Source organism: Euprymna scolopes, chromosome 37 (genome assembly GCF_053919585.1).
Source record: "Euprymna scolopes isolate OS-2025 chromosome 37, ASM5391958v1, whole genome shotgun sequence".
NCBI classification, from domain to species: Eukaryota; Metazoa; Mollusca; class Cephalopoda; order Sepiida; family Sepiolidae; genus Euprymna; species Euprymna scolopes.
The window spans coordinates 87,536,488-87,608,576 of NC_136518.1; the positions used below are offsets into that span (position 1 = coordinate 87,536,488).

At 33.0% G+C, this 72,089-nt stretch overlaps 2 protein-coding genes across 5 annotated transcripts in view; one reads left to right on the forward strand and one right to left on the reverse strand.

Moving 5' to 3' along the window:
- Positions 1-15,914: 15,914 nt before the first annotated feature.
- LOC145261280 (uncharacterized) lies at positions 15,915-50,696 on the reverse strand. The gene is made up of 10 exons (XM_080119760.1): positions 50,535-50,696; positions 44,447-44,541; positions 40,307-41,837; positions 35,056-35,091; positions 31,363-31,475; positions 28,394-28,481; positions 24,599-24,663; positions 22,631-22,834; positions 19,483-19,575; positions 15,915-16,805 (listed from the first exon to the last, which is right to left on the reverse strand). Exons 1-10 carry the CDS (start codon positions 50,623-50,625, stop codon positions 16,638-16,640), a joined length of 2,484 nt encoding a protein of 827 aa, XP_079975886.1. The 5' UTR covers positions 50,626-50,696; the 3' UTR covers positions 15,915-16,637.
- Positions 50,697-68,107: 17,411 nt separating this feature from the next.
- LOC145261281 (rapamycin-insensitive companion of mTOR-like) overlaps positions 68,108-72,089 on the forward strand; it is a 435,824-nt gene continuing 431,842 nt past the window's right edge. For 2 of the 4 annotated variants that reach the window (XM_080119761.1, XM_080119765.1), the window contains exon 1: positions 68,322-68,615. In XM_080119761.1, the coding sequence (XP_079975887.1) occupies positions 68,471-68,615 (145 nt within the window). In that variant the 5' untranslated portion in view covers positions 68,322-68,470. Of the gene's footprint in view, positions 68,616-72,089 lie in introns of all 4 variants that reach the window. The other 2 variants (XM_080119764.1, XM_080119763.1) reach the window with 2 other exon arrangements.

A 72,089-nucleotide genomic window follows, 5' to 3' on the forward strand; every position in this document is an offset into this window, starting at 1 on the left:
CGAGCAGAGTTATTGCCCTTGCATTCAGAAAGCTGCATTGAGAGAATAATTTGACGGATATTTTCTATTTTCTTAAGCTACTTTTTTTTTCTTTTTTTACATAGGCATCACCACTTATCAAGGCCAAGAGGTCACTCGAGAATAAGGGTTAAAGAGTGTACAGTAGAAATTGGACAATAAATATAGTAATCGTTAGTAATTTTTTTTTATTATTGCATTTTCACTCCAAATAAGGCACAGTGCCACTTTGATGTAGGGAGCTACTATCTTAGACGTAATTTGCAGGGGTACTATCTAGAGAGTTGAACAGCAAGATGTTTGTTTACATTACACTTGAACTTCTGCAAGTAAGCACAATCAATTCTCATTCTCAGCCCCCATGTTTTAGAATTCGTCCCTTTTAACATTTACCAATTTTTTTTTTTATTACATTTTCACCCCAAACAAGGCACATTGCCACTGTGGTGTAGGGGATACTATCAGAGGCAGCAACTACTGGGGCACTATGTTTGGATTTGGGCAGCAAGATGTCGGTTCAAGTTACACTTGAACTTCTGCATGTCAGTACAGTTAGGGAAGCAGGGACCTGGAATGGAATTCCAGAGTCTAGCGGTTCTGGGGAAGAAACTACTGGAGTAGAAAGATCTTTTACATCTACGGATCTTTACTGTGTCGGGGTGGGATTTAGCTGCCTGTCGAGGGTGTCTACGTCGTGGGGGCACAAGTGCCTGCAGTTCGTCAGAGCATTCACCATTAAAATACTTGTAGAACAGGCAGAGGGATACAACATTTCGTCGATGGGACAGAGGCTGAAGCTTAGATGCCAGTTCAGGGCCTATCAGATTGACGACTCTTTTGAGCCTTGTCAAGGAGCGAGAGACTAGTAGCAGATGCACCAGCCCAAATATGACAACAATACTCCATACATGGGCGAATGGTGGCCTTATAGAGGTACAGGATACTTTTAGGTATCAGTAGTTTTCTAGCACGGTAGAAAGAGCCTACCCTTTTCGCAGCGGCCCTGGCAACGTTTTCAATATAATTGTTCCAACTCCTGTTTCCTGTGAACGTTAGGCCAAGCAGTTTGAAAGATGTAATCTCATACAGGGAGTCACTGACCATTGCAAATTAATGGCATACGTCGTTCACTGATGAGCAAAGTACAAAATTACATTTGTTTCTTCTTTCCTAATTTTCTGCCGTCATTTTGCAAACGAAACAAACACGAGGTTATTTGCAAGAGTAATAGTTTCTAGTCGATTTTTTACATCTACTGTGTAGGGGTGGGATTTTGCTGCTTGTCTTAATGCACTTTTGCCAACATGTGTGGATGGTAGCTTTGTAGTAATATTTTTTTTTACGAAGGGGTGACCACTTACCAAGACCCAGAGGCGACTCGAGGATAAGACTTAATGATTATCCGATAGTCAATGGAACAATATTAGAGTAATTGTTAGTAGTGGAAATTTGGTAAATTGGATTACTTAAGGGGACGATTCATCAAGAACTTGTTCGCATTGGACTTGAAGACGGCCATATTGTAGTCAGTTGGAAAGCAGGAAAACAGAGTTCCACAGGCATGCAGTTCTAAAAAAGAAGCTTTATTTATGGAATCTACGTTTAGGTTTATGCACAGATAAAGAGTGGAGGAAATTATTGATAGTGGTTTCAGGTAGACGAGTGCTTTTCGTGAAAGTTTGATGAGGAGGAACCATAGATTGGAGCTCAGACAAGCACTTTCCATGAAAATAATGATAAAGCAAAAACAGGCTCGCAACATCTCTCCTACGTGAAAGAGGTTGCAGGGAAGAGAAAAGGGCATCCCCCACTAGACTACGAAGTCTATTTTGAACTCTGTCAAGGCAGGAATAAGGTGCTTCTAGCAGCTCCTGCCCAGATGTGACAATAGTACTCCATCCTTGGATGTACTTGGCTCTTATACAGGTAAAGAATTGCATCGGCAATGAGATATCTACTGGGGTGGTAGAATGATCCCATCATTTTTCCAACGACCTTGGCTACGAATTTGATGTACGTGTTCCATTTTAGATCAGGAGTAAAGGTCAGACCTAGAAGATTGTCAAAACATGGAAATTCCCAAGACGAGAGCCGTTCATTTCAGTTGATGCAGGATATTGGCAGGTGAGAGTAATTTTTTAGCACGGTAGAGGGAGCCCACCTTCTTTGCAGAAAACTTGGCAATGTCTATGTAGTTGTTCCAATTTATGTCATCTGTGAATGTTACACCAATAAGTATTCATTGATGATCTCTCAGGTAAAATGTTATTAAACATGGTAATCGGTGATTGAAAAGGTTTTTTATGGTTGTTGAAGGCAAGTAGCTTAATCTTAGTAGCATTCAATGTTACAATCCATTTATATTCCCATTCCACTATAGAGTTGGGATTCAATGATTACTTGGGATATGTGTGCATTCGTTTTTCTCATCAGTTGAGAATAGATTTTCCTGGTCATCTCTGCACCTTTTTCACTCTTGCCATGATTTCTTCATGCTATAAAATTTTGTCTATTTACGTCAGACTTATAGCAGCAAGATGTTTTCCGACTGTGTGTAATAGCAGTTGCATGGATCAAGGGTGAACCATTGTGGAGAGTGCGGCTTTCTATAGAATTCAATTATCTCAATTATGCACTGTCCCACCGACGAAATGTTGCATCCGTCTGCCTGTTTTACAAATATTTTAATAGTGGATGCTCCAACGAACTACAAGCCCTTGTACCCCCTCGATATAAATACCCGTGACAAACCCGACAACTAGCAAAATCCCACCCCTACACAGTAGAGATCCCTAGATGTAAGAAAGCCTTCGACGCTAATAGTTTCTTCCCTAGAACTACTAGACTTTTGACTTCCCTTCCAGGCTCCTGCTTTCCAACTGTACTGACATGCAGAAGTTTGAGTGTAATGTTAACAGACATCTTGCTGTTCAACTCCCTACATAGCATACCTGCAAATTGTCCCTGATAGTAGCCCCCTACATCAAAGTGGGGCTGTGCCTTGTTTGGAGTGAAAATGTAAAAACATAAAAAAAATAAAATTCAGCAAGAAAAGAAAAGGTTTTACCTCATGGGATATTTCTGATGGATTCCCAGTCTTTTTTATTTTTTTTTTACACAGGCATCACCACATTATCAAGGCCAATAGGCCACTCGAGGATAAGAGTGTACAGTAGACTTGGACAATATAGTAATCATTAGTAATGGAAATTCGGTAAATTTGTTAACTTATATGGAACGGCTCATCAAGAACTTGTTTACGTTAGACTTGAAGACAACTATATTGTAGTCAGCCGGAAAGCAGGAAAACAGAAGACAATTCCACAGGCGTACAGTTCTAAGAAAGAAACTTTGTTCATGGAATCTACGTTTAGGTTTAGGCACAGATAAAGAGTGGAGGGAATTATTGATAGCATTTTCAGCTAGACGAGTGTTTCTTGTGAAAGTTTGACAAGGGGGGACGATAGACTGAAGTTCAGTCGAACACTTTCCATCCATGAAAATAACGATACATCAGAGACAAACTCGCAACATCTCTTCTGTGAGATAGAGGTTGCAGAGAAGAGAAAAGGACATCTCCTACGAGGCTACAAAGTCTATCTTGAACTCTATCAAGGCAGGGCAAGTCCTTTCTAGCTGCTCCTGCCCAGATGTGGCAACAGTATTCCATTCTTGGACGTACCTGGCTCTTATATAGATAGAGAATTGCATCAGCAGTGAGATATATCCTGGATTGATAGAAAGATCCCACCATTTTCCAGCGGCCTTGGCAACAGGTTTGATGTACATGTTCCATTTAAGATCAGGAGTAACGGTCAAGCCCAGAAGCTTGTCAAAACTTGAGGCCTCCTGAAGACGAGAGCCATTCATTTCAATTGATGCCAGATGTGGATCAGAATGTTGATGCAAAGAGAGAAGCTTGGTTTTAGATGCATTAAAAGTAACCAGCCACTCCTTTCCCCACTGTACCACATGTCTTAGATGTGCTACCATAAATGGTAGTGTCATCAGCATAAATGTCTACAAATGATGTAAGGATGTGATTTGGAAGATCATTAATGTAAATCAGGAAAAGAGTTGGGCCCAGGATGGACCCCTAAGGGACTCCAGCATTAATACTGTGAGCTTCTGATTTTTGCCCCTTAACTACTACACTTATGAACCAGTCTGTTTCTAGTATTTAATTATCATAAAACAATGGCTCTTAACTTTCAAGTTGAAAGTTTAGGGTGATCAGCATTTGTCACACAAGCATCATACAGTGGGGGAGGGGGAGAAGGGATAAAAAAAAATATATAAATTAATGCAGCTTTCATTCCGAAACTCCATCAGTGCTCAGCGTTGTCCAGTCTTAAAATGTGCTTAAATATGATATTTTCATTGATCGAGATTTCACATATATTATTGTCATTATTATTGACTTGGGTGCTATCAGCTAGAATCGAAACCGAAACCAACAGCAAAACTAAGATAAAAAAAACTTCTGATGTTTCGACCGGACCATCATCGATCGAATACAAAATCAATAAAAATAAACAGAAAAATGTACAAAATGTCTACTGATTTGCGCATAAAAATAGTTTTAGTTGCAAGTCATGATTTCTTGCAATTTTGACCTCTTTCATGACCCCCCCTTAAAAACTCTTTCACGACCCCCTTAAAAACTCTTTCAACTGGCTAAAAACCCATAAGAGAATGGTTGATAAAAAATGCTATCTGGCATCGTTTTTGGACCCAACTTTTCAGAAGAGATATAATTTGAAAAAAAAATGGAGACAAACAGACAGACTAACATAGTGGATTATATAAATGAGATTATATTTTTTGTATGCCTCACTAAAAATTTTGATACACGCAACCAACACTGACAAAATTGGTATCGTTTGAAAGCTCAGTCTCTCGGCCGACAAACATCCAAAAATTGGCCCAAAACATTAATTCTTTCACTGTCAACTAGGCCGTTTTCTACAAGGAGGGGTCAGATGTTTTTGTCAACATTTTTGCAAAGTCATTGCAATGCAATGACTAGCCTTATTTCGAAACCCATCGACATTGTTTGTCACCGTGGACGTGGGGGGATAAACGGTTGGCTTTTTTTCACCTTCTTTTCCTCCTTCATGTTTCAGGTTCGAGCCTGACTACTGCAGCTTTTTTTTTTTTTGCACTCGCAGCCATTTACATTTTTTTAGGAGGGGTAATTTTTTTCTTTTTTAAATTTTTTTCAGGGTTCTGTTGCTCAATACCTTTACCATAACACCTCTCCACACCCGGGCAATGCCGGGTACCCCCGCTCATCTATTATATAAAGGAGAGATGTGTGTTTGCATGTCTGCTAAAAACTTTTGTCATCTGCACGAAACTGGAACCATCTTAAAGGATAATGCCTCGGATGCATAATATGTGAAAATTAGAAAAAAAACTATTCTGTGGAGATCAGCTGATCCACTTTTTGGAAGTGGGGTCGGTTTTTTACATCTCTTTTTTTTGCAAGTCACGCACACATATTAAACTAAAATGCATATTTTGCAACATTATGATGTCATACGCACTCATGACTGTGTCAATAAAAGTGTTTGCCTGTAAGACCTTGCCTTCTTCCCCTTTTTTGCATTTCACGTTTGAGCCTGGCTACTGCGGCTCATTTTTTTTTCTTTCCGGTCACACGAGCACTACCTGCTATTTTGATTGAAAGAAAAGTTGTTTGGATTTATTAGAGGGAGTTTTTTTCCAGCGCACGGGCACCCAACCACTAATTGATAATATGAGAGGATTGGAAACGTTGTATGGTTCTTATTCGGAATTCCCTCCATATTAAAAAACAAAAATTTAGAAAAATCTCTGATGTATAAACCTGTTATGAAACGAAAATATTATATTCCAAAAATCACATAAATTGATCAAGTAGTTATATTTGTAAATAAGAAAATAATTAAATTTTATGAGCATTGAAGGAGTTACTGTATCACATGCCATTTGGAAAAAAAAAACAAAAAAAACGTGGGAGATAACTCAACAATAGTTTATACTAAATTTTTGTTGTAATGCCTATGAATTCCAATTAATTACTTATAATGTTCTTTATAAAAATATAAGTACTTGATAAATTTACATAATTTTTGGAATATGATATTTTCATTTCGTCATGGGTTCATAAATCATACAGAATTTTCTTAATTTTTGTTTTTTGTTATAGGAAGAATTCTGGACAAGAATCATATGGCTTCACAAATACTGGGACTTGAAGACGACCATGTTGTAGCAGCCCCATACGATATTCTAGGAAAGAAACTTTGTTCATGGAAGTTCGGTTTGATTTTTTAGGTAAAGGGAGGGAGAAAGTGAAGTTTTTTTTACAATGGTTTTCGTTAGACAAGTTCTTAGTGTGAATGTTTTATGGGGGAACTAGAAATTTGATCTTAATTGAGCGCCTACCATAAAAAACAAACAAAAAATGATTCAGAAGAGAAAGATTAAGAACATCTTTTCTGTGCAAATGAGCTTTTTTTCTTTTTTTTTTTTTTACATAGGCACCATCAGCTGTAAAACAAGTGAAGAAATCACACACACACACACATGCATACACCCATATACGCACATGCATACACACACACACACATGCATACACGCACGCACAAACACACACACATGCATACACGCACGCACGCACAAACACACACACATGCATACACGCACGCACACCAGATTGAATGCATCATTACACGACTTATTATCGAAACACTAAAAACATCAAAGAAAAAATATTTTATTTATTTGCGGACTGTTATCCTCATCTCCATAGTTGTTGTTTCATGACGTTTCGGTCAATTATTCCTCTGGCCTTCGTCAGGTCGTGCAGTGGCTAGAAACGTTGAATCCCTACAGTTCCAGGTGAACATTGCTTGAAGATAACGGTTTCAATCCTACTCAAATCCAGCCAGAGGATTAATTGGCCAAAACGTGATGAGAGAACACTAACTATGGAAGGCAGTAATTACTGAGGATGCAGTTAAGAGACTCAGCATCCCTATCCTGTTGCGGTTGACGAAGGCCAGAGGAATAGTTGGTCAGAAATGTGGTGAAACAACAACTATAAAGATGAGGATAATAGTCTATAAATAAATAAATAAATAAATATACAAATTATTCATCTCAAAGAATTCCAATAATAAAAATATTTCACTCATATGAAAAAACAAAATAACAAAACAATAAATATGAATATTGTTTTTATTGGAATCCTTTGTAGTTTTTTTAGTTTTTTTTTTTTTGCGAACTGTTATCCTCCTTTTCATAGTTATTGTTGCTTCACCACGATTTTCGGCCAAGTCATCCTGAGGCCTTCTTCAAGTCATTAACCTTGACAGGACAGGAATGCTGAGTCTTGTAACGGTATCTCCAGTAACTACTGCCTTCCATAGTTGTTGTTGTTTCACCACGTTTTTTTTTTTTTTTGCCAATTCATCTGAAGAAGGCCAGATGATGCATTGGCCGAAATGTGGTGAAGATGAAAATAACAGTCCGTAAATAAATAAATATACAAATTACTCATCTCAAAGGATTCCAATAAAAAAAATAATAAAAATATTTAACGCATATTATTTGGACGTTTTAAAATTATTCTTATCGTGAGTGTTATTTGCACAATGTTGCAACTGATGTAACTCCGACCTTCTTTAGGTGTATCTTGTCAAACTCAAGAATCTGCATGGAATTTCAAATGGAATTCTCATTTAACCAATTCACAGGAGGAGCATGCTCTCGTTTCGTCAGTCATGACTGGGTAGAAATAATACAAACTAGCAAGACCTGTGGAAATTATACGGCGGACTCTTTCATATATAATATATTGATGTTGGCATCTGTAGATGTTCAGCATAAATGGAGACGCCCTGATATTATTGTAGCTCTTTTGTTAAAACTGCAAAAGTATTTATCTAAGCTAGCACGAACGCCTGGCATAGTCTGGTCATAAAATACGCTTTAATATGATATTTTGATTTATGCAGATTTTGTATAAAGTTGTGATTTTAATAATAAAAAAATACCCATATGACACTTGGGTGCATCAGTTTGCATCAACACCGAAACCAACACTTACAAAGAATTCTTGGTAAAATTATTTATAAAAAAGATCTTGAGTCCCATCAACTATAATCGAAACCGAAACGAAAACTTATGAGGAATTCTTGATACAAGAAATGGAAAGTCATAACAATTAAGTGACACCCAGAAGAAAAAAAGATATGTGATATACAAAATACCACACATGCTATCGTATTAATATATAAAGTATCCTTATTTACCTCCATCTTGTCTAATTTCTGTTGTTAAACATTGAATTAAAGAGGAAAAAAAAGAGAAAAAAAAATATTTTAGAAGTGTATTTTGATTTCTATTTGTTGCATTGTTTTCTCTGGGTTTATTCCTAATCATATCGAAAGGAAACAGAATGTATGTCTACAGCTAAACCACAGTTTAAACAAAACATGATTATTCACAGTAAACACATCAAACAGGTCATTCCATTTATTTAGAGCATAAACTGACTTTCTCCAGTGATCACGAGATGACATTGAAACACAGAATCGGGCTGGGTTGAGCGACTTTCCAAAAACATAGCACCATTCTAAAATCAAAAAAGTTGCCAATGACTATTGAAGTAGAAGTTTATTTAATTTATATCTTCCCAATAGTTTTATATGGCCTTGATTGTATCACATGGATTAAACAACTAACCAATCGTATGAGGTGTTTCAAAATCACGTAATGCACTTCATTACAGGACATCGCTTGATCGAAAAAAAAAAAAAAATATCTACCCTCTGTTAAACTACTTAACTACTCCTCTATTTCATAAAATCAAAAGTAAAACCCTTAAACTTTTGACCATGTCAAACGATCAACCACTGGCCTGTCAAAGTTATGCTTTGAGGGTATGTTAGAAGGCAAAAGAGGCGGAGGAAAGCAAAGGAGAAGGTGGAGAGAAAAAGTTTTTGATTGGACATTTCTCAACAGTTGGGCGTCCATCAACCAACTTGCCCTGGATCGGAAGGAATGACGAAAAAGAAGTCGCGTTGGTTTGCAATCTGCACAAAGTGGAAGATGTGGCTTCTGATGATTGTTGTCACACTTTTTCTTCGTAAATAATAAATGTTGAAACTAAAAAAAAATACCTCAAGAATTAAGAATAATGGCACTGCGTACAGTATTATTCAAATGTTTTAGAAAATTATCAATTCTCATCTCAAAATTTCAGAAAGAAAATATTTCAAATTTTTACAAAATATACGATGAAAAGAACAAAAAAAAAACAAACAAAAAAAAACAAAAAAAGGAACTTTTATTTTAAATGAAATAAGAAAAAAGGCATGAATCAAGTTAAAATGAAGTTCTTTTTTATTGCAAAGGACACAAAAAATGTTTTCTTTTTTTTTAAATAAAGATTAAGAAATATCAATGTTTTCCTTTATTGAATATTTCAATTTTTGAAATATTTATTTTTATAAAAGGTAAGCGTTATAGATTGTAGCCAGGGCAAAATGCAACAAAAAATTCTGTAGAAATGTTAAAAACAGTTTTATGTTGTTTATGTTAAATATTAATGAAAGAGGAATCATTTTGGATTAAAATCAATTTAATATTACGCATGTAAGTTGAAAAAAAAAGCATGCTTGGAATTATGAATAAACAAAACCACATGACATCAGATCAAATTCGGTTGCCATAGGTTTTGATTTTGTTTATTCACATAATTTTGCTATGCTTTTCTCAAGTTTACGTGCATAATACTAACTTGATTTTAACTCAAAATGATTCTTCATTTAAGAATATTTAACAAAAACAACATAAAATCATTTTTAATGTCTATATGAAATTCTGGACACAATCGTTAAGTCTTACCCAATGTAGTTAGGGGTCAACTTGTATGTCTCAACTCCCTTCTCACATGCTGCAGAGGAAGTTCTCAGGTAATAGTTAGAGTCAATTGCATATTTCACCTGTATGTCGTAGATTGTTAGAGAGAGGCGAGAGTATAATATTCCTAGAGGTACACCTTACATCACTCCAATATGTGGGAGGCGTAGTGCTCAAAGTGTTAAGATGTTCAGAGATAGGAGGGTTAAGAAAGTTTGGATCAACGACTGTCACCCCGACACGTGGTGAAGAGAGTGTTCAGGGAGATAAAATAGTCAGGATCAACCCATCTGTGTCACCTCCGCATCCTGAAAAAATTTTAAAGCTACAGTTAGCAGGAGTGTTAAGACAACCAGGATCAACCCTAACCCTAAGTCACGGAGGCAGTGATCATGGAACTAAGATGGTAAGATTCAACCTCGATGTAAACTACCGCATGGAGGGAGTACTCAGGACCAAGTTGTGTTTATACAGAGCACTCATTTTAAAGTGACCTCGTAAGATGACGAATGGATATCTTTTTTTTCTTATTCAACGACAAACTCCATTTAAAAACAAAAATGCAGTGAAAGTTTTGTGAATTTTCACTGATGTTGCTGCTGAAATGATGATGCAAGTGATGATAATCTCAGTTTAAATAAAGTTGGGTTCTTTTAGGATCATGTTTCCATTAGATACTCCTCCAAATGAGCAGAGACTTGAAAAAGGAGTAATTACCAACTATTTAACGTAAACATTTGAAAATGAAAATCAAATTCGGACTACTATTTTTGTCTTGGATGTTATTCTACCAACACGGACGATATAATCTCCGACCTTTTTCAGGTAGGTCTTGTCGAACATAGAAGGATTCCTGGCACAAACAAATAAAATGGCTAAGTAATTATTAATTCTAAGAGGATGACAATGGCAAAATGGTTAACGATACAGACTGAAACCTGATTGTGTCTAGTTCGAAGCCACATTTGATTTTTATCTTAACAACAACAGGGAGGTGATGGTGGCTAAGTGGCTAGCAACATAGAGTGACAACGTAGGTGTGCCAAGTTCGATTCTAATTTGTTCCACAAAAGCACTTTCATCAAACTCAGACCTGACTTTGTTTCTAACCTCCTCGAGGTAATTAAAATAATCAATTCTAAGTGACAGTCTTCTGGAGGTTGAAGGTCCAATCCTCAGTATGGGTGATACTAAAAATACAATTACACATAACTTACAACTTTTTTGCGGTCATGGCTGACAGAACAAGAACAAACTACCCTCAGTGAATTGAATAAAACGGTTCTGTTTGGAATTCCGTACAGATTTCCTAGCTCAACAAGACGTACTTTAAGAAGGTTGAAGTTTATATCGGCAAAAATGTAAGAATAACATCCAAGATTAGAACACGGTTGGATTGGCTTGTTTCCTTTCTTTTCCACAAAGGTAAAGTTAGGCACAAGGTCGGTTTTTAATATGGGGAAACCTTAACTTTCCAAAAAGGGTCACTTCGGATTGAAACAAAAATATTTATTACCTCAATCTAGAAGGATTTCATAGAACAATGACAAAAAAGATGAAATGTATCAGAAAATGGCCGTAAAATGTATAAAAGAATTGACAAAAGTTTCAGAACAGATACTACACTTTCATTTTAGACTAGTCCCTATTTATTTACCGTCCCGCAAGACAGAGTAAGACACAAAGTTGGTTTTAGAACTTTACAATAAATGAAGGAGTGTGATTTTGCTGTTTGTCAGGTTGTAGCTTGGTTGACAATAAGGGACTTGTTAGATTGGAGACTCGGACAAAGTATGACTTCACAATGAAGAAGGAAAGAAAAGGACAGATTTTAATCAACCCCGTTTGACCTTCACCTTTGCATGTTGTTATTTTGTTTTGTTTTTTTTAATTAAAAATATCAATCCAATTTAAATTATGTAAATATATAAAAAACACAATCTTGGTCGCGAAAATCTGCTTAAACTCCATCCGAGTCTCTAATCTAATAGGTGCCTCGCACACACCCTACGTAAACTCTTTATCAAACCCTAAGAGGGAGAGACTAGCGGTAGATGCAAGGATTTCACTGAACAATGACAAAAAAGATGAAGCATTGTATTAGAAAATGGCTGTAATATGTATAAAACAATTGAAAAAAAAAGTTTCAGAACAGATACTACACTTTCATTTTAGACTAGTCCCTATTTATTTACCTCCCCTACAAGGCAGAGTAAGACACAAAGTTGATTTTAGGGAACTCTACAATGAAGGGGCGTGATTTTGCTGTTTGTCGGGTAGTAGCTTAATTGATGGTCAGGGACCCATTAGATTGGAGATTTTTTTGAACTCTAAGAGGGAGAGACTAGTGGTAGATGCAACAGCCCAGATGAGGCAACAAATACTCTATGCATAGATGGAATCGTATTCCTGATTTAAAGGGTGGACAACAAAATAGTTAGAAGGTCAATTGCAATAATAATAAAATGTTTTAGAATGTGACTGGATTCAAATCTGATTCAGTAAAGACGTTTTATAGAATGGAATTACCTTTCACAGGAGGAATGTGGAGCATCTGTCCTATCACCGAAATGTTGTGTCTCTGCGCCTGTTTAACCCAACAAGCAGCAAAATCCCACCCCTACACTGTAGAGATCTCTAGATGGTGGAAAGCCTTCTAATCTAATAGTTTCTTCCCTCAAACAGCTATACTTTGGAATTTCATCACGGGTTCCTGCTCACCTGATTGTACTGACATGCAGAAGTTCAAGTATAATGTAAACAAACATCTTGCTGCTCAACTCCCTACATAGTATCCCTGTTGTTTTTGTCCAAATAGTAGCCCCTTACTTACAAGTGACACTATGCATGGTTTGGGATGAATTAACAGTTTAAAAAAAAACAAAAAAAAACAATGAGGTTGAAATATAATTGTTACAAAATATTTTTTTTTTACTGAGCCACGATTAATCAAAGCCGAAAGGCCATTCGAGGACAAAGGCTAATCATAATTAAGTGGATAGCGAGACAAACAGCTTAAGGATTGCAGATAATAGCTGGATGGAGGCAATCCGATTATTTAAGATGGCGGCTCAGTAGGAATTTGTTAATAGTTCATGCAAAAATTAAACTGACCGAGCCGAGACCATTTTTGAAGGTGGCGTGTTCTCTGTTGGTCTCAGATTATGTGCAGTTCTAAGAAGTCCAACTTCCCAGGCTAACCCTTCTCATCCTTGGAGAATGGATTTGTTTATTGCTAATTGCCTAAGGTGCCCCTACCAAAGAATGCTAATAGGACTACTCAAGCAAATTTTGGTTTAAGATTCCACTTTCTAACCTTGTGTCACATCTTCCTGCTGTGGGAGAGCGATAGACAGAGTTGCAGGTTAGAAAGGTGGGTGGGGGGGTGAAGACAAAGAGTCAGATTACTATCTTTATTATTTGTCGTTTTTCTCCTATCCGACACATGTCGGGTATGATGCTATTTCTGTTCAACAGAATTCGTACATTTTTATGCCAGCATTTTCACGTTCGCGTAATCGTCGACGATAACAGATCAGGTTATGAACTCGAGCATAGGGTGGTGCAGGTGCTATTGTCATTGAAAGATTTAGATGGAGCAAGTTCAAGGAATTTCTGACATTACGAAGCTGCAAAATGTTACCAAGGGAAGATTTTATCTGACACGTGTACGCTGTGATATGTGAAATTGAAATCTGGCAACATATATGTGCGTTGCATGGCGAGAAATGTTATAAAAATGATACGATGAATGTGTAAGTTTTAAAGACAGGTTTAGTTCTAATGACTCCAGATGAAGATTGAATCAGTATAGTATTGTGAAATGTGTGAAGAACAAGAGATTTTGATGGCATAACACGTTGAAAAAAATAGAGGAGAGTTCTTGGATAGATGTCGAAAAAGAGGGAAATAAATGCCTAGCCAAAGATAGGTTAGTTTGGAAATCGATTTCTTAAAGCCGTGCAACACATGCCAGCATGTAAAATAGATGTTAAGCCGAATATGATCACGATCATAAAAAATGAGTCGTTACCTGTAACTAAAATGATCGGCAGAAGTTACTAACAATCAAAAACAAAACAGAAATATATTTTATTTTAATTGGAACTCATTATTGTGATGAGTATTATTTATTAATTTATTTATTGCGGACTATTATCCTCATCTTTTCTTAGTTGTTTCACGGCGTTTCGGCCAACAATTCCTCTAGCCTTCATCAGGTGGTAACCGCAACGAATAGGAACTCTGAATCTCCTAACTGCATCCACTGCAATTACTGCCTTCCATAGTTGTTGTCGTCTCACTGCGTTTTGGCTAAGTAAGCCTCTGGCCGGCTTTGGGTAGGATTGAAACCGCTATCTACAGACAATTCTCACCTCGAACCATAGAGAGTCAACGTCTTTATCAACTGCGCCATCAAAAGAAGATACAGTGTGTTTTGACATGATTAAAATTTTCGGATTTTTAACTATGTCAAAACACACTTTATCTCCTTTTGATGTATTGATTGTTGCTATTTCTTCTGATGAGTTAAGGGCAAAATAGATTAACTGATTGATATAATAATTAATTGATTGATTTTGTGCTACGAAACAGATACTGTCAAGAATTGTAAATGTCAACTCAGTTAAAGGAATAAAGTGTAAGATGGTCAACATCATGAACTTTGGAATATAGACTTTTGTCACTTATTCATTATATATATATGACAACAAGTCTATATTCCAAATTTCAAAATGTTGTCCATCTTACCGTTTATTTCTTTAAGTATGTTAAAATGTTCAATTCTTGCCAGCACCTGTTTCATAGCACAGGATCATTCATGTAATTATTACGTCAATTTTGGAATTTATTCCGCCCTTACTCATCAGAAGAATAGAAAGAAGAATTTATTAAAAAAAAAAAAAAATCAGTTTACAGATATATTATTTATTATAGTTAAAAAAAAATTTTTTTACAAGGGAGTCACCACTCGTGGATATGGTTATTTTGCATATTTATCAATCCAAACAATTTCCGGTTTTGAAACTCCTTGAAAATAAATGGTGTTACTTAATTTGAAAACTCATCTATATTCCTTTTTATTTAAACATACATTCAATTTCTTTTCCATTTAAAATTAGTTTATGGATATCATTGTTTATTGTATCTAAAAATATTTTACTTTCAATATTATTTCAAAACATGTAAATAAAAATGTATTTAAGAAAAAAATCAGTTTATGAATATTATTATTTATTATAGCTAAGAAAAATTTTTTTTACAAGGGAGTCACCACTTATCAAGGCCCAAAGGCCATTCGAGGATAAGGGTCAATGAGTGTACAGTTGTATCCTCGATAAAAGTGTAGTAATCGGTAGTGGTGAAAAATTGGAAATAATTTATTTATTTAAGGGGACAGCTTACCAAGAATTTGTTTACATTAGACTTGAAGACAACCATAATGTACTCAAAAGGGAAGCAGGACGCAGTTCTAGGAAAGAAACTTTGTTTATAGAATTTACATTTAGATTTAAGCGTGGATAGGAAGTGAGGGAAATTGTTGATAGTTGTTGTAGTTAGATAAGTGTTTACTTTTTTGTGAAAGTTTGGCAAGGGAGGGGATCATAGATGGAAGCTCAGACGAGCACTTACCATGAAAATAATGTATTAATTATTTGGTACTAGTGCACTTACTGATCTGCGCTATTTTTTACATCATATTTCCAAGTTTAATTAAAGTTTTATGATATGTTTTTTTATTTAATTGTAAGTTTAAAGTATAGAATAGGTACAAAACACCCTCCCCTCCCCATGTTAAGAATGGCTTGTTAAATAATAATGTTATGATTTCAGCATGGATCAATAAGTGCACTAGTACCAATTATTTAAAAAAAATGTAAACAAACACATTTATTTAAAAAAGAAAAAGATATCAATTTATGGGTATTCTTATTTATTATATTTAAGCCAGACTTTCGGTGGAGTTTAGAAATTAAATAACACTGTTTACTTCCGAAGAATTTAAAAACCAAAAAATCTATGGATTGGTAAATCGCTATTGATAATTCAGCTACGTTTTAGCTAATGTGCCCTCTGGCCGTATTCAGATGTATGATTCATGTTCAGCAATGATTTCATTTATAGTGAAATACAAATCATGTTGCTTATTTTTGCACATTTGCAGTTTTTTTTAATCATCATCATGTTCATATTTTTAATCATCATCATCATATTCGGTTTAACACCTGTTTTATATGTCCGCATGTGTTGAAAAAACAAAGTTTAAAATAAGATCTGTTTTAATATTCATTTTTAATTTTAGATTTCTTTTTAAAATTTTAATACAAATGTTTACTTCAATAGCAGCATATATATAAAACAATATATTACAAAGCTCAACAAAATTTTATTGGAGCTATATATATTAATATATAGTTTTTATACCTTCATTTTCCTTTCTTGTTTACTTATATATATATATATATATATATATATATATATATAAAAAAAATGTTGACACTTTTCATTTCTCTTCTAGTCTTGGGAAATAGAAACTTGATCACTTTTTCTTCACAATCATAATGAAATAGATATGAGATAAATTGGCAACGAGGGATGAGATGAGGAAGGGTTAGGGTTGAAAGTTGAATATGTTTGAGATGCTTAGAATGAAGATAACCATTTAGAATGATGGATCGATAATGAAGAGTTTTACGTATAATTTATAAACCCGGCATAATATACGCGATGTTGTCCAAGGTCTTGGCGAGCGTGGCACGCGGGCAACCATTGATCTCGGGAAGTGCAGCGGTCAGACATATCAGAGGGCTAAAAGCACAGAGCATGGAGTCCAAAAGCACAGACAAGCTACCCTGAACAGCTATCATACCCTGAAAAGAAAAAAGTTACGCGTTATGTTTTTTTTTTGCTTTTTATTGTTCCGAGAAAATAAAAGAAAATGGAAAGAGAAAAGAAAGAAAAAGGAAAAGTAGGGGAAAAAAAATTGGGGAGAGGGAGTTGGGCAAAAGAGTACTTCGAGCTTGGATTAGGCTATTTGAAGCAGGAAAAATTGAGTTTGCAGTACCAAAATTAGTCTTTTTCTGCTCGCAATATATCTCACTCTCCAGCTTAAACTACATGCAGTAATATATTTTTTCAAAATGGATTCTTTCAATCTTGGGTTATATAGCAAGTAGTATTGGGACAATTAATCGGAATTAAAAATCAGAAAAATTGGAACTTTTTAGGGTATCGGAATCAGTAGAATTTGTGCCTATTTTCCAATGCCAAAAACGATTCCTTTAATTGTGCTTTTTTTTTGATCTTGTTTAAAACAAAATCTTCCACTGCTAGTATTAATAAAATAAATATTTATTGATTTTAAACTAAAAGTAAAATTAAAATCTATAGACCATCTCCCACAAGTGTGTTTTTACGTTTGAAAAAAATATATGCACATTTTATGTGTTTTTATGGTAATTGGGAAAAAATTACACCTCCATAGTTAAATATTTAGAGATTTATGAAGTATTGGAATCGGTAATTGTATTGGAATCGGGAATTTAGTACGGCATCAGTAACTGTATCATAATCAAGAAAAATATTGGAATCGTCCCATCAGTAATAGTTAGTTTTATTATTTTTGACTGTTGATAGACAAAGAAAGAGTTACAGAAGCAAGAGTAATAGGCAGTATATAAAACGAGAAAATGACGGCAAACAACCCAACACTTAGAAAAAAAGTGGATTGATCAACAGAAACTTAAGAGATATGTTACTTTTTGAGTTAATTGCAAATTATGGTTAATTAAAACAATTTCTATCTATATAACGCTAGGTATGCATGTTTATATACTTCTATGCATAAGATTCACTCCTAAAACTAATTAACTGATCATTATGAATTTTGGAACACGATGATAGGTGTCACGGTAGGTAACGTTGTCTGTACAAGGTGGAACGATAAAATTGCCGTCCTAAGGAAAACAACACAGATTTATTTAAAAAGTTTTATTGAAAAAAATCAATTCAAGTAACTTAATTATGTAGTTGAGCTGACATCTATTCAATGTAGCCGCCTTCATCCTCAATCACCACCTCAATATGGGTCTGGAACAGGGAGCATGCCTTTTCAAAAAGCACCGGTAGTAGCTTGGTGAATACTCGATCAGGCTAGCTTTGGTGTTGTGGGAGGTCATGTTGGTGATGTTCTCGACATATAACGAAACGGGTTCATGTCGGAGAAGGCGGGGAACCAGTGAGAGAAGAGTACAAAATTGTAACACTCCTTCTGAAGCCAAGTCTGGGTCTCTTTAGACTTGTGGTCCGACGCTGAATCCTGCTGCCACACCCAGGATCTGCCAGCGGATTGCACCAGGGGATCACCACACTCTTCAGCACATCCAGGTACACTTTGGTGTTGACTTTCAAGCCACTTCAAAGATGTGAGGTGGCATGATGTGGCCTTCCCTTGGAATCACACCAAACACCATAAATGTTGGTCATCTGATGCGTTAGGCTGTGTCCTCAATCATTGAACTGTCTGGATTTGCATTTTGGGGGTGCTGGCAATGGTCCTGTTGTCATAACTTGGATTGGTATAGAGCACGAGTTTTACAGCAAAGCATCTCCGATCTCAGAAGGCTCCGATCGCTCTTGGGATTTGTACACAACTGGCTAAAATGGTCCACAAAAAAAAAAAAAAAAAAAAAAAAAAAGAAAAGAAAACTGATTTTCATCAAATGGAGATGGAATCATGTCATCTTTTCTAGGGCAACAATTTTATCATTCCACCCTGTTTTTAGTTTCATGCAAAATGGGTGAAAAGAGGGTGAAAGGCCTTTGTGAAAATACCTCAGATTTTGGGTCAATTTTAACAATATTTTGTTAAGACATCAATTAATAAATTTCCCCAAATTCCAGTTTTTTTAGAGTATTTTAAAGAGGTTTTAGGGAGCATATATGGACATCATTTGAAAATTCAGATATTTCAGATTTGCATTAAATTTGATCAACCATTATTAGACACCAATTAAGACCCCTTAAGCTTAATCCTTAAATTTTTCTAGAATCAAAATGTGATGGATCTTGATCAAAATCGAGATTAAGGATTCTAAACATAAGGCTTAATAACATTATATGTTGATTATAATCTTCATAAGGGGACATAAAAGTGGTGCAAAGCCGTTTCGTTTTGACAGTTTTACTCGTCCTGGGACAGGTATTCCTTTATTCATTCAGCGTTACTTTTCCGTTGTTCAGGTGTTTTCTGATATTTCGCAAGATCATTCTCCACTTTCCACCGTTCAACAGGTCCACTGTCTGTGTGGTCTTGTCCAATCATTTGCATCCAACTTTTCCTTGATTGGCCAACCTTCCTGAGATGCCTGCATGTTTTTGCAAAGGTTTATCCAGGAAGGTGAATGCTGTCAGTGCAACTGATTCGTACTTAGGATAACTTCTATGCTGGGCAAATATAGTGTTTTTGGCAAATTAGGTTTGGTCATATTTCACACTGCAGATTCTTCTAGTTAATTCTACTTCTGTAATTAATATTTTGATATTTACCTTGTGCTCCTGTAACCTCATGCCAATGATACTGAGGGACTCGCCCAACAGCTTGAGGTGAGCAGCAGCATCCACAGGTTCAATTCCAAGTCCCTTTTATAAGAAAAAAAAAAGAAAAAAAAGAAAGAACTTTAATGGCAATTCAAAAGGGGAAGCCATCAAATTCAAAATGGCAGATAACAAATTGAAAAACAAATTAGTTTTAGTTTTTACACCAAAAAATCATGTGCATCTAATATTCATCGTATACACATTTTGACGTATCATTTACTTTGAAGAGAAAACATTTTTTTTTTAAATTAAAAATGGATAAAAAATATTTGATAAATACATTTTAATAAGAATTTTTGGTGCTTATCCACAACTTCCCTCATGAAAAGACAAAAAAAAACAAAACAAATTTTATGGCTAAACGACAAATGATGATCGTACAATGCCATGTTGAAAACAGTCTGAAAAAAACCAAGGGAGTGAATTACAAATAATTAAAACTTTGCTAAATTTTAGAAAGCCGTTCTTAACATGGGGAGGGGAAGGCATTGAAAAAACTCAAATTCACTTAAAAATGGTTTTCTTTATAAAAATAAAACTACTTGACCAATTTATGAGATTTTTGGCATCCAATATTTTCTTCCCATCACAGATTTTTAAAATATTTGTGTTTTTTTATATAGGGATGGAGAGTCTCTTAATAAGCCCCTTTTCATTTCAATATGTGTCTGCAAATGTTATATTGACCAGCTCAACTGTAAATCAACAGAAAGTGGCTGGCAACTTCAAGAGATCAATTTGTATTTTTTGGATTCTTCGGACTACCGTTCTCAACGTAAGTTTTATTTTCACAATATTTTCGGTCAATATAACCTCCGACCTTCTTCACATGTATCTTATCAAACTCAGGAATGTTTCTGTTGAACTTGGGAATCTACACGGAATTTCGAACGGAACTCTTTATTTAATTCATGGATAGCATACTCTCATTCCATCAACCAAGACTGGATAGAGGTCCTAAGTAATTCGCAATTGTATTTTTTAGTTGCCCACACTGAGAATTGAACCATCATCCTTCAAGAGAATATCACTTTTACAATTGATTTTTTTCCAAATACTCTAACCACTGTGCCACGGGTCCTTGCCAGCAGTAATCCGAAGAATCCAAATAATACGAATAACCAATTCTCTGAAGTGTTAAGTGTTCGTTGTCATCTATATCATTATCATATAAATCTCACCTGTTTGTTAGTGTGTGTATGTATGTATGTATGTATGTATGTCTGCCTAAAACTTTCGACAGATGCAATGGATTTTCACAAGATCGGTATCGTTTTGAAGCTCGACCCTTTGGACAACAAATATTAAAAAATTGGCCAAAAATATTAAAACCTACATCATTTCTGGTTTGGCGATGGATGCAACAGCAAAGACGTCACGTCTTTTTTTTCACATTCTTTTCGTCCTTCACGTTACGTTCACGTTACGTTCACGGTACGTTCACGTTACATTCACGTTACATTCACGTTACGTTCATGTTACGTTCACATTACATTCACGTTACGGGTTTGAGTCTACCTACTTACTACCAATTTTTTTTTTTTTTTAAATTTTTGCTAAACACACACCTCTGAGTACCCTGGCTAGTACATTTATAATTCCAGGTTAATATTTTTAAGAGATAAAGAAACCGATAAAGTTTTAACGAGGATAACGCAAGAGTGCTCAATACTTAAGTAGGGCAAGATACATTTTTATTTTTTTTTTTACATAAGCATAAATATGTCACTACACATTCATGAGCATATTTCGGTCAACCAGTTACAAATAACCAGAGACCTCTTCAGGCGATATTGCTTATACAAAGGTTCAGTCATTTTTACTAGGGCAACAAGCGAATAAAACTATACATTCTTCTCCACTAAAAAAAAAAAAAAAAAAAACACCACCACCATGTGCACCGTCACTAATGTCAAAACTCATCCTGAAACCAAAAAGGTTATTTTGAATAAACAAAATATTTTATAGCCAGCTGTGTTTTTATTTTGCTGTCAAGTGTATATCTATTGAGACAATGACAAAGGTTGATTTTTTAGAAATTATATAGAATGAAAAACACCTTCGACAACCGTCCGCAATGAATACATAACACCCTGCTCAGAAAATGATTGGCTAATGAATTCGAGAGATCAACTCCTATCAACTCCTGTATATTCGTCACTTCTCACAATTCTTACAGGAGTTCCAAGGAATCGTCGTTTGCAGTGCAATGTTATGATGTATGACAATGAATCCTTCCCTCCCTCCCCCAAAAAAAGGGAAATTTCACCTGCTCGGTTTGTGGGCAGAGAGTTGGGAGCAATTCAAATCTTTGTGGTACTTGAAAGCATTGGCTACACAAAAATTGCAGTGGATTTACAGACAGATTGAGAGATGATAACTAATTTGTATGCAAGAAGTGCAAGACAATGAGAGACGGATAAGAACTCAGATGTGAAGAAAGTATATTTGGATGGCAACGCTATAGAGATGATCAAAAATCACCTCCTCCCTCCGAAGTGAGTTGAACCAGTTTCCTCTGAAGAAGAAATTTTCATGGGAAATCCAGTTCATAAGCATTCCCCAGTCGCAAAATGTATGTCTCAATCAGGTTTTTGCTATCTTGTGAGGTGTTAAAGTTCTTCTACATAGTGTGATTAAAAATTGGTACAAACCTGCTTGTGTGCAGCCTGTAGTGTTCTGTGTAGAAAAAAAAATGAAGAAAAAAGAAAAAAAAACGACCAACTTTTCTTTTTATATGCTTGTAATATTGTCATATAATATACAAATAAGATGCTTTTGGTTGGATATAAAAAGCCTGATTTTTCCAGAGGCAGGGGGATTTTTGATTTGGATGTCAGAGTAGCAAGTATTGTCAGCAGTGCGTCGCATTTTAAAGTTGAGTTTTGACAGCAGAGCATCGAGATTTGGAGTAGCGCTTTTTTGGCAGCACTGTGTCGAATTTAACATTTTTAATCACACATACAGAGCCTGGTATTTCCAAATGGTCACTGATCTGGTACTGTCCAGGCTCAACATTGCTTAACTAATCTAATAAGATCTGGTGTGTGCAAGAAGTCATTACCAGGTAAAAACTAAGAACATTGCGAATACTTACCTTAACAGGACTAACAGTCAAATCGTCTGTGAGAGATTTTACTGCTTTGGTTACTGAGGTGCTGGGACTTTTTGCCAATGCAATGGGGAGTGTGCTCGTAGCTGGGGCTGGAGCTGCATTTGATACGGTTTTACTGCTTCCTTTGCCAGTACGAATCAGGGTTGAGCCTTTGCCGGCTGCTTTCTTAGCCTTCTGCTTCCATGACTATAAAAAGGGGGAAAAAAAGCGAGAACATTGCTAACTTCAAATTTTCAAATCTGTCTTATTTTTATTTAATAATGATTGAAAAGTTTCTTTTTTGGTCTTAATATAATTAAGAATTATTGAAATTAGTTTTATTTTTTAATGAATTATTGAAAACACTTTTTAATGCATTTTAAAACGATTTGGGGAATATTGGAGGTGTTTTTTTATGATGTTTGAAATTTTGTTACTTTGATTTCAATAATTTTATTTTTATAATTTCATAAACATATATTAATTATATAAATTCAAATAAAAAAAACTTATTTTTAAAATTAAAAAAATTATTTTTATAATTTCATAAAATTTCAAATAAAATAAAAACTTTTATTTTTTAAAGTTTGTTATTACAAGTGCAAATAAAGACTGTTATTTTTATCTGTATAGCTTTGTTAATTTTTATTGTATATTTTTCAATAATGTTATTTTCTTATATTTTATTTCAATAAATCACTTCACAATAGAAATACTGAAGACCAATAAAAGTGAAGTGACTGATTTGTCTTGTCAAAACGTCTGGTAGCAGCCATGCTAGAAGTTAGGAAGTATGTTCGCTGACTATGACCAAAGATTTTTCTGTATTTTCGTTTTTAAAAGCATCCATGCGACTGATCATTCTATTTGATTATTTTCATTTTTCTTTTAAGAAAATCAATTTTACGATTTTTAGTAATTAAAAGGTTTTTATTTTGAATACAAACTCTCTATAATTTAATTTAATTGTCGCTTTGTTTTTTTTTAATGTTATAAAAAAAATTTTCAATTGAATTTATATAATAAATATTTGAATGTATATAATAAATATATGTTTATGAAAGTATCAAAATAAAATTATTGAACTCAAAACAGCAAAATTTCAAAATCATAAAAAAACGTATCCAATACATAATATTTCCAAAAACGTTTAAAAAGATTTTTAAAAGTGTTTTCAATAATTCTATTAAAAAAAAAAAAAGAGTGCAAAAAAATGTTTTCAATAATTAAAAAAAAAATAATAAAACTAATTTCAATAATTCTTAATTAAAATAAGACCCAAAAAACTTTTCAATGATTATTAAATAAAAAAATTAAAAAAAAACGATCAGAAAAGCATAAAAAAGAGTACAGGGGAGTTAGAAGAGTGAAAGAAAAAAGCAAAGAAACTGATTTGCCTTGTCACCGCTTCTGGTAGCAGCCACGCCAGATGTTAGGAAGTACATTAGCTGACTATAACCAAATCTTTACGATGTACATCATGGAACGAAGATGTCATTTCAAAAGTCACATAAATTGATCAAATAGATTGTTTTAATTAAAAAAATCAAATGTTATGAGGAGGAGGAGGAGGAGGAGGAGGAGGAGGAGGAGGAGGAGGAGCGGCCATTTTGTTTTAAATTTTCCCAAAATTCAAGGGTGACGATTCAATTCTAGAGATTTTGTTTGTATTCAAAGTAATAAAAACTTATTAATCACTAAAAATCATAAAATTTGATTTTCTTAATTAAAAAAAATATACTTGATCAATTAATATGATTTTTGGAATATGACACTGTCATCCTGATTTTTGTGTACTTTTGTCTTTTTAATCAAGTATAATAATGAAGAAACACTGTCATATCTGCTAATCTGTTTACAAAGATATTCGTAACTTATGTCAGTGTTTAAAACAAGTGACAGGGTAGGAGAGAGTGCATTTGTATTAAAAAGATTTCTTTGATGCGGTCATGCTTGCATTCCTGAACTTACCATTTTCTCCTTATCTGACAAACTCTGCCAGATTTCTCCTAATCTACGACAGATCTGAGCAAAATCTGAAAAACAAAAAAAGGAGAAAAAAATAGAGGAAAATAAAAAAGAATCATTTGAATGAAAGTTTTAAAAGACAAACTGATTACAGGATAAAAACAGAATTTATTCAGAAAGTACAGCACACCATTGGTGGTAACCCCCAAATATTCATGAGATTGATAGTAAAAGAAGTTTACATCAGAAGGAATAATCTGAAATGTTGTCCACAGAGACATTAGAATTTTTTTGCTTTTTTTTTTTACAAACGGGAAGCCACTCGAGGATGGATAAGGGTTAATGAGTGTATGTTAGTCATTGGGACAATAGTGTAGCAATCATTAGTAGTGGATATTTGGTAAATTGGATTACTTAAGGGGACGGCTCATCAAGAACATGTTTACATTGGACTTGAAGACGGCCATATTGTAGTCAGCTAGAAAGTAGGCAAACTGGACAGAGTTCCACAGGCAGGCAGTTCTAAGAAAGAAACTTTGTTCATGGAATTCACATTTAGGTTTAGTCACAGATAAAGAGTGGGGGAAATTATTGATAGTGGTTTCAGCTAGACAAATGTTTTTCACAAAAGTTTGGCAAGGGGTGAACCATAGATTCCAGCTGAGACGAGTACTTGCCATGAAAATAACGACAGAGCTGAGATGGGCTTGCAACGTCTCTTCTGTGGGAAACAGGTTGCAGGGAAGAGAAAAGGGCATCCCCCCCACTAGGCTACAAGGCAGGATAAGCTGCTTCTAGCAGCTTATCCTGCCCAGACGTAGCACCAGTACTCCATCCTAAGACATACTTGGTTCTTATATAGGTAGAAAATTGCATCAGCAGTGAGATATCTAGTAAAGCAGTTGAATGATTCAACCATTTTTCCAGCAACTTTGGCAACAGATTTGATGTACGTGTTCCTTTTAAGATCAGGAGTAAAAATCAGCTTGTTAAAACATGGAGTCTCCCCAAGACGAGGGCCATTCATTTAAATTGATGTCGGACAGAGGTCAGAACGTTAATGATAGAAAGATAGAAGCTTGGTTTTCGATGCATTAAAATTAATTAGCCACCCTTTTCCCCATTGCACCATATGCTCAAGATCAGAGAAGGGAGAACCAGAGAAATCTTGGTTATTTACGGCCTTTGAAGCATTGCTATAGATACATAAACATGTCTTTATAAAATAGATGTTAGACCGAATATGATGATGAAAGCATAGATGAAAGGTTTAGAGTTAGAAGATGTAGAACAGTTGAGGTAGCAGGGTCAGTTGGCAGGGAAAGGCAAAGAAAAACATAATAGGAAGTGAGAGAATTTGAGAGAAAGAGGGATAAATAAAGACCTGGCCAGAAATAGGTTGGTTTGGAAGTCAATTTCTAAACACTGCTTGCATGCCAGCATTTAAAACAGATATCAAACTAAATATGAAGATTCAAAGAGTCGTTTGCGTGCATATATAAATTTTACTTCAAATATGTTAGGCACTATATATATATATATATATATATATGCACACACATCTTTAATTATATATCTTTTAATTTCAAACAAGCAAAAATCATGAAGTATATTTCAAATAAATCCCAGCAAAGACTTCTTGAATCAGCGCTTATCGCAAACTCAAACACAATTAAACAATGCACAGGTTGCTACAACATTGTCTTTAACAAGTAAACTTACATTAAAATAACAGAATTTAAATTTAGACATACGTTAACATACAGCATAAAAAATATTACATATAATAATTAATCTATAGAATCAGTCAATAAACAAAACAAAGATACATAATTTCATTTCAATTACATATCCACATTTGAATTATAACGATTATTTTTATGTCAAAAAGAACATACAATGCATCATTTCTTTTTAAATATCTAAATGGCTATATGACATTAAAAAATCACACACACTCCACAATCCTATACACTTTTTGAAATGCCAATGATTTTTTCATTTTGAAATAGAACAAAGACATCTTTTTCACAAATATATTTTCAAATAGTGTATTAGTATTTTGTTTTCTTCAATTTAATCATCCTGAGGAAGTCTTGAAATAACGACGAAACATTGTTGAACATATAACTTGGTTTGTTCCTTTTTTATCTATATATATATATATATATATATATATATATATATATTGCTTTGAAGAAAATAGCCAACAAAACCTGAGGGGCTCGTTTCATCAACAGACTGATCAGAAGTTAATCGCTGATCATAGAAAAATAAATAAATATCTCGCAAGAACAGACTTAATGGGGTGTACGTGTAAATTTTACTGAGGGAGAGAGAAAAAAAAAAAAAAAAAGGAAGTATGGTTGGGGATACAAATAAAATATTTACAATTATATAAAAATATATGTACAAGTGGGGGCAAAGGAGAGAGTTAAAATATATTCCCAAATAAGTCTAATGACCTAATGAATTCTTTCTGTCTGTTCTTGTGAGATATTTTATTTATTTATTTTATATAATCAACAATTAACTCCTGATGAGTCTGTGAATGAAAGGGGCCCCTCGGGTTTTGCCAACCATTTTGTTTAAAGCAATGTACAAGTTTTGTACCATATTTATACTAGCAAAAATTGCCAAAGAATGAACAAATATCCCTGTATTCTCTATTTTCTCATTGTTATTCCGAACACCAGATTACTATTTTCATTCTTATATACAGCATCAGCACGTTGACACACATATTCTAGTCAACCATTGTGAACTTGAGAATTTAACTTAGAAGTAAAGATGCTAGCGAAAACCCCCACCCCAATGTCACACATGTATACCCATGTTCAACAAGTTTGGTATGTAATGTTTATACCAATGTCAATGTTTTTTTTGTACCCTGTATGCAAATTGTAAACTGCGCTTCAAGCTCACCAATGCTAAAAGCAACACAGAATAAGAAAATTGCAAAGGAAAAAGATCACGGCCCATGCACTCGAGATGAGGCAGTCAGTTCAGGGATTCTGGCAGAGATATACACATGAATGACTAAACCAAACAAAGTTGTAGTGAGGTACTAAATTTAGAGTTTATAGGTATACAAGGTTTGGACAGATATTCAATGTCCATTTTCAAGGACATTTCAAGGCTTTTTATAGTTTTTAAAGGCCTTTTTCAGACAAAATTCAAGTTTTCACAACAAAATTTGACATATAAACAATGACATAAAAAATCAAGCAACTAAATAATTGACAACAAGAAAAATCATTTTCATTTATCTACAAAACCGCTTACATTTCCGACCCATTTATATTTGGCCAACCAAACACGATTAAATGTTATTTTCCCCATCGTAGACTGATCTATGCTATGCTTGTTTTACTTTAAAATTTTGAATTTCCGATATTGTGGATACAAGAGTTATGTCCCTTTATCATGAAACTACCGAATGTTATATGGAAAAACAGATAGTTTCATGATAAAGGGACGTAATTCTTGTATCGACAATAATATGATGTAATTTCAGAACACTGTATTTCGATTTTATATTTAATATGTAAAAAATATTTTATTAATACTTAAAAAATTATTTAACATTATTTATTTGGATTTTATTTTTAATATTGTAACAAATTTTTACTGGACATAAAGAATACAATTTCCAAGCCCTATTCAGAACACTATGAAGCATCGTCTATATTTTCACGGATAGAATAGAAATAAGGCCGTTTCAAGGCAAAAGTTAAAATTCAAGGACTTTCCAAGCCTGTGCAAACCCTGAGTATATGATGAATGTAAAGGACTCACCTTGTTTGGGAGTTTCAGCAGCTACTTTGCTTCTATTTGCATTACACCACAACATATACGCAGTCAGTGGCCGTCGTTTTTTAGGTGGCTGAAATAAAACAAAAGTTTTAATAAAAGTTTTACATTTATAAACAAAAATAAGACAATAACCATAAACACTAATAAAACTAGCTGTAACTACCTGACGTCGCCCTGGAGTTTTTTTTATTTTGCTTTTCTTGTTGCCACCTGGCCCCTTTTTATCTTTTCTCTTTCTTGTAAAAAATACGGTAATCATTAAAGATCGTGGCAGGAGTAGAATGCAAGAAAAAATTCCATATTGGCATCAAAAATGGTTTTATATTGTTTTTGTTTAAGATTAAATGAGAAACTGATTCAAGTTAAAATCCACTTAGTAATATGCATGTAAACTTGAGGAAAAATATTTGAAATGTGTCAACATTATGTAAATAAGCAAAATCAAAACAAGATGGCAACTGAATTTGACCTGATGTTGTGTTTATTTTTTTTTTAATTGACTTATAGAATAATATTTAAGATAGAAAACATAAAACTAGTTTTAATGCCTATACAAAATTTGTCTCACATTCTTCTCTTGACAACACCTTTAACGATTACTGGAAAGCTTTTAGCTTCAATTTATGGTCCCCTCCCCCTTGCCAAACTTTTGCAAAAAACACACGACTAGCTACAACCATTATCAACAATTTCCTCCACTCTCTATCTGTGCCGAATTCTAAACAGATTCCACAAACAAAGCTTCTTTCCTAGAACTGCCCGCCTGCTTCACAGATGATTACAATATGGTAGTTTTCAAGTACAATGTAAATAAGTTTTTGTTGAGCCGTTCCCTTGAATAATAAAAATTCTACCCAATTTATACCATTAATGATTACTACACTACCTCTTTACATTCTTTAAACCTTATCCTTGAGTGGCCTTCGGGCCTTGATAAGTGATGACTCCCTTGTAAAAAATGAACAAATATTTACATGTTTTGAAAGATAATTCTATGAAGGAATTTGTCATTTTACTAACATGGAGAAATTTAAATGTAATGTAAACAAACATCTTGCTGCACAACTCCCCACTTAGGATGTCCCTATAAAGCTGACCCTATTACATTATGTATGTATATTCATAATGCTGTTGTTCGACCTTCACCTGGCAAATTCCATTTTTTTCAAATTTTCATACTTTTGCATCGCATGGGATCGAATACCCTATATATTAAGTTTCATATCTGTAAACCAAAAACTGACAGAGGAGTTTGGTAGCCAAAATTTTAAAACAAATATATATAGGTATACATAAATATATATAGAAAGAGGTTTGTTTACTATAACCTTTTTACGCAAATATTACACAAGTATAAATCATGTAGAATATGTGCATGAATATAATTACATATGATAGTTAACTAAAGATGATCCTCCCATAAGAAAACCGAAAAAAAACTAATACAGAGTTAATTAAAATTAATGTTTAAAAGAATATACAAATTAGCTTGATCTTTTGCAGATGAATGCAATTTCACAATCCATATATAACAAATTTGTAATTTCTTTTTAAAAAACCGTTTTTGATACGAATATCAATACAGTAAAAAACTCAAATTTATAGGAGTTATATATATATATATATATATATATATATATATTACATACACATTTTAGATTTGTCTTTACATAAGCAGTAGTTTGTTGCTACACATTGCTAAAATATAACATGCTCTACTTCTGTATTGAGCACTCTTGTATAAACCTTGTTATATTTCACTGGTTACCCTACCTTTGGAAAATAGCAACCTCAAATTATATATATATATATATATGATTCAAAGATGGTGTAACTAAAAGAAAACAATTGCAACTTCTCTTCAGATTTTCAGGTTTTTTAATCATATCGATATTCCTTTATTTTCTTTTAAAATTAATGAATTCCTATTCTTCTGATGAGCAAGGGCCGAATAAATTAAAAATTTTACATAATAATTACATGATAATAATTACATGAATGATTCTGTGCTATGAAACAATTGCTATCAAGAATCAGCCATTTTTTTTTTTTTTTTTTTACATAGGCATCACCACATTATCAAGGCCCAGAGGCCACTCAAGGATAAGGGTTAAAGAGTGTACAGTAGAAATTGGACAATATAGTAATCATTAGTAATGAAAATTTGGTAAATTTGATAACTTATATGGAACAGCTCATCAAGAACTTATTTACTTTAGACTTGAAGACAACCATATTGTAGTCAGCCGGAAAGCAGGAAAACGGAAGACAATTCCACATGCGTGTAGTTCTAAGAAAGAAGCTTTGTTCATGGAATCTACATTTAGGTTTAGGCACAGATAAAGAGTGGGGGAAATTATTGATAGTGTTTACAGCTAGACGAGTGTTTCTTGTGAAAGTTTGGCGAGGGGGGACCATAGATTGAAGCTCAGTCGAACACTTTCCATGAAAATAACGAAATGGTAAGTCAACATCTGTAGTTACATCGAGCTTCGTTAATTAAAGGATTGATATAAATAAAAGGTGAATTATAATTGAATAAGCATATTTTTCCCATAAACTGTAGAACCCTGGGATACGGCATTAAAAATTAGTAACAAGAATACAGTACAGTATATATTACACATGCATATAATCAAATAACATTAGAAATAACACCATAAGACGGCGTAAATACTGTAACCAGGGGCTGGAAAACATCATATTCAGCAGCGTAACCTGAAAAAACTGTATTCTTGGGCCACCGTATCTTGGGGTTCTACTATATATATATATATATATATATATATATATATATATATATAATGGGAATATCCTGATGAAATTCGAAATATTTCAAGAGATCGATCCCCAAAAAATGTTTTTGTAATTTCATTCTTTTACTAATATTTCTGAATTCCTTCCATTTTTAATATTTTCTACACTCATAGAATTTTACGAAATATGTTTACCTTGTCTGGGTCATCTTTCATAGCCTTCTTAGATTTCTTGGGTTTTTTCTCCGCAGTTTTGGGTTTGGGGATCGATGGTAGAGTTGTTACGACTTCTTCCATCACACAAGTTGCTACAAAATAGTGAAATGTGACAAGCAGAATGTCATATATGTTTTCCTTTTTTTTTTTTTTTTTTGCTGAAGAAAAAAATTATGAGATTTTGAAAATTATAAAAAAACAAAACAGCTGTTGTGGATAATAAGAATTATTTAAAAAAAAAGATAAAATAAACGCTTGTTTAATTTACTTGTTTTGAAAATCGTCCTAACCAGACTGAACCAGAAGTCACACATATTTCCAGTTAGATAATTAAATTCATGTTTGTGTGTGTGTGTATACATATATATATATATATATATACATATATATATATATAAAGATAGATAGATAAAAAAAGATCATGCCTTAACTAAAACTAGAGGTTGTTTTTGCAATCTGATGAAGTCTTTTTAAACTGAAACAGTAGGTTTATTGTCATGACTAATAGTAATTTTGTTTACCGAAATTGAATAGAATATTTTGCTCTTTTTACTGAGCACTAATTCAATGGGTTTTACTTTTGGATATTTTTTAACGTTGAACAAAAAATATATATATAATTATATGAAAGGAGTTGAAATTTTTACAAATTATGATTTACAATTTATTTTGCACAAGGAATACAAGAATAATTATTTTCTTATTCCATGAAGTTCAAAAATTTGCTGTTTTCTTAACAGGAAAAATAGTTATCTCTGTCAATTTTAAGTCTACAGACTCGAAATTTGATATACAGGGTACTGAGATTTGGGAAAATGTATGTGATCGGTTTTCGGACAGAAATATGGCTGTTAAAGGGTCGAAGTTCAATGATTTGACCTTTGAGAACTCTACTAAACTCCTCCGCCAATTTTGAGTCTAAACACTTGAAATTTTAGATATAGGTTCTTTGGACATGGATCTAACTTAATAACTTGATTTGAGAACAAAAAGAAAAATGTTAAGGGGTCATAATAGGGATCAAAGTTTAAAAAAAATTGACTTTTTTTTTTTTTGCTCAACATACACCTCCAAACACCCGGACGACGCCAGGCTGAAATGCTAGTACATCTATCTATCTATCTATATATATATATATATATATATATATATATATATATATATATATATATATATCTGTAAATATATATTTTCTTATAATATATACCAATCCTTATTTAAGAAGCTCAATGTAATTACAGAGCAATAAATGACAAAAATCTATATTCCAAAATTTATGATGTTGACCATCTTATAATTTATTCCTTTAATTCAGTTGCCATTTACAATTCTTGACAATATCTGTTTAGTAGCACAAGATAATTAAGTGATTGATTTTGCGCTACAAAACACAGATACTCTCAAGAATTATAAATGTCAACTGAATTAAAGGAATAAATTGTAAGATGGACAACATCATGAATTTTGGAATATATTTTTTTGTCATTTATTCACTATATATATATATATATATATATATATATATATATATATATACACACACACACACACAGATACAAAAAAGGATATTCAACTTGAAGTCCACGTATGAAGATGTATTTAGACAGTAACAAGATCCAATCAATAAATTTGGTCGAAACTTGGTAAAATCCGTGAATCTAGAGGTAGTATTTACATCCGTAGACTAGGAATATATAGATTTATAGTTATTTGATTTAATTTTAAATTCTGAAATATATTTTACTCAGATATACCTCAAGCAAAACAAATCGCCACTGAGATGTAACGAGCTACCATAAATTAGGAATCATATCTACAGAGATATTCTAAGTAGGGAGTTGAGCAACGAAATGTCTGTTCATATTACACCTAAATTTCTGCATGTTAGTACTGTCAGGGAAGCAGGCGGACTGAGTTCATGTTAGTTTCAATAAAGTAATATTTTCATTATCACAGAAAATCATTAATAACCCCAGAATAATATTGAATGCTGAATGTTAGAATCTATTGAAGAAGTATTTACAAATTATCTATGACCAGCTGGCCACCCGGCATTGCCTGATAGTACAACACGCTTAAACATAATATTTTAATTTATGCAGATTGTGTATGTATTATTATAGAATCAATCCTCTATTGATTATTATATATTATGAGGAATTATTTACCTGGTGGAATAATTCCCCCCTCCCCCCCAAAAAAAATTAAAAAAAAAAAAAATGATAATGTCGTTCATCAAATTCCTTTTGTGTTTGTTTACAATACCATGTCAGCTGACATTTGGCCTTGATGATTTTAAACATAGTCTTTCTTCTCTTACAGATTTAAAAAAAAAAAAAAGAAAGAAAGAAGAATTTTTACAGGGGAATATTTTTAGTTACACAGCCAGACATAAAAATTACCTTTGTGTGAAATTTGCAAAAGGTAGCCTCAGCCATTTCGAAATCTATGGGGAAGGAACTCACACACACACGCACACAAAGTGACTTTTATATGATAGTAGAGAGAGATAAAGGGTGGGGTAGAGCAACTTGCTTATTTAAATTTAGCGCCCTAAAGCAATGGTTGCTCCAAGGATGGTAGGGATGGGCTTATTTGAGAGGGTGGGGATTAAAGTTTAGTTCTTAACGTGCGTTATTTATTTTTTACTTTTCCATGGCATACACAGTACGCGTCAATGACTGTTTTGTGGCAGAACTTCCCAGAACACCTCATCTTCTTATCTATCACCATGTGACTATTTTTTATGGGGATATCTGAAATCAATTGTTTACAACGATCGTCCTAGCACGTTGACTCACCTGAAAAACAACATTCATCAAGCTGTAGCCACATACCTATCGATATGCCGGAAAGAGTTGAGCGAAACTTCAGAGTTCGATTAACTCAGTGTATAGAGAAAAATAGATGCCATCTTACTGATATCATCTTTAAAATTGATAAAGAAATAAAGCTTAAATGTTGTACAAGTCGTAGTTCAAAGAATTACATGTATACCTGCATTACTTTTTTTTTTTTTTTTTACACAATGGTCACCACTTATCAAGGCCCGGAAGCCACTCAGGGATAAGGATTATTGCAAGTACATTACGTTAGTGTGGAGATTTGATGAAATGTTTACTTAAGGGGGCGGTTCATTAAGAAGTTGTTAACGTTGGACTTGAAGACATCCAAGTTGTAGTCAGGTGGGAAGCAGGCAGACGGAACAGAGTTCCACAGGCATGCAGTTCTAAGAAAGAAGCTTTGTTCATGGAATCCACGTTTTGATTTAGGCACAGATAAAGAGTGGGGGAAATTTTTCACAGTGGATTCAACTAGACGGGTGTTTTTCGTGAAAGATTGGCGAGGGGGGACCAGAGATTGGAGTTCAGACGAGCACCTGCCATGGAAATAACTTGTGTTTTATTTGATATTCCTAATAAGCAAGTTGCTCTGTCTCACATTGTATTAAAAAAATAAATGGTTGTGAAACAAATAGTTTTATAAATACTTTATTTTTTAATATAAATTATTTTCATAATTTGCTCAAAGATTTTACACATCGTTTATATTCCACTTTTTTGCAATGCGTACGAGACAATGATTTTTTTTTTGTTTGTTTTGTTCACTAGTCCTGCTACGTCTTAGTTGCAATCTGCTTTGTTTGAAGATAAAAATAAAAAAAGAACTTACCATCATCAAAAAACTCCATCTTTACTTCAGGAGGGACTAGATTCCAAGGAAAGAAAAAAATATATAAATAAAAGAAATTCATGAGCATCAAATCCATGGATCTAAAAATATTGCATTAAGGAATAAATTATGCAAACAATGTGGTTGACATAATGATCCTGAACATGGATCAAGCTGTGGAAGGAGCAATGACTTGCTTCATCGCCATCATAAAAGGGTTTGTCTTTACGTGCCATGCGTAGTTTGAAAATTAAGGAAATGTCAAAATCATGGCTCAATTCGCCCTGTTGGTGGGGGACACAAAATTATCAACTGCAACCTCATAGAGAGGGGTAACACCCATCCACTGTCAAAAACGGGTCAATTTGTAAATAGTAGGTGGTGACCTGTGACGCCTTAGGAGTGATATTTTCAAAGAGTAAATATTTTCAAAGATATTAAAATTTGGACCTAAATAGCATTTAAGCTGACATATCAAACTTTTATTTATATATTTTGATTTTGACTAGCCAATTTTCATTTGCTATTGTTGTACCTTGTTATTGGCAACATAATAACATACTTTGCTGCAGTTTGTTTAAACAATTATGTAGTCTTGCCTAAACAAGTGGTTATATGGATATATTTTTCAATTATGAGCAAAAAAAATCAATATTTTTAACTGATCATCATATCTGGTTTAACGTTTGTTTTGCATGCTGGTATGCGTTACATGATTTTAAGAAATTATGAGGTCCCTTCAATAAGTTACCAGACTTTTTTGTACAGACATTTAAAATTGTTGGGGACTCTTGAAAATTTAGAATGTTATTGCTATACATCTTATGAAATGACTGACCAATTTTTATGATTTCAGGTTTAAATGAACAGTTACATCAGCAATTGGAATACACTCTACTAAAACCTGATTGCCACAGTTGGTGAATTTCAAAAATGCAATCTGGACGTGAAGACACTTTAGAAGAAAGATATGCAATAAAATTCTGTTTTAAACTTGGAAAAAATACCACAGAAATGTATGGAGTGCTTTAGACTTCTATTGGACCATCTTGCATCAATCGAGCATTGGTTTTTTTTTTTAAGTGGCGTAGAAGATTCAAGGAAGGCAAGGAGTTTGTGAGGGATGATGAGAGAAAGTTATAACACCAGAAGTGATTGGTCAAATAAAGAATTTCATGGATAAGGACCGCTGTGTATCTATAAAGACAATAAATGCACAGTTTGATGTCAGTATGGGAACTGTACACACAATTATTCGCGAGGAACTGAAGATACAGAAAATTTATGCAAAGTTTGTCTCAAGTGTACTCCATCCTCGTCACAAACTATTCGACCAAGATGGGCATCAAGACAGTTCCTCACCTTTTCTATAGTCCAGACCTTGCTCTCTGTGACTTTTGGTTATTCCCTAAGCTCAAGGAAATCCTTAGCGGCTGTCGTTATGCAACAATTGAGGAGATGAAAGAGGCTGTGACGAGGGTCATCGACACGCTCACACAAGAGGACTTCCATGGGGCCTTCCAGAAGTTGTTGGAATGGTACAACAAGTGTATTACAACTAGATGAAATTACTTCGAAGGGGACTAGTTCGATATGTGGACTCTCAATAAAAGTGACCAGACAAAAAAAGTCTGGAAACTTATTTAAGGCACCTCGTATGTTATAAAGCAACCTATCTGATTGCCTCAGGTCGATTCTGAAGATTATAAAGAGTTTTCTCCTTTTCAACTAAAGTTTTACTTCTTTTTCTGTATAGTTGTAAAAAAAATATGCAAACAAATGGTCAGTAATTGTGGACTTTTAGCTGGACATACAAATATACATACAGGCAACTGCTCTTGATATAATAAATATACCATATTGATATAATAGACATGCCATATTGGTATAATAGATATACCATATTGATATAATAGATATGCCATATTGATATAATAGATATACCAAGTAAAACATGCACCTATTTTTAGCTTCTCGACAAAATCATTTCAAGTGGTAAGGGAAAGCAAGTAAAACAAATAACAAGTTAAACAACCGCCATAGACTTAGCCATCTTCCATTTTATAATAAAAAGTCAATAGTGAGTTGTTTTCATCAGAAATGATAACTTGTACATGAAAATTAAAAATAAATGAATGACTTAATTCTTTAATTTTATATGAATATTTTAGTAAAATATAGATAAATGATGAGCACAAACACTGCCAAATAAGTTTTTTTTAGTCATTTTTAATAGGTACACATACATATACTTATGTTTCTGAAATAAAATATTTCTTTGAAATCACTAAGATTTAATAATAAAAAAATAATGAATCAATTTATCATAAATATTTGGATTCTTCTGATTTAATTTCAACCTCCAGAAGAATATAACTTACACAACTGAATTTTAACAAGTACTATAGCCACTGTGCAGGTTGAAGGTTCAATCCTCCTCAGTGCGGACAAAATTCAAAATATAATTACGAATTACTTAGGAATCCTACCCATTTTAGTCTTTGCTATGACATGACCAAAGATTGAACCCGAGTCTCCTGGCCGATTAGCAATTACTATAATCATCATGCCAATAAATAAATAAATAAATAATGCACCCATTTTTGCGATTTACATGTGCATCTTTAAGCACAAGCGTAATTATTTTTGATTCCCTCGTACGTATATGTGAATGCATATATGTACATACAACTATATACATAGTTTATAGATAAGATAAAATTCTCGCTCTCATATATACATGAGATAAACGTTTTAATTGAAATTGGATCACTCACTGATAAATGTTTATACGTGACCTACCATTCTCATCGAAATAGATACAAAATAGCTTATACGAGCAACTTATCTGTAGTTAAATAGATACTCAGAAACAACAGTGAAGCTACGTTACATGTGCAAGACATATTTATAGCTCCTTTCATAGGGCTGGGCTGGGAGGGGGGCTATGGATATTTTCCGTTTTGGGAGGAGAGGGTATTCTCTTCATTTTCCAGTGGACAGGTACAGGTAGCCAGACTTTATAAAAGAAAGATAACAAAAAAATTTATCTTAGCCCTTTATGACCTGAATTATGATGTAGATGATCAAAAAATATTTATTGTTAATTTAAATTAGTTCAAAGTATAATGATACTATGATTGTCTTCAAACTGGAAAAATTATGAAGTTCAAAAGTTAGACTACCACAGAATTTTTGCATTTCATAAAGTTACCTTGATTATTATCCATAGTGCTTGAAAAAAAGTGTGTTTATGACAGCAAATGAAATCCTGCACTCTCTGAGACAGATGGCGGCATACTGAATGTAAGCAATGGACAGTTGCAATCTGGAGGTATCTGGCATCTACCCAGATACTGAACTAATACGTATAAGGCGTGTTTGAATAAATTCCCACTTTATTTATGCTGTTATATTCATTTATTTATGACTGAACAAATTAGTTCAACCAGGTCATAAATGGTTAAAAAAACGTTTAATTTTATTTGCTGATTTCCTTAACAGTCTTAAGCATGTGGACAATTCTACTATGAATTTTGGAAGTGTGTACAAGGTGCAACGATAAATTTGTCATCCTAAATACATTACAGATTTATTTTAAAACTTTCAGTGAAAAAAATCAATTCATGTAACTTATGTAGTGGAGCTGACATCTATTCAATGTAGCCGCCTTCAGCCTCAATCACTGCCTCGATACGGCTTCGGAACAGGGAACATGCCTTTTCCACAAGCGCTGGTGGGAACCTGGCAAATACTCGGCGAATGGCGGTGATCAAGCTGGCTTTAGTGTTGTGAGAGGTCATGTTGGTGATGCTTTCAACGCATGATTAGACAAATTAGTCCAGCAGGTTCAGGTCATGGGAGGAAAGGGGCCAATGAGACTAGAATACAAAGTCGTAGCAATCCTTCTGAAGCCAAGTCTAGGTCTCTTTGGACTTGTGAGCCGGCACCGAGTCCTGCTGCCACACCCAGGGTCTTCCAGCGGCAACCTGACCGCACCAGGGTATCACAACACTCTTCATCATATCCAGGTACACTTTGATGTTGACTTTTAAGCCGATTTTGAAGATGTGAGGTGGCATGATGTGGCACTCACTTAAAACCACATAAAGACCATAATCATGACTGGAAACTTTGTTTTCATTTTTTAAATGTAAAAAAAGCATATCTTTATAATTTCATAAAGATATTTCTTATAAAATTTAAAATAAAATAAAAACTTTTATCATTTAATTTTGTTATTAAAAGTGCAAATAAAAAATAATTTTGTTAATTTTTATTGTATTTTCAATAATGTTCTTTTTTTATATCTTATTTCAATAAAATCGCTTCACTACAGAAATACTGAAGAACAAAAAAGTGAAGGAACTGACTTGCCTCGTCACCGCTTCCGGTGGCAGCCATGCCGGAAGCTAGGAAGTACATTAGCTGACTATAACCCAACTTTTTTATGCTACCTATAGTTATTTGGTGCACAAGAAGCAAACAGGATTGCTGGCAAGTTGAGAAAGCGTAAGCAATTTGTGTGCAAAAAGCGTAAAACAATGGAGATGAATGAGAAAGTATATGTGGATGGTGAAGCTACTGAAGCTGTCGAGAAGTTTTTGTTACCTTGGTGATACCATTGAAATACAGGGTGGGGTAGGTGCTAGTGTGATTGCAAGAATTAACAGTGAATAAAGTAAGATCAAGGAATTTTTGCCATTATTACCAGTGTCGACCAAGAGAAGAGTCTATCAAGCATGTGCATGCAGCATAGTATGAAAACGAAACATGGTTAGGGTTGAGGAGATGCGTTGCAGGAATAAAACTGATATAAAAGTGATATGACGTATATGTAACGCAAATCTTAAACATAGGCCTAGATTCTTTATGACATCAGCGGAAGATTAAATCTGGTCAGTATAGACAAATGTGTGAAGAACAGGAGACTTAGTTAGTTTGGTCATATTAAAAGAATGAATGATAGTTCTTAAGTGAGAAGATGTAGAACAGTTGCAGTAGTAGGGTCAGTTGGCAATAGATTAAGAAATATGAGAGGAAATGATAAGGATGAACTTGAGAAAAAGGGGTATGTATAAAGACCTGATCAGAGATAGGTTAGTTTGAAAGTCCATTTCTAGAAGCTGCCGACATATGCCAGCCTTTAAAAAGGACAAACAGATGATGATGATAACTATGTACTACTTATTCCAATTTAACCGTGTACTAAACTAGTTTAAATGCCAAATAGAAATAATACTACACTTACTTTGTTTGATTTCTTCTGTTTTGACTTTAACCTGATCCACTTCCATTTTTATTTTCTTCTTGCTTGGGGGTCGACTAGAAGGAGATTTCTTTGGTTTCGAACCACCACTCTTGGCACCTGATTCTGCAATAACTAAATTTGGTTCATCTGTAAAGTCAAACTTGCTCAAGTCCGTCTTAATCTTAGAATCTGCTTTAATGCCAAGGAAATAATTAGCATTAGGATTCTTCTGGCCCGTCGGCAGGCCCATTGTTGGACCATCTTTCCCAGAAAGGGCTATCACCGTTTTGGGAATCGTCGGTGTTGCTAAAAGATCATTTGTATTCTCAGAGTTTGCTTTCTTCTTTTTTGTTTTCTTAGGTTTTTTCTCCTGTGAATCAGGTATCGTCTTGGGTATGCTCTTTGTGGTAGAATTTTTAGATTTCGATGATGACGGGGATTTAGTTTGGCCGCTGCTTTTGCCAACAACGGGTTTCTTGACAGTTACTATTTTTGTAGCCGGTGGAGGGGGTTTGGCCACGGGAACAACTTTGATATCTGAAACAGGTTTCACAACAGGAAGGTTTTTCGGAATGGTAATGGTTTTAACACCGGGAATAACGTTTATGACTGGAATTACCTTTGGTAATTCCTTCGTGTCTGGTTCTTGCTTTATGCCAGGAATTGTTTTGGGAATAGAAATTGGGATGGTCTTGGATGACGAGGCTGTTTTGTTAATTGGAACAGCCTTTTGAATGGGAATCTTCTTGTGAACCGCTACGACTTTCGGAATGGGCACGGGGAGGACAGAAGGAAGGTTGGAAATGGACATCTTGCTGCTAGGGGGTGATTTTGTCTCTGCAATTGTCTGGGGAATTGTTGGGACATTGTCCTTCGATTTGTCACTGGTCGAGCCACTCGAAGACTGACTCGAAGATTTTTCTTTTGGTGAGAGAATAAACTTCATTTTCAGGCTACCATCTTTGGTGCCAGCATCGGACATAACTTCGGACTGAATTTTTGCTGTTGTGTCGACAGATATAGGAGACTTTCCCGACGATACAGAAAACTGGTTTGAGCCAACCATTAACCTGTATTTTAACTCTGTTTCTGTCAGCTTTTTAGCCGGTGATGGTATGGTCGACAATGAACTAGTAAGAGTCTGTAAAACACCTGTCTTCGATTTTGCTGGTTTGGGAGTTTTTTTTAGAGAGGGGCTTTTCTCGGTTAATAAAGACTCTGATTTAGTCTTGAGAACCGAATGTGTTGCCAAGACTGGCGTTGATGGTTTCGTGGGTGAGCTTAACAGGAATTTTATGACACTTCCTTTGGTATCTTCGGATTTCTGCGGCATTACAGGAGACTGGGATTCGTCGCTTGATTTAGAAGGTTTATGTTTCTTAGGGCTCACTGGCATGTGAGCCGGAATGTTCAACAACTGCGTTTTGGGCTTCTTTGTTGGGTCTACTGGTGATTTCTTTACGACTATCTGTTTCTTTTCAATTTCTTCAAATTCTTCCATTTCCCTAAGTTTGGTAGATTTTTTACGAACCTGGTAATAGAAACAAAAAATATACAGATGATGAAAATTATGGAAAAGTCCAACATGATAGAGAGATGAAAAAAAAAAAAACAAAGCAAAATTATATGTTCATCAATGTTTCATCTTTATTTGAAGACTTCCTCAGGATGAATAATTTGGAAAAATTAAATACCAGTATAATATTTGAAAATATATGCGTTATGTTTGAAATGCAAAATGGATGTATTTGTTCTATTTTCAAATGAAACAAGCCGCACGTGCATGGTCCCCCTCTGGTGTGGCATGTAAGATGACGCCACAAAAAATAGTGAAGAAATAATGATATAAGAAGTGTGAAGGGCCAACGTTGCCTTCACATTTTCACCAAGTTTCAGAAACATCTAATGGATGAGGTAAAAAGTGTAATTTTTGGCAATTTTGGGGCATTTGTAACCCCTTTTGAGCTCCTAGGAATGCGGGTCCTCGTGAAAATAGACAAATTGCGCAGTTTCACACCTTAACACATGTATATTTGAATTCAGCACCATGGAAATCCACTATATAGACATACATATCAAGTTTTTGGGTAATATGAAAAAAGAGCTCCAAAAAGGCATGCGAACCAGAATTTTGCCAACATCACCCATACTGAATTTATATTAAGAACAATGGCCTCTACAGTTTGGCCAAGTTTCAGGAAAACTAATTGATGGATCAAACACTATGGGTCAAAAAGTGTCATTTTTGGACATTTTGGGGCATTTTTGACATCTTTTGAGCCCCTGGGGATGCCAATCCCAGTGTAAATGGATAACGGTGCAGTTTCAGGCCTTAACATATGCATATTTGAGTTGACCACTGTGAAAAACCACTATATAGTCAAACATAACAAGTTTTTGTTGAGAAATATGAAAAACGAGCCACAAAAAGGGGTGTTTTTAGCACTAAAAGTCCCCAGAAACGTGAACCAGAATTTTGCCATTTTGGGTAATTTTCTAGCACTGTAGAGAGAGCCACCTTCTTCGCAGCAATCTTGGCAATGTCCTCAATGTATTTGTTTCAATTCATGTTGCCTGCAAACGTTAAGCCGAGGAGTTTGAACCAAAAGCTTCCAGGTAACGTATTATTAGTTATGATAATCAGAAACTGAGAAGGTTCATTGCAAGTATTAAAAAGAAAGAAGCTTAGTTTTGGTAGCATTGAAGGTTACATTCATTTATGCCCCTATTCCACTATAGACTGGAGGTCTTCCTCCAAGGCTTCAGCCATTGTCTCAGATAGATATGCGTTCATTCATTTTCTCCTTGTGTCCGCTATAGTGTGAGGTCATCAGCAAATGTACCCATCTCGGAGACAATTTTATCAGGGAAGTTATTTATGAATATCAAAAATAATGGCCCAAGGATCAACCCTTCTGGCACACGCGTAATTATATCATGTTGCTTTTGACATACAACCATCAAGGCAACATGGATTTTTCTCTTATCTAAGAAGGATTTGATTATATTAAGTATTCGTTCAGTAATACCATATGATTTAACTTCCATGAGACCTTTGTGCCAGACCCTGTCAAAGGTCTTAGACATATCTAGGCCTACCGCTTATTTAAATCATTAGAAAAAAAGTGTTGCCACCCTAACCGGTCCTGAACTATCAACTAAACTTCAACCTCTCCCCCATCACTAAAATGTGGCATTCTTGTGCTTGTTTTACAAGTATTTCAATAGCAAGTGCTCTGATGAACTCAAAGCACTAGTACCCCCTCGACGACAATATTTTTGACAAACCGACAAGCAGCAAAATCCCACCCTTACATTGTAGAGATCCCTAGATGCCGTAAAGCCTTCTACTCGAATAGCTTTTTCCCTCGGACTGCTGCACTTTGTAATTCCCTCCTGGGCCTCTGCTTCCCTGACTGTACTGACATACAGAAATTCAAGTGCAATCTAAACAGACATCTTGTTGCCCAACTCCCTAGATAGTATCCCTGCAAATCTGGTCCTAAATAGTAGCCCTTCACAACTAAGTGGCTTTGTGCTTTGTTTGGGTGGAAAACAGCAATAAAAAATCGGAACTGATTCCATAAGATCTGAAATCCTTAAAAGTATCAGATTTTTTTTTTGATCAGGCAATTTTTTCTTTTAAACCTTTAATTATATGCAACGAAGTGAGAGAAGCAGTTTTTTGGGGTTTTTTTTCTTAAAATATTTCTAAGCATCGCCTCCTTATCAAATTAATAGTTTTCTCTTATCACTTACTAATTCTTCCTCAATTTATAGAGTATAGACCGAGTGCAGTTCTAATATTTTGAAACATCGCCTCCTTATCTAAGGTATCTGGGAAATGTGTGTATAGTTGGATATATAAGTTGTGTGCTAAGGCTATAGCAGGAGAAAATTAATTATAATTTAAAGATATAAAAAAACTGCTAAACCAAAGAGGTGAGATAACTATAAATTGTACACACAGAAATCTTTAGCACAGCTACTTATAAAATAATAACAAAAATATAAATCATAACACCTGATAACATGTGGATGGGCCAAAGTTTTATCTCAGCCTTACTTTTCCATATTGTATAAAGTATTCCCAAAATTATGACATGAAAATGTGGCAAAACATATCCAAAAAATTCTTACCCGTCCTGATTTTGTGAGTTCCGATTCTCGTGAAGCTTCATCGTCCAAATCTTCAAATTTTAAAACTTTCTTCTTGAATTTCCCCATACGAGCTACTAAAATAAAATTTAAATATTTATGTGAATTATATTTAGAAAAATTATCATTACACAAACAACACTGATTTTTCATCACTCTTTGTTCCAGAGCCTTGACAGATTTACCGTTTTTAAGGAATATCCAATTTCATCATAAGAATTCAACTCATCTAATCCACTAATTATATAGATACCATGTTTCTAAACCACCAATTCTGGTCGTTTAAAGACATAAGAAAAAATAAAAATAAAAAATAGAGAATATTTATGCAGTTTAAAAACAAAAAAATTAATGGTACTTATGCAGCATGCTATTTTTATAGTATTTTCGAGTTTTCCAGTATCTTTTGTTTATTAAATTATTAGGTGAAAATACAGAATAGTTACAAAAATCCCTCACCATGTTAAGAATGGGTTTCTAAATAATAATATGGATTTGTTTTAAAATCCACAGAGGTACGAAACTATTGTCAAAAAACAAATATATAACAAATAAATGTTATCAAAGTAAAGATAAGTTACTTTTCTACCAAAACTGAATAAGTTTTTAGTGTTTTTATTTAATGTAAAATGTTTATTCGGTTAGGTAAATAACTATAAAGCAGACAGATTTGCAACATGGGAAAGGGATTGCAGGGAAGAGAAAAGGCATTCCCCACTAGGTAACAAAGTCTATTCTGAACTCTGTCAAGGCAGGATAAGAGACTTCTAGCAGCTCCTGCTCAAAGAAGTTTTTTCTGAACACAAAAATATTTGAAAACCAAAACATTTATTGTATAAAAATGTATCAAAATATAATTGTAAAAACATTTATTAAAAAGTCTGCGTAAGAAAATATAATTTTAATAAAACAATTTTTGAATTAAAGCAACATTGGATTTTTTTTTTTAAACATTTTTTGAATTCAAGTGTCACTGTAACAAAATATAGTTTGATTTTTTTTCAAAACATTTATTGAAATGTTTTTGTAAGAAAATATAATTTATAATAAAACAATTTTCGAATTAAAGCAACAAGTAATTTTTTTAACAATTTAATAATTTAAATGAAACATTTTTAAAAAAGTAAAATTGGTGTTTTTTGGGGTTTTTTTTAACAATTTAAGAAGCAACATTGGAATTGTTTTTTTCAAAAACATTTTTTGAATTTAAGTAAAATTGTTCCATTAGGGGAAGTTTAGATCCCCCCCCCCCACGCGCAAAAAAAACAAAAACAAAAAAAAACTACCTTTCCAAACTGAAACTTTCTTCCAACAAGTCCAGCGTCTCTAACAGAATCCGTGACTATCACTTTTGCTTATTATTATTAGCCTGCAAGAAGTCTATTGTTTCCCGGGGTTCTGACATCAACAATGCAATATCGCACGTATTTAGGGAATTTCCAACTATTTTAAGATAAAGTTTTTGAAGAATTTCACAAAAAGTATGAGTTATTGTCACCTGTTCTTTGATCGAGAAGCACCACTTGGAGAAAGTTCAGTGAAACGCACCCCCCAAAAAATGGTATCGGTCGTATAATGTAGAAGTGCCATTATGTGATAAAATTTTTTGGTGCTTATACACTTGTTACCGTGCTATATTTTTTAAAACAGTATTTAAGTTAAATTAAAAATCTTACGATATCTTTTTTATTACATTGTTCGGTTAAAGTCCAGAATAGTTACAAAACACCTTCTCCCCATGTTAAGAATAGCTTTCAAAATAATACCGTTATTATTTCAGTGCGGTAACATAAGTGCATAAGTACTAATTATTTATACAAATGTAAACTATGAAAGCTTAAATTACCTTTTTGAAATAAAATATTTCCATATGCCTATATTTTAAACATTAAAAAAGTATTTATAGAAATATAAAAAATAAAAGTTTTTTATTTTTGCTTCATGATAAAACAAGAAATGGTTCCATATGGTTTCGTATTTATAGAAATATAAGCTATGAAAGTTTAAATTAATTTTTTAAACTAAAATATTTCTATATGAATATATTTTAATTAAAAAAGTATTTATAAGAACAGTAAAAAATAAAAGTTTTTTTTTTAATTGTTTCATGATAAAACAAGTGATTTCATAATATGGTTTCGTATTTCATTTCATGCTTAGTGACTTCCATTCCATATTTAGGTAAACCGAGTCGACTTTCAGCATCTTAACTTTGCGTACTGAATTTTTAGAGATAACCAGTTATTTAAAGTCGCTTTAAATAAAATTGAAAAACATTATGCGATAATAAGCAAATATTTCTCAACAGTGATTAAGATACAACAAATATAAAACTAAAATATAAAACTGAATATAAAATAAAAAATAAAATTAGATTTACCTACTTTACATTATTTTAAGTGGCTTAAAAATAAAAATGGAGAATATTTTAGATATTAAGAAAATTAGTGTTTTTAGGGTTATTACAATGAATAACCTCCCGTAAATAATTTTAAATGGAAAATAATTAATTAGATACTTATGCACTTTTGTTACCGTGCTGAAATAATAACATTATTACTTTCACAAAACAATTTAATAAAAAAAAGATATCATAAAACTCGAATTAAACTGGAAAATATTTTTATTTTTTTAATTTGTGGTACCAAAAGTGCATAAGCATTTTAAATTGAAAATTGTCAGATGAAAGTAGCGAATAGTTAGAAAACACCCTCCCCATGTTAAGAATGGCTTTCTAAATAATTTCAGCACGGTAACAAAAGTGAATAAATACCTAAAGTGGCTTTAATAATATTTTTTAAATATTTTTTTAAAGATTTGGGTACTTGGTTAGTTTAATCAAGATATTAAAAAATAAAAATATTGAAAAAAAATTATATTGTACGTACTTGTTATGGAATAAAGTTTGCATACAAAAAACAAACTTAATTTGATCAAGTAGTTTGCTTTTTTTTGCAGAGGAAAATCAAACTTTAATGAGACAAAAGTTTATAGACACTAGAAGCAATTGTAAGATAGAAATAGTGACAGCTAAGAGAGAATATACCGAAACCACCAGAAAATGCACCAAAGCACAGAAATTAGGAACCCGTAATTTCTGGAAAATCTACAATAGTGTAGTAAATAATGGGTAATCCACAATTCCCCCACTATCCAATAATCATTAGGTTGTTTGCACGGCAACCGAGAAGACTAACATGCTTGCCAGTCAGTTTGCCTCCAACTCCACCACTGGACCCTGCCAACCACCCCTTTCCTGACTTTCCTTTGCAGACAGATACCACACTAGATGATCTGAAAATTACCCCTTCTCAGGTACATGATATCATAAAAAACCTAGACACCTCAAAAGCATGTGGACCAGATCTCATCCCGGCTGTGCTATTAAAAAAATGCTCGGCTGAGGTTTCTCTGGTCCTCTCCAAACTTTACAACAAATGCCTTAACGAATCTTGCTTTCCTGACTGCTGGAAACTGCTTCTGTGGTACCAGTTTACAAGAATTCTGGTGAACTGACCCATTAAATTATCGCCTCATTAGTCTCCTCCTGTTTTTCGCCAAAATATTGGAGTCCATAATTAATCAAACTCTAGTCCATCACCTTACAGTTGCTAAACTTCTCACTGACCAACAATATAGATTATGGCAAGCCTTTTCTACAGCAGATATCCTAACTGTAATCTCTGAATGTATATACCATACACTGGACAAAGCGGGAGAGGGTAGAGCAGTAGCCCTAGATATATCTAAGGCTTTTGACAGGGTATAGCATGAAGGTCTTCTCAGGAAAATCAGATCATACGGTATCACTGGAAGAATACTTAACATAATTAAATCCTTCTTAGATAAGAGAAGAATCTAGGTTGTCCTCGACGGTCGTACATCCAAACAATATGATATAAATGCGGGAGTGCCCCAGAGGTCTATCCTGGGACCTCTATTATTCCTAATATTCATAAATGACCTCTCTGATAAAATTGTCTGTGAGATGGGTATATTTGCTGATGGCACCATGCTCAATAAGAAGCACAATGGGAAAACAAATAAACACATATCTAAGGAAATGGCAGAAACACTAGAGGATTACCTCCAATCTGTAGTGGAATGGGGATAAAAATGGATGGTCACATTCATTGCTGCAAAAACTAAACTTGTTTCCTTTATAATTACAAGAAACCTTCTTAACTACCAATAGCTATGGCTCAAGATACATTATCTGAAAGTCCTTCTTTCAAACTCCTCGGCTTAACATTTTCAAGGAACATGAGTTGGAATAGATACATTGAGAGCATTGCCAGGGCCACGAGAAAGGTAGGCTCTCTTTACCATACTTGAAAGTATTCTATACCTCTACAAGGCCACCATTCGCCCATGTATGGAGTATTCTTGGTGCATTTTCTACTAGTTTCTCATTCCTGGATAGAATTTAAAAGAGAGCCGATAACTTGATAGATTCTGAACTGTCATCTAGGCTTCAACGTCTGTCCCATCAACGAAATATTGCATCCCTTGGTTTGTCCTTCAAGTATTTTAATGGTGGGTGCTTTGACGAACAAGTCCTTGTATCCCTCGATGTAAATACCCCCAACAAACAGCAAAATCCCACCTCTACACAGTAGATCCCTAGATGTAAGAAGGCCTACTCTAATAGTCTCTTCCCCAGAACTGCTAGACTTTGGAACTCCCTTCCGGTTTCCTACTTTCCCAACTGTACTGACATGCAGAAGTTCAAGTGTAATATGAACAGACATGTTGCTGCTCAACTCCCTACATAGTAGCCCTGCAACTTATGTCCACGATAGTAGCCCCCCTACATCAAAGTAGCACTGTGCCTTGTTTGGGGTGAAAATGGGGGGGGGGGGGGAATCGATCGTGCCGCAGCTATATTGTTTATATCACGGATGAGGAGGGGGGTGGGGGTGACGCCAGGGAAGATAACGCCAATCACCGCATAAAGTTTGTCAAAATTTGGCGAGATTATTTTGAAGCATGGGCAGAAAAAGTAGTCTAGATAAATTTTTTTTTCACTTATTTTTATCCCTTTTTCATTTTGTCCTTTGTTAATCATTTTTCGTTTAAAGGCACCCCTCCCTCTTCGTCCGCGAAATAAGCAAGATGGTCGCGACACGATCGATCTCATTAAAATTACTTGATGAAATTAAGTGATTTTTTTTTGTATGAAAACTTAATTTCATAACGAGTACGTACAATATAATTTTTTTTCAATATTTTCTTTTTTTTAATATCTTAAACAAGTACCCAAATCTTTAAAAAAATATTATTAAAGCCATTTTTGGTATTTATGCACTTTTGTTACCGTGTTGAAATAACAACGTTATTATTTAGAAAGTCATTCTTAACATGGGGAGGGAGGGTGTTTTCTAACTATACTCTACTTTCACTTAACAATTTCATAAAAGAAAGATATCATAAAACTTGAAAATACTATCTAAAAAAAATACCACGGTAACAAAAGTGCATAAGCACCAAAATCCCACGACGATTATTTTTGTAAACAAAAGAAATTCAACCAAGTTTGATATTTTCTTTCTCATAAAATTGCCAAAAGATTTACTTTTTATGTAATTCAAGGAAATTTCAGATAAAAGATGAAACATTTTAACTTTAAAATTAATCATAACCAAAACAAATATTTTTTTATCCATTTTTTTTTTTTTTTTTGTCAATTTATTTATTTAAAATTAAGTTGTCAGATGAAAATAATTTGAAAATGTGTTTACTGTTTTTGTCGACTCTAAAATATTTCGTTTCATTCGTGGATATAAAATTAGAGACAGAGATGAAACTAAATAAATAAGTGACAGAAAATCATGTTGTTTAGAGTTCATAAAAGACAAAAAAAAACAAAAAAAGATTATTTTTTTTTTACATATTAAAAATTTAAAAAGCAAAAAACTTATTATCAAACAAACACTCGTTAATTCGTTATCTACCCCCCTCCTCCTCTCAAAGGTAACTTGAATATTTGATACGTAATCGTTAACCAAAAAACGCCACAAAAATGTTTTTCTTTAAATAATAAAAAAAAGGACAATAAATTTTGACATACACTCATCAGCTTTTAAAAATCTTTTTGTAAATTCATCTTCTTCCTCCTCGTCGAGTTCTCTTTTCCTCTTGATTTGTTTCGGGGCAGCCATTTTTGATTATAAGTTTAAAAGAGTTATCGTTCGTGAATTGTACCCGCCATTGGACACTTGACGGTCGACAAATGCATTCTACGGATGTCCGTACAAACAATAAAGCTCTTTTTTATAGATAAATTTACAGTTACAGAGCCAGTTTTTTGTTGATATTGCTTCTTGTTTTTTTTTGTTGTTGTTTTGTTTTTTTAGCGTGTTTTTTTTTTCTTTCTTAAATAAACTATTTATATAAATATTTGTTTTCTATCATGTATTAATTGTCTTCAGAAGATCCACGAACTACTAGCAGTTCAGCCCGGCCTCGCTCGACGCTCGGCCCTATGTACTCTTCATAATTTTATGTATGTATGTATGTATGTATAGATGAAAAAGTGTGCATACGTACCGTAATGCTTTTCTGTATAATAGGCTTCCTTAATTACCATAGAGAAAAGTTTGTAAGGACCGGAGAGGTCAAATTTTTTATTAACTTTGACCCCAATTTTGACCCCTTCCTTAACATTTATTGTTTTGAGCTCAAATCAAATTAAAATGTTTGACCTATGTCCAAGTAACCTACATCGAAAATTTCAAGTGTTTAGACACAAAATTGTCGGAGGAATTTGTTAGAGCCTGTAAAGGTCAACTCTTTCAACCTTGACCTCTTGGCAGCGAAATGTGCGCCCAAAAACTGATTAAAAAGCTGCATGTCTGAATATCCTTCATGTAAAATTTCAAATGTTTTGACCCAAAATTGTCTTAATAGTTTGCTAGAGATCGCAAAGGTCAAATCTTTTGAATTTTGACCTCTTGGCAGGCAAATTTTCGGCCAAAAACCGATTAAAAAGCTTGCCATATGTCTGATTACACTTTATGTCAAATTTCAAATGTTTGGACCAAAAATTGGCTGAGTAATTTCATAGAGATCGCAGAGGTCAATTTTTTTTAAACTTTGACCCGAATTTTGACCCCTTAGCATTAATTGTTTTGGGCTCAAATCAAATTATAAATTTGATCCAAGTCCAAAGAACCTATATCTAAAATTTCAAGTGTTTAGACCCAAAATTGGTGGAGGATTTTGGTAGAGTCCTCAAAAGTCAAATCGTTGAATTTTGTCCCCTTAACAGCCAAATTTCTGGCCGAAAACCGATCACATCGATTTTCCCAAATCTCAGTACCCTGTATATCAAATTTCGAGTCTGTAGACTTAAAATTGACAGAGTTATTGCATAGGGAAATGTACACACACAGACACACAGATATCCACACAGACAGACAGGCATTTTCACTTTTATAGATAGATAGACAGATAGATAGACTAATACATTAAACAAAAATATATACATATACATAAATATACATGGAAACAATTTTTTGTTTACTGTAAAGATTTTACGCAAATATTACACAAGTATAAATCATGTAGAATATCTGCATGAATATAATTACACATAATAGTTAACTCTAGCTGATCATCCCATAAGAAAACCAAAAAAACTAATAGGGAATTAATTAAAATGAATGTTTAAAAGAATATGCAAATTAGCTGGATCTTTTGCTAGTGAATGCATTTCCACAACCCATATATAACAAAATTGTATTTTCTTTCTAAATAAATACAAAAGAAGGTTTTTAATATGAATATGAATATTAATACACACAAAAGAAGAACGAATTTATCGGAGTAAAGAAAAGAAGATATATGGATAGAAAAGAATGTGTGTGCCAAGACGTGTTAAATGAATTCCTTGAACAGAACGGTTTTGCATCATTTTTACGTCCCTTTACAAAAATCAAAAGCAAGATATAATGCTACTTAACGTCATGTCTAGAATCCTTATAACCATGATTTTGATTTTAGAAAATGTCTAAAATTTAAGGCTTAAGAAGAAAATCAAATTCAGCGACTCTTGCTTGATTGGTGCCTAATAATCATGGATTAAATGAAAATTTGCAAATTTATGAATTTTACAAATTGGATGTTTTGCCCCCACCCCACCCCACCCACCCCATTTTTTTTTTTTTAATATTCAAAACAAACATGAATTTAGGCAACATTTATTAATTGATATCTAACATTAAATCAAAGTAAAGATAGCCCACATTAACCACTTTTACGCCTAGCAGTTGTATTCTAAAGTCACAATGATCAGTTAATTAGTTTAGAAGCTTAGGAGTGAATCCCCTAATTCAGATAAATGAATTATCACCACTAAAAGCCATTCAAGGATAAGGATTAATGAGATAAATAGATTGTCGGTTTGAAATGATGAAGAATATCATGAGAGGATTGAAAATGATTAATAGAATGAACAAAGTTTGATTACTTATGGGGGGAGGGTTTATAAAAAGTATTTGCTGACATTAGATTTTAAAAAATGGTCTGCAGGAAAGCAGTCCCATGATAACGTGTTCTACAGATTGGAAAATCTTGGTAAAGAAACTGTTCACGGAAATTCCGTTTGATGTTAGGCACACAGAAGAAATAAAATAAAAGTTCTATGCAGTTGTGGTTACTATATGAGTTCTTGCTGTGAATGTCTTGCAATGATGAATTAGAGACTGAATTTCAGATGAGTAAATTTTGTGGAAATAATGAAAGAGTAGAGAAAGACTAGCAATGTTTCTTCTGTGAATAAAGGGACTGCAGAGAGCAAAAGAGAACATCCCCACTAGATTGTGAAGTCAATTTTTTAAGGCTTTGAGCAGAAATTTCCTGGATGTGACAGAAGTACTCCACCTCAGAATATATCTCTTTTCTTTCAAACATCTTATCTTTTTTATGCACTCTTCCACCATTTCTCAGCCTAACATTTGCAGGCAATATGAACTGGAATAAATACATAGAGGACATTGCAAAGGCTGCTTCAAAAAAGCTGGATTCTGTTATATCGCATATCCCTCCATATTTGCATGAATAAACCGGAAACCAGCAGAGGCAGCGACATCGACAACAACGGCGATGTCAAGACAAAGCCGTTCGTCAATGCAACACAAATGAACACAATAAATAAACATAACAACTTCAAATCCCATTTCTTTAAAAACACACATCATTAGAATAACACGCACCTTACTTCAACAAAGAAAACCGCCAGAGAAAGCCGCACAGCAAAAGAAAAAACCATAATACAAAACACGAACATCATAGTAAACGCAACTCCCAAGCATATAAACACCAATTTATAACTCCCAAAACATTGCAACCTCACAACATCGACTAGATTACACTCACAATTTTATTAGCTTCAAATCGATATAACACATGCATACATACACCAAACAGACGGTTCACTACAACACATTATAGCACGAAGAACAAACACAATCATAAAGCAAACTCAAGCCAGCGATTAAAAAAACTTTATTTGCTAACTACTACGTCCGCTTCATCACTATAAAAATACCAGCCTTTTCGACAACAGACAGACTGGCCCTAGCGTGGCACGCTGTGAACTCGCTCCATCTTCAACCAGCATCCGACCCCTCGTCAACGACATCAGACGCGGAGCTTACTACGCACAGCCAGCATCGCCCACCGCTACCATCTCACCTGTGATCCTGATACAAGCCCCTTTCCTTCTTCGGCTGATACCAAATCATCACCTCTCACCAACCTCACGCTAAGCGTCATCAGCTAACAAGGATTGCCGCACACACTAAGTCACACTTCTGCCATCACCGCCCCGCACCCAACCGAACCCAAAGAAACTTTGATCGTTGACGAGTTTATCTCAATGCCCAACCAGCCATCATAATGGTGACGCCTTAAATCTCTGATTTGATGAGAAATAAAATATATATTTATTTAACCTTACTCGATCGTCTGTATTTTTCTTACAACCATACACTTGTTTATTACAGTTCCTTCTATTGAGCTAGAAGACTACTCACACCTGAGAGTATACTGTACCTCCACAATCTGAGGTAAGAGGGTTCACACCTTCAAATACCTTTTCTCGTCTGGTGTGTGAACGAGGTAAGGGACCCTTTTTATCCTGGGCGACGGCCAGCCAGTATGTATTATTTTTGGTATTCATTTTCATTTTATTTCCTCATTGTCAGCGGCTTTTGATTTAATATTCAAAGCTACCCCCTATAAATAGAGGGGTTTCCCCTATCCGCAACCTGGGGACGCTCTGTATGGCTTGAGGATCTTACAAATATACCAGGTAAACAAAGTGCAAAGGAGATTCAAACAATTGCACTTAAAGGGACGGTTAGAATCTTAAAAAGATCTCTCGGTTGGAGTGTCTAAAATAGCAGGTGTATGTTTGGCATCTGGTAGGATGCCCCATCCCTGGCTTAAACAAAATGATAAGAAAAATGAAAAAATAGAGATACCTCCACAAGGCCACTATTTTCCCATGCATGGAGTATTGTTGCCACATCTGGGCTGGTGCATCTACCGCTAGTCTCTCTCTCTCTTCGATAAAATCCAAAAAAGAGTTGTCAATCTAATCAGTCCCACTTTATCAACTAAGCTCCAGCCCCTGTCCCATCACTGCAATGTTGAATCAATGTGCTTGTTTTAAAAATATTTTAATGGAATGTCTTTTGATGAACTCGTTTCACTTGTACCCCCTCGACGTATATATCTCTGACAAACCCGCTTAGCAATAAAATCGCAGCCCTTCACTGTTGATATCTCTAAATGCCAGAAAGCTTTCTATTCTAATAGTTTCTTCCCTCGAACAGCTAAACTTTGGAATTCCCTTCCTGCTGCCTGCTTCCCTGGCTGTACTGATATACAGAAGTTTAAATGTAACATAAACAAATATCTTGTTAATCTTTCCTAGATATGGCTCTAAATAGTAGCCCCTTGCGTCCAAGTGGCGATATGCTTTGTAAGGGGTGAACATGAATAAAAAATAAAAAAGATACTCGATTATAAAATGCTTAGTTTACGTTTTTGCATATGTTTTTCAGGATAATTACAAATCTCAATTCTTATCAAATGCTAAACATCAAATGTTTATACCTTCCACAAAAGGGATTTATTTATTTGAAGAAGCTGGTATATCCTTTGCGTGAGGTCTGTGACGTATCTTTCAACGTTTGTGTGATGATTATGCGGAAAAGCGCTCAAGAATTGTATGCCAATATCATCGTCAAGACTACCTACAATGAAAATGAGTTTCTCTAAAGGCTATAAAAAGCCGATACCAGTCATTCGGAGAGTAACTGCCAAGGTTGCTCTGGTAAAATGTTGTGTTGAATTGTTCCGTTTGAAATCGTGTTGTGTCGAATCATCAGAAATGTTTGAGTTCAAATCAACAGAGTTGTTCGGGATTGTATTATGTCAAATCGATAGAGGTGTTTGAGTTCGAATTGATGCAGTTGTTCGTGATTGTGTCAGTAATGTGGATGAAATTGTTTGGGACTGTGCTGCCATATGTGATAATAAGTTTTTTCTCTTCCCTCATGAAGCAACAGTTTGTCCTGGGCAACTCCACTAGTCGGCATTTATGGCTTAACCAGCCAATCATAGTAAGAAGGAAGAACTCGGATGTATTCATTACATCATCCCTCTGAGCTGAATTTTTCTGTAAAATTAAACTTTAATATTTTCTTGTTTAAGCGTCTGGACACAGTTTATTCACTTTTTTCTAAGTCTTTTTTACTCAATCTTCCTTGCAATGGTGACGTTTGACACACCAGTAACTCTGGCCTCAAATTCAGGGATACCTCCATTGGAGAATGCTGAGTTATAAGAACAAGAATTTCAAACATGTCATATAGAACTTCGATTGGAATCTCTTCATTATTTACCATGACCTCTGTAGTTCTCCGACTTCCAGAAAAGAGTCAGATATATTCTAAAATAGAGTACTTCTGTCACATCCAGGAAATTGCCGCTCAAAGCCTTAAGATAGTAAAAAAACTGTGCCTGAGTCTCAATTGATTCCAATGTCTTTGCACAGAAATTTATTTCCTTTTATGTATGCCATGATTAATGGACAATGATTTACAGAATTTTTTTCATTCTCTTCCTGAAAACTGGGTTCCATTATCGGCGATTAAAGTTTTGTTGGATTCCAAAACAACTAAAAATTTCATCAAGTGCGTTGATCATATTTTAGATGTCTGCATTTAACAATTTCCGGCCACAATGATCAAGTTATAAAATCCATTTATCGATCTTGCAAGATCTGTTTTGGTCATGTTTGAATCCTTACCAGTAGATCCCTTGCTAACAGTTGACATTCTCTGCACTGTTTTACCAAATTTCCTATGTCTTGGTCCATCTTCAGGAAATAAGTATAACTTCTCATTAAAGATTTCACTCATTTCATCATCATCTTGATAACACATTTGTGTGACCTATCTTCTTTGAAGATACATGTTGTATCTTAAAATTATAATTTAATAGAATTACACCCTAATTTACTTTGCCATATATGTTGGTATACCTTTTTCGAAACTAAATATTGTTATCAGCAGTTTGTAGAATAAAAATTTCCGTGGCATAAATTATTGCTAAACTCTATTTCAATTTGACTATAATTTCGTTCTTTGGGTAGTGATGTTCTTAGGCATGTGCTGTTGGCTTTGTAGACTCATCTTTGAATTTGTCAAGCAGTATAGTACCCAGTCCCTCATTACTAGCTGCTACAATGATTTTCCTCTTCAGATCAAAATGCGATTATTTTTTTAAAAGTTCACGTTCTTCTGATGATATCCACTCTGTGTTTGCTTTTTTTTTTTTTTTTAAATCAAATTATTTAATGGAGCTCTCATATCATATACATTTGGAATATATATATATATATATACATATATATATATACTATAATATATATATACTATAGTAACTTACTAAACCCAAGAAATCCTGGAGTTTAGCAACATTATCAGGTGTATAGCTTGTTTCGTGTATTACAACATAAAAAAAACATGAAATAGAAACTTCATTTAACACAAGACAAACTACGAACATTTAAGGTTTTGAATAACTTTTATCAATAATAAAAGACTACATTAAATGTGCATGTTCAGAAAGTTCATTTTTATGTGTCATCACCTTTCGAAATAATACAAAGTAAGATGTTGGAAGAAACCGTGGAAAAAAAGAAGAATGTTCATAAAGAGTACCTATGTTTCCTTTCTTTTTTGTTCATCGAATAGCGGTCACAGAGGGAAGTGATTTTTGGTTTTAACAGTGAAAGTGGGGTAACTTCTTAATTGCATCTGTCTCCTGTTTCCTTGGGGTCTTGTTTCCTTCTCTTCTTATTTACAAAATCTTGGGTTTATATTTCTCCTTGTCAGTTCCCACAGAAACATTGGTTGTTAAATCTTATTTTTAGCACACCACACTCCCATTGGCTAATTAAATTTTATTATTTTTCTCTTTTTGGCCAAATGGGTGCATGAAGCCGATGCATAGTGATGCGTTTACACACTTTGTGACAGCCGACAAGTCAACATCTGGTTGGGAGTTTTATTACTTTCTTCATGAAGGTACGGGCATGTTCTTTATAGCCTCAACCCTTTCTAGTTCTGGTTCTGTTTTTTTTTCCTTTACTGCCAATGATCTACTCTAAATATTTTATCTTCTTTAGGAAGAACTCATATTTTGCCACACTCAGCTTGACCCTATATTCCTCAATTCTCTGAAATACTGCCCTAATATGGGTTTTATGATGTGTCACATTTTTGCTTTTAATCAAGATATCATCTAAATATGCAACTGAATATCAGCCAACATTGTGTTCATTATTTACTGGAATAGGCTTGGAGCTACCAAAACAGGAAGATGATTCAGTTCAAAAATTATTTTATGTGTGTTTATTGTCAGGCACTTCAAACATTCTTCACTGACTTTAACTTGAAGGTAACTTCCAGACAAAACTCATTTTGAAAACGTCCTCCATTTAAGTTAGTGAATATAGCTTCTGGGGATGGTAAAGGCTATGCATAGTCTTTCAGTCAGTCATTTAATCCCATCGAAAAATCAGCATATTTTAATTTTTCAATTTTTCTTTTTTTATAGATACGATTGTGGACACCCAATCCGAGTAATCGACTTTTGAAATTATGCCAATTTTTTCCAACCTTTCTAATTCCTCATTTATTGCATCTAGTGTTATTATTTTCTTTGGAGTTTAAAAATAGTTTCAACATTTTCTTTTAATTCAAAGTCAATTTGTTTTTGTGCACACACCTAGTTTTTCTGAAAAAAAAAAAAGAAACACAACAGAATTCACTTTTAAAATCCGTAAGTCTTTTTGTTTGTTTCATCTTATTCTTCTCTATGACGTTAACTTTATTATAAAAAAATATTAATCGATAATTCCCATAACTTAAGCAGTACAATCCAATCCATAGCAAAAGATTTTATGAATCAGGGAATACATACACTTTAGATTTTTTATTTTTTTTTCCTATGAATAAAATGTTACATTTTAATTCTCCTTTGAATTTTTATTTTTTTATCTGATACACCTCTGGCAATTTTTTTAAGTGTGTTCGTTTATTACTGAGATATTACTTCGTTAATCTAATAATATTTTTATAGTTTATTTTAAGATTGAGGTATTACTTGCCTCTTGTTGCAATTTTTCATATATTATGTGGGTATGATCCCTGAAAGTAGGGAGATTCTATTTATAAATGCTACCTATAGGAACAGACGAATCAAATTGAACCATGTTCTGCTATCAAGCAATCAGAAACCAGAATTGCTTCATAAAAATTAAATCTTTTAGCATTCCAGCACATAATTTTTTTCCTGTCAACACGAGAAGGATTATTTGGTTCTTTGCCTGCAAAATTATAAAGTCCAGAACCAGTACAGAATAGTTACTCACTGTAAATTCTTTATTTCCAGAATTTGTATAGAATAGCTATCCATCGGAAACTCTTCTTAAATTAAACATGGCTTACAATTCAAGATGTCTGTTTTGCCAAACAATGGAAACTTTTATGGTCTACACACCTCTTGTTTTATATTTAAACACTTACATCAAGTATAAAACAGACTCTTTTTTATCGAAAATTTTCAAGAAAATTTCTATTATTTCACTAAATGTCAGGTCACTCATTTATTAGGAATGTGCGAAATTCATGTATATCTTTTTTTCTTCTGTTTCCAACAATAGCATGATTTATTTTTCTTCATTTTTCCCATCTTTTCGTAAATATTGTTTCAAATCTACAAAAATAAGCTGGAAATGTTGAGCCAATATCTGGGTTGTATTTGTTTCAACAGTGAATTTGAAATTCTTTCAGCTGAAAAGATCCTTGAACCTGGTGATTTTGTAGTCCTAGATAATACATCTTCCAAAAGTGATTTATTGTCGTTTGCCTGTTATTTGAATAACTTTTCAAACCTCTTTTTTGTTGTTCCAATTATTGTTGTTATTGCTGTTGGCTTTCTGGTTGTTCCAATTGTTGTTGTTGTCATTGGAATTGCTGTTGTAAAGAACCTTAAAGCACTTTAGTTAATTCTAAAATCTGTTCTATTTTAGTAGCATATTCACAAGGAAAAAAAACTTTTCCCAATTTATGTAGACAATAAACTTTTCTATGCGCAAACATGGGGGGAAACCCTTACTTCCTATAAACATTGAGAAAATTCTTTTTTTCTATATATATATTAGTGTTGGGACGATTAATTGGAATCAGGAATCATAAAAATCGGTAGTTTTTAGGGTATCGGAATCGGGGAAATTTTAGCCTAATTTCCGATTCTAAAAACGATTTTATTTTCTCATTTATTTATTTATTTTTTTGTTTAAAACTAAATTTCTTGTTGCTAGCGTAAGTGAAAAATAAAACTGAAAATATTGTGATGAGTTTATCAAAAGATATAAAAAAGGAAAACATTAAGTTTCCCAAATTGAAAAGTAGATCAGGATTCCATCCCTGTTTTCTGCTTCTCTGACTATACTAACATGCAGAAAATGTAATGTAAACAAACATCCCACTACTTAACACCCCACAATCCCTTGTTAGCCTTTATTTTTCAAGTGGCAATACGCCTTATTTTGGGGTGAAAAAGAGTAAAAAAAACATAATTGATTAAGTTTTGTTTAATATAGGGATTTAAATTGTTTCTTTATCTTTTTATTCATTTTTAGAGGAGGGCACTCGACATTGCCCGGCTGTAAAATATGCTTAAATATATTTCAATTCATGCAGATTTGGTATTTGTTAGAATTCTCTATTTAATATTATATTGTACCTAATACATAGTGCTGATTTAAAAAGTTTTTTTTTTTAAAATGACTTGTGTGCCATCAGCTAGAATCAAAAGCAAAACCTTACCATATTTTTCGCCTTGGAACCTTGGAACTACAGACTTCACTGGATCTTGTATCATTTTATTATATTTTATTTCATTTTATTTTATGTTATATTTATATTATATTATTTTATATTATTTTATTTTATTTTATATTTATATTATATTATATTATTTTATATTTATATTATATTATTTTATTTTATATTTATATTATATTATTTTATTTTATATTTATATTATATTATTTTATTTTATTTTATTTCATATTTATATTATATTATATTATTTTATTTTATATTTATATTATATTATTTTATATTATTTTATTTTATATTTATATTATATTATATTATTTTATTTTATATTTATATTATATTATTTTATTTTATTTTATTTCATATTTATATTATATTATTTTATTTTATATTTATATTACATTATTTTATATTATTTTATTTTATTTTATATTTATATTATATTATATTATTTTATTTTATATTTATATTATATTATTTTATTTTATTTCATATTTATATTATATTATTTTATTTTATTTCATATTTATATTATATTATTTTATTTTATTTTATATTTATATTATATTATTTTATTTTATTTTATTTCATATTTATATTATATTATATTATTTTATTTCATATTTATATTATATTATATTATTTTATTTTATATTTATATTATATTATTTTATTTTATTTTATTTCATATTTATATTATATTATATTATTTTATTTTATATTTATATTATATTATTTTATATTATTTTATTTTATTTTATATTATATTATATTATTTTATTTTATATTTATATTATATTATTTTATTTTATTTCATATTTATATTATATTATTTTATTTTATTTCATATTTATATTATATTATTTTATTTTATTTTATATTTATATTATATTATTTTATTTTATTTCATATTTATATTATATTATATTATATTATTTTATTTCATATTTATATTATATTATATTATTTTATTTTATATTTATATTATATTATTTTATTTTATTTTATTTTATTTCATATTTATATTATATTATATTATTTTATTTTATATTTATATTATATTATTTTATATTATTTTATTTTATTTTATATTATATTATATTATTTTATTTTATATTTATATTATATTATTTTATTTTATTTTATTTCATATTTATATTATATTATATTATTTTATTTTATATTTATATTATATTATTTTATTTTATTTTATTTCATATTTATATTATATTATATTATTTTATTTTATTTCATATTTATATTATATTATTTTATATTTATATTATATTATTTTATTTTATTTCATATTTATATTATATTATATTATTTTATTTCATATTTATATTATATTATATTATATTATTTTATTTTATATTTATATTATATTATTTTATTTTATTTTATTTCATATTTATATTATATTATATTATTTTATTTTATATTTATATTATATTATTTTTTATTATTTTATTTTATTTTATATTTATATTATATTATATTATTTTATTTTATATTTATATTATATTATTTTATTTTATTTTATTTTATTTCATATTTATATTATATTATTTTATTTTATATTTATATTATATTATTTTATTTTATATTTATATTATATTATTTTATTTTAATATTATATTATATTATTTTATTTTAATATTATATTATATTATTTTATTTCATTTTATTTTATTTTATATTTATATTATATTATATTATTTTATATTTATATTATATTATATTATTTTATTTTATATTTATATTATATTATATTATTTTATTTTTATATTATATTATATTAATTTATATTTATATTATATTATATTATTTTTATATTTATATTATATTATACTATATTATTTTATTTTATTTTTGAACTTATTCTAAACACCTTTTTGAACCTTTTTCTAATCATATCTTCATCATTTACAGATCATTTTATTTTTATTTTTTATCTACTTATATATGTATTTCCATATCCCCTATTTATTGTTTCTGTTTTCGTCTTTCTCCACTTTCTCCTCTATCTTCGCTATTTTTTTTTTGCTTCCTTTATTATTGGTTCTTCTTTAATGATCCCAATTATTTCATAGTGACATTTTTTTTTTAAATATTACCTACATATATATATATATATACTACCCTTCCAATTCATCCTTACATGTTGTACGCACGTTTAATTATTATTTACCATTTTATCCGATTCCTTCATTCTCATTTCATTTCTAAATGTCATTAAGCCATTTTTTCTACATTTGTATCATTCTGGCCTTTCTTCTCTACTTACGAGAAGCATTTAGCTTCGACATCCCTGTGCCTGTTTTACGAGTATTTTAATTGAATGTGCTCTGATGAACTCGTTGCACTTATGTCTTCTCAATGTACATATCCCGACAAACAAACTTAGCAGTAAAATCACATTCTTTCACTGTTGAAGTCCCTAAATGCCAGAAAACTTTCTACTCTAATAGCTTCTTCCTTAGACCAGCTAGACTTTAGAATTCCCTTGCTGCTACCGGCTTCCCTAACTATACTGATATGCAGAAGTTCAAATCTAATGTAAACTAACATCTTAATCTTTCTTAGGCATGGTCCCAATTAGTAGCCCCTTACGTTCAAGTGGTGATATGCTTTGTTTGGAGTGAAGATGAGTAAAAAAAAAAAAAAAAAACAGAAAACAACAACAAAAAATGTCAGGATCGAAAAAGTTTTTTTTTTTTAATTTCCTTTTTACATTTTCTTATTATTCTGATGATATAATAAAGTTATATATAACTTTTATTCCTCATCTTTCATTTAATCTTATTGTTTTCTTCTACCCTTAATAGTGTTGATCTTTTCTTATTTTGATAAGTTTTGCGTTGTTAAAGATTTACTCTTTGATAACATAATTATTTTATTTTATAAAATGTGATAAATAGTTTAATTTACAGTTAGAAACAAAATAGTTTTAAGCCTCCTAAAATTCATACGAGAATTGTTTGCAAGGACCCTGGCGTAGTAGATAAAGTACTTGGTATAAGTTACACTGGAGGTTGACGGTTCAGTCCTCAAAAATTCCCAAAAATGCACCCGCGAATTACTTAGGGTTTTTACCCGGAATAAAAGCATGCTACCGTGGATTAAATAAAGAGTTTCATTCGAAATTCCATGCAGATTCCTCAGTTTGACAGAAAGATTCCTGAGTTTGGCAAAATATACCTGAAAAAGGCAGGAGGTTACAAAATCATTTCTTGAGGTGCATGGATTTGGTTGGATTATTTGCACATCCTCTATGTGAGAAGAACCCAGCTGCTTATATCATTCCTAAGCAACTACTGGCATTTTTTAAATTTTGTTTTTTATCTCATTTTCATCCCAAACAACACACAATGCCACTTTGAAGTAGGGGCTACTATCAGGGACATAAGTTGCAGGGATATTATTTAAGGAGTTGAGCAGCAAGATGTTTGTTCACATTACGCTTGCACTTCTGCATGTCAGTACAGTTGCGGAAAGCAGAATCCCTGGGGAAGAAACTATTGGAATAGAAGGCTTTCTTACATGTAGGGATCTCAACTGTGGAGGGGTGAAATTTAACTGCTTGTCAGGTTTGTCGGAGGTATTTACGTTAAGGGGGTACAAGTGCTTGTAGTTCATCGATTGGACAAAGACTGAAGCTTAGATGACAGTTCAGGACCAATCAGGTTGGCAACTCTCTTTTGAACTCTGTCTTGGAGTGAGAGACTAGTAGCAGATGCATGAGCCCAAATATGACAACAATACTCCATACATGGACAAATGGTGGCCTTATAGAAGTACAGGATACTTTCAGGTGTAAGTAACTTTCTAGCACGGTAGAGAGAGCCCACCTTCTTCGCATGACAGCAATGATGCATATTTAAAAGGGACTTGTGGATAAAAGAATTGAATATGTACCTAGAGACAATAAAACGAAATCAGAAAAAGATATTCCGATGTTGTACAGGGCAATACTACAGATGACGAATTAATGGATGCGGTGTTTGATCCATTTGAATTCCCAGTTCCAAGAGTATTTTCTCAAAAGTGGACATCGAAAGGGAAAAGAAATCGAAAACGGTTATGACTCCATATGGAACAAGATTTAAAAAGAGAGTACTCTCTCAATCTATTTTTTTGAATAAATGGACATTTTTTTTTTACAAACGTGTCACCACTTATCAAGGCCCAAGGGCCACTCAAGGATAAGGGTTAATGAGGGTACGGTAGTCAATGGGACAATGTTGTAGTAATCGTTAGTAGTAGAAACTTGGTAAATTGGGTTACTTAAGGGAACAGCTCATCAAGAACTTGTTTACATTGGGCTTGAAGATGATCAAATTGTAGTCAGTTGGAAAGCAGGCAACTGGAAGAGAATTCCACAGGTGTGCAGTCCTAAGAAAGAAGATTTGTTCGTGGAATCCATGCTTAATTTTAGGCACAGATAAAGAGTGGGGGAAATTATTGATAGTGGTTTCAGCTAGACAGGTGTTTTTTGTGAAAGTTTGGCAAGGGAAAACCATAGATTGGAGCTCAGACGAGCACTTGCCATGAAAATAATGATAGAACAGTCTTGCAACATTTCTTCTGTGGGGTAAAAGGTTGCAGGGAAGAGAAAAGGGCAATAGTACTCTATCCTAGGATCTACTTGGAGGCAGTGAGATATTTACTGGAGTGGTAGAATGATCTAACCATTTTTCCAGCGACCTTGGCAACAGATTTGATGTATGTGTTCCATTTCAGATCAGGAATAAAGGTCAGAACAAGAAGCTTGTCAAAACATGGAGCTTCCCCAAGATGAGAGCCATTCATTTCAATTGATGCCAGACAGGGGTCAAAGTGATGGAAAGATACAAGCTAACGTAATGTACTTGCAATAACCCTTATCCCTGAGTGGCTTCAGGGCCTTGATAAGTGGTGACCACTGTGTAAAAAAAAAAAAAAAAGATGCATTAAAATTAATCCGACTTACTCAGACAAAATACTGGGTGGAACGATAAAATTGTCGCTCTACACAAAACAACAGTACTGCTTTATTTGAAAACTTTTATTGAAAAAATCAATTCAGGTGATTATGTAGTAAAGTTGATATCTATTCAATGTAGCCACCTTCAGCCTCAATCACCAATCACCACCTTGATATGGGCCCCGAATTGGGAGCATGCTTTTCCACAAGCACCAGCAGGAGCTTGGCAAATGTAGCACATCCAGGTACACTTTAGTGTTGACTTTCAAGCCAACTGTGAAAATATGAGGCGGCATCATGTGGTCCTCACTTGAAACGACACCAAAACCATAAGCATGGCTGGAAACTTTGTTTTCATCACCTTGGGCATATCCCTGTTATTCGTGGCAATCCAGTGATGCATTTTGAGGGTGCTGGCAATGGTCCTGTTGTCATAACTGATTTGCAACAACAAAAAACTGGTTTTTATCAAATGGAAATGGAATCATATTGTCTTTTCTAGGGTGATAATTTTATTGTTCCACCCGGTAAATACATTTGTGACTAAGCATTGTGGCATTTACTGATGACAGTTATGGCCACAGAATCAGATGCATACTGGTTTTCGTCAAATGGAAATGGTGTCATATCGTTTTTTCTAGGGCAACAATTTTATTGTTCCACCTTGTAGTAGATGGTCTGCAACAACAAAAAAAAATTGGTTTTCATCAAACGAAAATGGAATCATATCGTCATTTTAGCTGTACACGTTTCTTTTTTTCTCCCTTAACGATGAGATATATTCTTGAAAATTTGGGAAATTTACAACATCTAACATCTTGTATGACACTTTATGTTTGTGAATAAATGTATTATAATTGAAAATTATTGAAATTCCTTTAATATTGTCATTATTCTTTACTACAGTGTCTTGTGTCTATGGTGTTTTCCACAAACTGCATTATCATAGCCTTCAAGTGCTATTCCTTTCACACTGTACACAATGTTTTAAGCAAACTACAACATTCTCGACATTTTTTTGTTTTTATGCATGTTTTTTATTTTTATTTTTTGTTAACTTGTTTCTCTTTCTTCTTCATTTTCATTCATTCATCAATTTCTTTTTCCCTTCTGCTTATGCCTCTCTTTTTCTTTCAAATTTCATTTGTTTCTTTTTTTTTCTTCTTTCTTCTTTCTTTCGTTGTTGTTTCGCACTTTGGTTCTCTTTCTTTCTCATCTTCCTTCATCCAACAATTTTTTTCTCTCCTCTCACCCCCTCCCTCTTTCTTTTCACATTCACATCTATTCACCCCTCCCCTCCACACACACCAATCATCCTTTCAACATCATTCGTTCGATTTTCACAGGCCCAATCAGCTAAAGTGGGTGTTTATTCATTTCTTTTTGAAATGCACCAAACAAATCGATTTGAGAAGAGGAAAAGAAACTTCAAACACAACCGAATCCAACAAAAATCAATATCATCGATCGATTGATTCGATGATTACATTCCTTTCTTTTTATTGAAAATCCTTACTCATTTTTCCTTCCCTCTCTTCCTCTAATTTTTTTCTAATTCTTCTTTTGTTATCCCCTACCTGTTGTTGTTGTTCGTCTTCTTCTACTTCTTCTTCTTTTTCTTCTTCTAGTTGTTATTATTATTATTATTATTATTAATTTTTTTCTTTTTTATATTCCATTCTTTCTTTTCTTCTTCTTCTTCTTGTCTTACTTCAACTTACTCATCTTCTTCTTATTATTTTTCTTCTTCTTCTTCTTACTCTTCTTTTTCTTCTTCTACATTCCTTTCTTTTTTCTTTATATTTCCTTCTTTCTTTTCTTCTTCGTCTTATTTTTCTTTCTTCTTCTTCTTCTTTTCTAACATTATTGCTCCTTCTCTTCTTCTTCTTCTTCTTCTTTTTCTACATTCCTTTCTTTTTTCTTTGTATTTCCTTCTTTTCTTCTTCTTCTTCTTCTTCTTCTTCTTCTTGATAATTTCTAGAGGTTTGCATCAAACTGCCTAGAAGTGACATCACCCCAACCGCCCACTCTCTTTCCTTTCATTCAATTTCTAATGTGTGTCACAGTTACAGTTTGACGCTTGCTAGCTACACAACGGCAACAGCAGTAGTACTACGTCATCATCATCGTTATCATCATCTTCATCATCATCATCGTCGTCATCGTCGTCGTCATCGTCATCATCCTCATTATCATCATCTTCGTTATTAGCAGCAGCAACACCGCCCCGATCGCGCTTACACCATTATCAGAATCATCAAGTGTCCGTGATGTGTCCTGCTCGCCCCCCGCGTATACCCTGTCCTTACACAAGAAGAAGAAGAAGAAGAATAAGCCTGGTACGAACGTTGTGACACTGTCGTCCGTGGCACATGTGGGGGAGGAGCCTACTGATACGGAGAAAACCCACAAACAAATAAACGAACATTCATGAATGATGCTGTATTCCTTTATAAATGAAAATAAGTGACACTTATGATATCTATGCGGGTCACGCATCTTGGACGTCGTGTGTGATCTGATTTGGGACTGACTGATTTCGTGGGAGTCATCGCTATATTTTTGTACCTTTTTATCCAAGTTTATTATATTATATTATATTATATATCAGCAATGTTGCGATGCAGTCAACATATCTGGGATGGCGAACGAACCACCCGGGGTAGAAGGATGGACAAGGATTATTTATTTAAACCCGTGAAAAACCGGGTGGCTGAAAAGGAAGCCCAGCTGTACAACAATTTGGACCCTTCTTCAGGTAAAATAATTAAAAAATAAAACAACAACCACAACAACAACAAAATGAAAAGATTAGTGTAATTTCTTTCATGCGCACTTGTTTACTTTTAAATTGACATACGATCTCTTAAAATAAAGAAAGAAAAACGAAAGTGAAAGTAGAATTCTCGATTATGCAATAATTATCGGACCATTTTTAGCGTTGCTCGGGGTCTTTTTATTTTCGTTTTTATTTTCTTTCTTCTTCTTCTTCTTCTTCTTATTATTATTATTATTATTATTATTATTATTATTATTATTATTATTATTATTATTCAAAATAAATAATAATTTTGTAAAAAAAAACAAACAAAACTGTCTAACTACGCTTGATTGGGTTTGTTTTTATTTTTTGTACCAAATTTCTAACCAAATGCACACACACGCGCGCGCACACATACATACATACATACACACACATACACACATACAAACATATATATATATATATATATACATACATATACATACATACATACATACATACATACACATATATATATATATATATATATATATATATATATATATATATATATATATATATATATATATATATATATATATATATAAAATCTTTTGGATGTAAAAAGCTTCCAAAATTTTCAGTCTTTTACTAAATGAGGATTTCCTAAGGAGTTTAACAAATTATTTCCTATGCGACAGTTTAAATTCTTTCATATTCCTTTCGAATTTCAAAGAGTCACGAAATCAGTCAGGTCTTTTCTTTTCTTTTTTTTTAACTATGGACAGAAAACTAAAAAACTAAAATGGCTGATTTGTTTATGTATAACCCGAAATGCATTCTGGTAGATTTAATCTCGTAATTATTTTTTAATGATTTTTTTTTTTATTTTGCTATTACATTTTTTATTACAATATATATTCGATTAATAGTAAATAAAAAATCAACGTGTAATTACATAAACTCGAGAAATGATGATATATATATGTGTGTGTGTGTGTGTGTGTGTGTGTGTGTGTTTAAACAGATGAAATGAACACTGAGACTGAGGAGAGTAAAGAAGAAAAGATACTACACTTTGCTCTTAGTCACATGTCAATAGAATGTTTTGTTTTTAAGTATGTGTCGATTGTTGTTGTTGTTGTCGATTGTTGTTGTTGTTGTTGTTGTTGTTGTTTAAATGCTTTAAAAAATGATTTTCTACGACTGATGGGTTTATTTTTATATTGTTTTCCAACACTACAACCACTAAGAGGGTGGAAGTTCTTCCTGCCCAATTTGTGGAAAGCGTGTCTCATATAATTCAATCTTTTGTGGTATTTGTGGAATTACAAGTAGGTTCAGTGATGATGACCAGTTTGTGTGCAAGATGGATGAGAACTCCGATATGGAGAAAGTATATCTGGATGGCCTAGCTATTAAGGTTGTTGAGAAGTTTTGTTACCATGGTTATAGCATTGCAGCACAGGGTGGAGCAGGTGCTTGTGTGATTGCAAGAATTACAAGTGGATGGAGCAAGTTCAGGGAACTTCTGTCATTATTAAGTGAAACCTGGCGTTGCATGGAGATAAATGATATGAGAATGATACAATCGATGTGTAATGTGAGTCTTAAGCACAAATTTAGATCTATTGATCTCAAAGGAAGATTAGATCTTGACATTATAGGGAAATGCACACAGGAGACTTCAATGATATGGTCAAGAAATGGTGAGAGTTGTTGGATTAGTAGATGTAGAACAGTTGAGGTAGCAGGCACAGTTTACAGGGGAAGGCCAAGAAAAACTTGTGATGAGAATGGACTTGAAAGAAAGAGGAATAAATAAAGACCTAGGCAGAGATAGATTACTTTGAAAGTCAGTTTCTTATCCATCGCATGCCAACATGTAAGGTTCTGGATATGACCTTAAACTATATCCAGTGGTGAAGCCCTAACTTGCGGGCTTTGGGGAGTGTGGAGCCACCCTTTAATTGCCATTGCTTCCAGGTCCACTCTGACCCGGAGTGGTAGTACCTGTTAGGGTCCCAACTATGGATTAAATAGAAACCGACTTGAAAACAACAAATATATTCTATTAAAAAATTGTTCTTCAAAATCTTTGGATTCGGCATTAAATAACCCGAAAAGAGTTGATATGCCATAAAACAAAAACAACCAACCAACTAACCAACCAACTAACCAACCAACCAACATGTAAAATGGACGTTAAACTGATGATGATGTGGTGGTGGTGGTGGTGGTGGTGATCATGATGATGATGATGATTTTTTTTTTTTTTTTTTTTATCTAACATACTTCTTAATATTTTGTTCCTATTTACATGCCTTCCATTAGGGAAAAGTTAGAGACTAGATCAGTTTTTAATGCGGGTAAAAGGCAGATCATAAACATACAAAAGAATGATAGATTCTGGATTGCAATAATTTTTTTCTTTAATTGTCCCAGTTATGAAAGATTTCTCATCCTGTGACCAAGGACAGAACAGGTACTACACTTTGAATTATTTATTCATTACAAACATAGTGATATAATTTTAACAAATTAATGACAATGCCCTGAAAAATGTGGGGAATCGTGGGTGGTTTCCTTTGTCTGTACTACTTTTTTTGTCTAAGTATTTTTTTCTTCATTACTGTCCATCCATTTCACTGCAGCAGTCACCAGAATACCACATTTACATCATACGACTATCCTACTTAAAATATTTCCAATAGTTTGATTTTAATTTTGTTTATAAATCTCGAAAAATTGGAATTTTTGTATAATATATAACGATAACCTCCTGTAAAATCTAAATATATCTTCTTTTTTTTTTTACTAAAAATGAAAAAATAAATTACAATTTTATAAAATGATTATCTTTTTTTGTTTTTGCGGAGTTGGGTGTTAAATTTGTGGATGAACTAAGTCGCCCACTAATAAAATGAGATTCTAGATTTTGAGACAATTATGTGTAAATACTTTGAAAAACTTAAAAAAAGAGAAAGGAAACAAAAACAATTATTTTAAAATTTTTAGTGGGAGATCAGTTGCACATATAAATTTTACATAAATGATCCCCCATTTCTGTATCATTGTTGAACTGTATAATAGTTTAAAGCAGTTAACTAGCATTTTTATTTTTAAGAGATAAATTCTGCACTTTTTTGTGTGTGCGTGTGTGTGTGGGGGGGGAGATGATGTGTAAAAAAAAGAAAAATCCCTTTATATTACCACTAACTCTAAAAACCTAGTAGCAAGCCCGCCCATTCAAAAAAAAAAAAAAAAAAAAAAAACATTCCTTTAGCCTTAGATTAATCCTAAGCCTAGGTGATAGGTGAAAAGCCTACCCCTTCAAAGAAAAATCTTATCAACTGCCTTAAAACACTGAGTGATGAGTGTATGTTAAATTTATATGCAAAACTGATCCTCTACTCTAAATTCTAAAATAATTTTCTTGAAACATTTTTTTTCACCAAGATTTTCAGGGTGCTCACACATAATCACCTA

What these genes read in the sequence shown, in the direction of transcription:
- LOC145261280 (XM_080119760.1), bottom strand. Translation starts at nt 50,625, where the DNA reads ATGGCTGCCCCGAAACAAATCAAGAGGAAAAGAGAACTCGACGAGGAG. An exon ending in GATGGAGTTTTTTGATGATG is followed by an intron (nt 31,476 to 35,055) that starts GTAAGTTCTTTT and finishes ACTATTTTGTAG; the next exon opens with CAACTTGTGTGATGGAAGAA. An exon ending in TGACTGTTAGTCCTGTTAAG is followed by an intron (nt 19,576 to 22,630) that starts GTAAGTATTCGC and finishes TTCTTATAAAAG; the next exon opens with GGACTTGGAATTGAACCTGT.